This window comes from Dermacentor albipictus, chromosome 4 (genome assembly GCF_038994185.2).
Source record: "Dermacentor albipictus isolate Rhodes 1998 colony chromosome 4, USDA_Dalb.pri_finalv2, whole genome shotgun sequence".
Classification (NCBI taxonomy): domain Eukaryota; kingdom Metazoa; phylum Arthropoda; class Arachnida; order Ixodida; family Ixodidae; genus Dermacentor; species Dermacentor albipictus.
In genome coordinates, this window is record NC_091824.1 from 111,527,215 (window position 1) to 111,599,011 (window position 71,797).

General features: G+C 47.2%; 4 protein-coding genes across 4 annotated transcripts in view; all 4 read right to left on the bottom strand.

Annotated features, from left to right (window-relative positions):
- The window catches only part of LOC135914018 (uncharacterized), a 13,143-nt gene extending 10,779 nt beyond the window's left edge, over positions 1-2,364 (bottom strand). Inside the window, exon 1 of the mRNA XM_065446721.2 lies at positions 2,186-2,364. The gene's annotated coding sequence lies outside the window, so the exon portion shown is untranslated. The remainder of the gene's footprint in view (positions 1-2,185) is intronic.
- An 11,978-nt stretch (positions 2,365-14,342) lies between these two features.
- Positions 14,343-19,879, bottom strand: LOC135914011 (juvenile hormone acid O-methyltransferase-like). Its single transcript, XM_065446713.1, has 3 exons — positions 19,307-19,879; positions 16,773-16,929; positions 14,343-14,509 (listed from the first exon to the last, which is right to left on the bottom strand). The coding sequence occupies exons 1-3, from the start codon at positions 19,877-19,879 to the stop codon at positions 14,343-14,345; spliced, it is 897 nt and encodes a 298-aa protein (XP_065302785.1).
- Positions 19,880-44,310: 24,431 nt separating this feature from the next.
- LOC135914017 (juvenile hormone acid O-methyltransferase-like) lies at positions 44,311-49,930 on the bottom strand. The gene is made up of 3 exons (XM_065446720.2): positions 49,604-49,930; positions 46,825-46,981; positions 44,311-44,510 (listed from the first exon to the last, which is right to left on the bottom strand). Exons 1-3 carry the CDS (start codon positions 49,928-49,930, stop codon positions 44,311-44,313), a joined length of 684 nt encoding a protein of 227 aa, XP_065302792.2.
- A 12,950-nt stretch (positions 49,931-62,880) lies between these two features.
- Positions 62,881-71,797, bottom strand: part of LOC135914030 (venom metalloproteinase antarease TserMP_A-like) — a 91,751-nt gene continuing 82,834 nt past the window's right edge. The window contains exon 14 of the mRNA XM_065446737.1: positions 62,881-63,259. Within this exon, the coding sequence (XP_065302809.1) occupies positions 63,014-63,259 (246 nt within the window). The 3' untranslated portion in view covers positions 62,881-63,013. The remainder of the gene's footprint in view (positions 63,260-71,797) is intronic.

A 71,797-nucleotide genomic window follows, 5' to 3' on the forward strand; every position in this document is an offset into this window, starting at 1 on the left:
CTTCGGCCGCACCGAGTATGGTGACGATCCCGAGAATCCCGTTCGCGTCTGTGGATGACCGCACTTCTCAACATTGCAGCATCGCTCTCGAGACATGCTTCGCAGTAAATGCGAGCGCCGAACGTGCTCGTTCGTACAGGGTGATCTTCTCTTGCTGCTGTTTTTGTTCGTATTCGCAGCGCGGACTTAATGGAACAGCGACCCAAGAGCCACATCGCTAGATAGTGTGTTTAGCGACGCCCGCTCCGAGCATGAGCACACCGCGGGCGCGTAGGACAGTAGTTTAGCGACCACATCTCGAAAGGCATTCGTGCAATTATTACGTCGGATGTTGATAAAGCTGCAGCCAACAATTGTGCCACGTTACACATCTGGTACAAGGGCTCGTGCTGCCGGATACCGGGGCATTCTTTGCCATGTACGCCCAGTCAATCTGGCAGAAAGAGGGGGGTCTTCGGAGATAAAATATGATGATTATGATGATGATGATGATGACGATGACACCCCCCAACTGCCACCTGGGGCCCACGGACCTCCCCCTCCTCCTTTCCCCCCCCCCACCCGCCTCTTGCGCTACAACACCGCTACGTACAAGGCTGTTATAACCGCGTCAAAGTGTGACCTGTGTCTTCTGAAAAAGTTCGTACGCATTCCAATAACCCCAGACGATTGCTACATTCCCCTAAAGGTACGGCAACCTTGATGCGTAATCCGTATGGTTTCCGTATGAATTGCACTGAAAGCATACGAAATAATTAGAATGCATATGAATCTACTACACTGGGTACGTTCAAAGTTCTCATGCATCATTCTCTAACTGCGTACATTCTCAAAACGGTCATCTAGGCTTGAAAGGTACCCTTGCATATTCCAATGATCAGCATTGCATCGACGTCCTTATGACATTAATAAAGCCTTTCACAAACAGGCAACAGACGTTTCACTTCTCAAAAGAGCGCCTAAGTACAAATATTGGACGCCCTGCAAGCGTTCACGTTTGATCGCAATGTTATTAGATGCCACAATTAAGTTCGTAGGCAGGCTAGCTATTATGTACAGTCTAATTACAAAACAGAGATTACACGAACAAGTTGGGATAAATTTCTAAGTGCAGGTGCCTCCGCCTGCGGTGCAAGACCAGTGTTAATAGATAATTGTTACATCGCTCGTTTAGAGATGGCAGCACTCTTCCATGCTGGCGCCAGTAATGGGTGGTTTCTGCGTGGGGTCGACTGCATTGTCCTTGCTTACACATACACCATCTCAGCATTACAGTAATATTAATAATAATAATAATAATAAAGCAAAATTATTTGCTTTAGTCAGCATTAACAGGATCGGTTGAGTGACGGAGCGTCGACAGTGTTCCCAATTGCTCTTAGTGGTCGTGCCTTCACTGTTGGGATCAAGTATTTTTCATGCGTTTTCGCCGTTGTAGCCGCGGGCCACCATGTTCGCCCGAAAGACCGCGCAAGGTGCGCAACAGCGGCCGAAGAAAGTGCCTCCGTACGCAGGCACGGGCGGTCAGGGGATTAACACACTGCAGCGTTTTAATTAGCCTTCCCTAGGTAGCGTTCCCTAGGCTAAACGGTAAGGACGTATTAAATAGTAAATGCGTTGGAGACCAACTATTTCACGCGACCTATACAAGCAGATTTGCACTGATAAACGCGATATGGGCCGGCCAAAGTATATTAATGCAGAGAGGACACTAACAACTTCCCGTCATTCCGCTATACTTCATGTGGGGATAGGAACGTTATTGTGTCGAAGGACGTGGCAAAAGTTCACTTTTTCCGGTGAAGTACCAGAGGAGAGCTGAACCTCAGGGTGGCATATGGACACCGCGCTAGCAGGGAGTATTTTAGCATTTTCTCAGCGTCATTCTTAGACCAGGAGTTCTATGGCCTCGCAGAATTCCAAGTGCAGTTCTCATACCGGGGGTACGAATGACGCAGCATAAGTAGGGGCCGGTTACTGTGGCGCCGTAAATGAGTCACAGGTAGTAGTTTGACGAAGATGTCGAAAGGCGGGGAGGGGACTTCATTGCGAGAACTGTTCTTGTCTCCAGCAACGTAATAACGACATCGTATGCGCACGCGAGTGCCAGCCGCCTTTCTCCTGCGAAATATTCGTGCCTTTCTACGCCAGGCGCCCCGGGCCGCCGGCAAGGTTGGTGACTCACCCGTATTACAGCTTAGGAGAGAGAGGTTTCCTTCTTCTGGCTTCTCTTTTCAGCAAGAAATCGTGCGCTGAACTAGACGTTTGAGCTTATGCTATAGCCGCGGGAGAAGAATTAACACGCCAGGCGGCGATCCTGTTCAAAACGTATTTGCGGCTCGCAGTCAACAACGTACATGTGTCGTTTCCTGCCTCGGAAGTTGCACTTGGCAAGAGTGCACAGCTGGCGTGCACCCTATCTGTGCCCGCTTGCAGCTGCGGGCACGTAGCTCAGACCAACGTTAACTAGGGCACTAGGGGATCAAAGAGACCTCTCACACCAGATAATCCTAGAAGTGGTGTTTTGTGAAACGTTTCGACATTGCGTTGATCGGGGCGGGTGTGTTTGTCAATGGAAGCAATTCATGAGTGCCTGCAATTACTGGCGCCATTCACCTGGATTGTATTTAGATTCTTTACATGAAACCCAATGAATGTTCGATCTGGTTCTCTTGAGCTGTTTTTTCGGTTGCCCCATAATGTGGAAGTCGCAAGGCGACAGGTCTGAGCTGTACGGCGGATGTTGCAGCGTTTCCCGCTTGAACTTTGCCAGTTTTGTATTAACCACATCAGCGACGTGGGGATGGGCATTGCCGTGGAACAAGATGATCCCATTCGTCAATTTTTCACATAGTTTGTTCTTGATTGTGACACGCAGCCGATCCGGCGTTTCACAATATCGGAAACAATTGATAGTCTTTCAAGATTCTCTCAGTAATGGCCCCTGACGATAAAAAAATAAAAGCTAACAACACCTCTCCGGCGGAAATGATGGCCTTTGCTTCCTTTGGCGGTGGTGAATCCGAATGTTTCCATTGTAAGTTTTGCCGTCATGTTTCAGGCTCGTAGTAGTGGCATGATGGTTCGTCTCCGATCACAATTGCAGACAAGAAATCGTCACACTTATCGTGATACCGGATCAGATGAGTAAAGGCATACGCCGAACTTCTCCGTATTCTGGCGGTGGTTCAAAATCTTAGGCATCCATTGCGCACACAAGAGCCAATAACCGAGATGTTCATGAATTATGGTGTGACCGGTGACGGCGAACCGAACCGTGACTGATGTTCACGTGCTCTGCCAGTTCATCGATGCTTATCCTCGGTTCTTGTGTCATCGGCTCATCAACCTTTGCAATTTTGTTAGGGGTGATTGCACGATGGCTTTGGTCCGGTCTGGGACTGTCTTTGCAACTTTCACGTCCTTCTTTGAACCGTTTGTTCTAACGCTTCACAGTGGCAATGTACAATGAAATGCAATGTACAATCTACACGGCAGCCACACCGTGAATAATTTCTTTTTGGGAAACACCTTCAGCTGGCAAAAACCTCACGGCACCAGGCTGCTCAACTTCTGGAGCATCCATTACGACACGCATCCATGTTCCACCCAGTGTATGAGCGCATTAAAGAACATTTATTCTCACACCTGCGTATCACATTTCTAAATGAGAGATGCCTGTGTGCTACGCGCAGGCCTTCCAATAATGAACAGAACCATAATTCCGCAGGGTGGGTAGGCTCACTTTCATTTGACTCGCCCTCGTACATTAGAAATGCGAAGATAAAATGGAATATACAAATGCGAAGATACAGCTTGATAAACGGCAAAAAAGCGCCACCGGAAACAAAGTTCACTGCACGTATGCACAAAACCCTGCAACAAGATATCTAAACATAGGTATAAGTCTCCAATAAATCTACGTATCTAAGAAAAAGTCACGGTATATAATGGGTCAAAGAAGGCAAATAAACATGTTGCGCAATCACAGATTCACAGAATCCTAGATCCCTCCCCCATTCCATCCACTCCCCCCTATGTATCGCGCGCGACGGAAAGCGGCGCGCTCGCTCCTTTCTCCCTTGCGCACACAAGACTGAGCCACCATCGTCGGCTCATCCATTCCCCCCACCCCCTACACGCTTTCACTCGCACATACAGCATGCGGTGCGCGGTCAAGATGTTATCGCCCTTGAACATTATGCGGAACATGACAGCGACGGCGACGGCGTTAATGCGCCTAGAGTGTCCATTGTTACGGCTTTGCACCACTGCCACCACTATTACGACTTTGAGGTGGTCCCGTAGCACTCGTCACCCGTTTCGTGACAGAGCGTTGGTAGCGAAGACTCCGAGTCAGGCGTCGGTGAGAATAACGAAAGGGACTGTATACATTATATACAGGTCATTATACAGGACAAGATCGGATCGGCACGGGGGCCGAGAGCTCACACCAACGCGACTGTTCCCGCTCGGCGACGTCCGTTGAGACACCAACGCGTGACACATCTCACTCCACTCGAGAGCGGCACTGGGCTCCCGGTGGGTCGGCGGATCCGGTTTTCCAGGCGGCTGCGTCGGGCCTTATAATGCCCCTAGAAACCATTGTCACTCAAACGACCCAATACAAAGCCAGCACTCGACGGTCGTCCGAGAGGTCCAACCAGCGACCGCACTGGCCACCCGGTTCAAGGTTGGCGCGCGCGATGACCTCCAGGCAAAAGGAGGTGCGGTGCCGGGCTGTCTGGTACTTGGTACTTGGTTGCACGTTTGGACATGTCGCTCGCCGATGCTTCTCCGCAGGACATCGCTGCCTGACGGCTCAGCATCTTGACCTGTCAAGGGAGAATTAGGGCGCTGTCCCTTTCGGCGCAGCCCTGGGTTTGTCCAAAGGGCGCTCGCAGGATAAATTCTGCATCTTGTAGATTCGGAATCCGGGCTGGTGGTAATGGCACAACAGCATCCCCGCCATCAGATAAGGCGCCGGGAAGACGAGCTGCCTCCACGTGGCTCGGATGCCAGGCGCGCACGTTCGTCAGGCTCGTCCAAGCTCGCGTCCAGTGTCTGGACGCCAGGTAACTTCACGTGCCCAGGTCCCACTCGCCAGGACAGGAACTCTGCTCACCGCGTTGTCGCCAAGGCACCTCAACCAGCTCCGCTCGGGTCGTTCCTAAGCCCTTGCGTCTCGCCACTGGTCCCGGTTGGTCGTTCTGCAGCTTGCAAAACCGACCGGCAAAAGGCAACACCGAACACGAACAAGTGCCCCCTGTCTCCCGTCAAACACCAGACGAGGCCATAATCCAAATCAACCTAACTAAATTGCTATCCCTCTTTTTGCTCCCGCTGCAACAAGAGGCAGGTGCACGATCTGGTACCCAAGGCTCAAACAACCAGTTTTCAAATTAACAACACACCAAAATATCAGGAACAAATAATAATCAGCAATAATAATGACAAATAGACTGGTCCCCTTGAAATCACTTGGACCGAAAACATACTATTGAGGAAGCAAATGAGTCATTCATTTTTCCCGGTGATATTTTCGCGGAATCAGAAGCTGCTTATATTTGGGACCCTGCTTATCCGTGTAGCGGCGGTACAATAAGCCAGATTCCTCGTAAAATGAAACCCTCTTTTTTTCACTCCCCGTTTGACGCTCTTCCTCAGATCGGCTAGTGAACAGTCTTCCTGTTGCTCACGCATCAGAGTTTCCCTTTCAACTGCAGCCGGCTCCTGCCAGCTGGCGGAAACCGGAGCGAGTGTGGAGCCCGCGTCGCCTAACTGCGGCGTCGCGTCCATATCGCGGCTAGCACTCCACGTGTCACTCCCACTCACTTCCAGGACACGCTCGCCCAGGCCAGCCTCCGAGCTCTGCCTCTCCCGTGCCTGCTCGCCACTTAAGTTACCTTGATCGGTCCGTGTGCCGCACCGCTGTTCGCTCACCGACGCAAAGTCAAGTTCCCTCGACAGCGGGCGCGCTTTGGATCGCGTGAGGGCCATGTACGCCACGTCGGCAAAGAATGATTCGCCCTGATCCCCCAGCAGCTGCTCCGAGCTATTTGAGAAGAGGTAGGGAAAGTGCTCCGGGGAGAGCGGCAGACACAGCGGCTTCTGTGTTAAGTTTCCCAACCTCTCCTTCAATGACAACCGTTGAGATCGGTAAACAGACACTCTCCTCCTCGGCCACTTGCCGTATCCTAGCGCACTCTCCCGTAAAATCACTCGAGGAGACGAAAGACGGGTGGACAACGTCCATACTTGCTGCCGAGTCGCGAAGTGCTCGGCACTTCTTACCGTTTACCTTAATTTCCTGCACATAGGGCTCCAATAGTCGTATGTTTTTGTGCGTTTCCTGTATTGTTGCGATAGCAATTTTCTCGTGGCAGTCCGCAGTGAGGTGCCCTTGAGTTTTGCAATTGTAGCAGGTTAACGGTTTCCGTTTTCAAAAGAACGCGTCGTATCGTCTCGCTGTTCTGTTGCAAAAGCAATTTTCTCTGGGCAGTTCGCAGCGATGTGCCCTTACTTTTTGCAATAGTAGCAGGTTAACGGTTTCCGTTTTTCAAAAAAAAACGCGTTGTATCGTTTCGCTGTTTTGTTGCAAACGCAATTTTCTCTGGGCAGTTCGCAGCGATGTGCCCTTGCTTTTTGCAATTGTAACAGGTAATGGCTTCCGTTTTTCGCGCTTCTCGGAAACCCATCTCTCCTGTCTGCTTTTTCTACGCGCACTGCCTTGCTATGCAAGCTGCGGCGGGTGTAATACTCTTCCGCTAACTCTGCTGCCTTGTTTAGCTTAACCTCCTTTAGCCTCTCTTACAGCCAGGGCCTGACATCCTCATCAATGCAACGGTAGAACTGCTCCAACGCGATGCTTTCGACGATTTTGTCGCGGTCGTCGTAAACCTCTTCGCCCTTCAGCCATTCCACCAGGTCGGCTTTTAGACGAAACGCGAAGTCAACATTCGACTCCCTGCCCTTTTTTGCATACCGGAACCTCTGCCGGAAAGCTTCGGGTGACAATTTGTACTTCCGCAGTAGCGCTTCCTTCACATCACTGTAGCTCTCAAACGCCTCTTTCGATAAGCAAGTTATTACGTCCGATGCCTCCCCAGGAAGCAAGGCTAACAGATTCTGTGCCCAGAGGGATCGCTCAATGCTATTCCGTGCGCACACGTGCTCAAATTTCACGAGGTATTTGGCCATATCCTCTCCGACGACAAAGGGTGGAAGTTGGTGGCGTATTCTTGGAGCGTTAGAAGTGAGACTAGGCGCCGGCGAGCTATTTCGGGTCTCCAACTCTTTCATTTTAAGCTCGTGCTCGCGACGTTCCTCTCTCTCCTTTCCTCCTTTTCCTCCTCGCGACGTACCTTTTCTTTCCTTTCCTCCTTTTCCTCCTCGCGACGTTCCTTTTCTTTCCTTTCCTCCCTTTCACTACGTTCATTGATATCCGCCCAGGCCTCTTCGGCTTCTTCAGCCGTTACGTCCCCAGTCCTCATGACCTCAAGGATCGCATTCTTTCTTTTGGTTGAGCCCAACTCAATGCCCAACTCCTCACAAATTTGGAGGAGTTCCTTGACCTTGTACTTCTCCATCGTTCACACTGTCCTCCTGCTGTTTACCCTTTTTGAATATACCTGCCGTACGCTACTACATTGAAAGCTCGTTAATTCGAACTTCAATAATTCGAATTTATGGATAATTCGAACTGTACGGTTTGGTCCGGCCAAGCTCCACAGAAGTATATGTATAAAAAAGTCCGTTAATTCGAACGCGAGAAGGTTCCCTCACGGATAATTCGAACTACGCTCGCCTGGTACACGGCCAGAGAAACGCGCCTACTGCCTACACACAAGGCTGTATTGCCTCTGAAACGGAGAGAACGGCGAGAGAATGCAAAATCGGAAAAAAATCTAACCGACTCGAGGTCAGTCAGAAGGCAGCGGCGGCTGCCGCCTCTCCATTCTACGTAACCTCCGAGACTTCTTGCCCGTTGCGAATCGCGGAGGCTTTGCAAATCTTGTACAGCTGCTAATGTTGTGCGGAGATGGCATGACAAGCGCCAAAACACAGCGAATCAAGTACGTCGCAGCTGCGCTTGCAATCAAGAAGCAACGAATCAGGCCCTTCGCCACCTTCACATGTTCAGCGTCTTTGTCTCGGCAGTCTTCTTCGGTTGTGCACCTCTGTTTTCAGCTTAGGAGGTATCGGCCGTCGCAATTCATTGTGATGGTGTTAAGCCTCGGCTAACGTTCGTTTTGGTGGACATCGGTGGTGTGGTACAGTCGGAACCAGAGCTTCGACTTGAAGATGGCGTGTGCCCGCGGCACACACCATCACTTTCCGCCACGGCAAATTTCTGACATGCCCTACTGCTTCCAAATCGCAGTGTACTGTTGCTCTCCTTCACTTTCGTTAGTTCGAACTTTCGTTAATTCGAACTGAAGCGGCTTCCCCTTGCGGTTCGAATTAACGAGCTTTTACTATAATACTACTAGTAAGACATATGCAAGTATTTCACACACTGCCCTGTTTACCCCCTCAGCATCCCCTGGTTTTCAAAACACTCTCACTAGGCTTGAAACACACAAGGTTAACACAGTGCAACACCAAATCCTTCCCTAAGCTACTATAACCTGTGTCAGAGAAAGTCTGGTGTTTGAGGTAAACTTCAGGCACTCACCGCGCCGAGGTAGCCGATGCCGGTCAATCCCGTAGCTGCCATCCACTGTTACGGCTTTGCACCGCTGCCACCACTATTACGACTTTGAGGTGGTCCCGTAGCGCTCGTCACCCGTTTCGTGACAGAGCGTCGGTAGCGAAGACTCCGAGTCAGGCGTCGGTGAGAAGAACGAAAGGGACTTTATACATTATATACAGGTCATTATACAGGACAAGGTCGGATCGGCACGGGGGCCGAGATCTCGCAGCAAACGCGACTGTTCCCGCTCGGCGACGTCCATTGAGACTCCAACGCGTGACACATCTCACTCCACTCGAGAGCGGCACTGGGCTCCCGGTGGGTCGGCGGATCCGGTTTTCCAGGCGGCTGCGTCGGGCCTTATAATGCCCCGAGAAACCATTGTCATTCAAACGGCCCAATACAAAGCCAGCACTCGACGGTCGTCCGAGAGGGCCCAACCAGCGACCGCACTGGCCACCCGGTTCAAGGTTGGCGCGCGCGGTGACCTCCAGGCAAAAGGAGGTACGGCGCCGGGCTGTCTGGCACTTGGTTGCACGTTTGGACGTGTCGCTCGCCGATGCTACTCTGCAGGACACCACTGCCTGACGGCTCAACATCTTGACCTGTCAAGGGAGAATTAGGGCGCTGTCCCTTTCGGCGCAGCCCCGGGTTTGTCCAAAGGGCGCTCGCAGGATAAATTCTGCATCTTGTAGATTCGGAATCCGGGCTGGTGGTAATTGCACAACACCATATAATTGCTATCGCAATAATATAATAAGAGTATCCGGCAGCTGAAGCGTCCCATGGCCCATTACTTTCCGTAAAAGAAGTAACAAAATAGAACTTTCACCATGCGACAATTCGCTGCGCTGCAAGAACTTTTTTTTTCCTTTTGTGGGGCGGGGGCACCGTAATGAAAAAAAAAAACTCAAGGTATGTTGGTCACAATCGAACGCCTACTTTGGGCAACTAATGTGGCTATAAATAAATATCGAAGAAAACACGAGACGCTTGGTCCACCAAGAACCATGCGAATACTGCTCGGTATCCTACACCGGCGACACAAGACTTTCTGGAGAGGTTGCGCTCAAGCGAACGCGGTGCAATCCGTCGAGTCCCCACAGTGATGGCGGCGAGCGACCATTGTTTCTTTTTCTCGTCTGCTATCTAGAAAGCGTCCAAAACTCTGCCAGGCGAAAATGCACTCAGCCAGAGAAAACCGAACTCGCACCGAAGTGCGCCGCGCGGTTGTCGGGGCAACACGAGAAAAACGCATGTGCTGTGGCTGGCTCTGGCAGCCCACGGGTAGGGGAGCGAGAACAAAAAAATGAAGAGGCTCAATGTGTCCTCGCGATTAAAAGTCAAAGTAAAAAAATAAATAAGAACGTAGTTACCTTGGCTGGCCTTAGTGTCTTCACTGGATGCTTTGGCGCAGGTGAAAAAAAAGTTGATATTTTTTGATGTGACATGACGGCACGAATGAACCATCACAATGCTTCGTCTCATCGGACCTCGCTGCGGGCTTTGTCAATTTGTCTGATAGTGTGTTGATTTGGCCTGTCTCGTTGTTTGGCCCGATGTACGACTTTGGAAAAGTTAATGTACCTTTGGCGTCAAATATTTATGGGAACATTAAACTAGCAAAGTTCCGCAATATAAAATCTAAAGCACACGTTTGGAAATGTCAATGCACTTTTCACATCAAAAGTTTATGAGAACTTTATACCCATAAAGTTTTGGAATTGACATCCACGCGCTCCGTAGATTCTATGATAGAGTGTAGATTTAGCGGCCTCCGCGGGATGTCGCGGCGAGCCCGTTCGCCATCAAAACGTCCTTGCAACTTTGTGCTTGGATGGGCTGCTTGCGTTATGCGACTCCCGGTGCATGGGCGTTGCCGCGAAATCGAGCCCGAGTTCGCAATTGTTGCGGTGAAATGGCTTTTCCAGCGTGAAAAAGACGTTCTAGAAAAAATCCGGAATGATTGCCGGCGCCGGGGGTTCTTTGGTCGGCGGTGCATGGACAGCACGAAAAAATTACGGGGGCGGGAGCTGAAGTCCCATAAGCCCCCCCCCCCTCCCCCCCCCGCCCTCCCCGGGGTACGCCCCTGCCCTGCACCACACGGTGTCGCGGTCTTCTATGCATAAAATTTTATTGCGACAACAATTATAAGCACACTCCAGGCACATTTCCACGGTCGCTGTCAGCCTCGCCGTGATGATCCGTATGAAGTTCACGTGCGATATCATCGTGGCCGCGCGCCGGATGGTGTGTGCGCGAGGGACTGTGCTAGGGTTAGCCGAGTAGGGTGGTTCGATCTCGCGCGCGCGTGAGCGGAAGGCGGGGGAAAAAGCGCGCCGTCTTCCATGGCACGCAAGGCAACGAGAGAAGGGAAGGGGGGGGGGGGGGTGTGACCTGCATATGGTGCGGCCAAATGTGGCCGCGCGGTCCGTATCTTGAGAGCGATCTGCGATGGGTAGTACAGATTCTAGGTGCGCCAAAACCTGCTGTCTTTGTGTGTGCTGTGTTCTCGCCGCGTATTTCGCGTTGCAGCAAGAGGCAACACGAAGGTACATTCGCTCGCTGCTGTTGCCGCTCTTCCTCACACAAGCGTTTTGATAGTCAGTGTCTGCGGTCATCGAGTGAAATGTGTTCATGTTTGCCTTTGGGCGCGTGGCACCATGATTGTTAGTTTAGTTTGTGAGCGAATGTTCACATTTTCATACAGTTGATGAATCTAACATTCTTACTTCGTGTAGCTGTCTAATAATTTACTATCGCAATCGATGCTTCGCGTCGAAACTGCGACTTTTTAATAATTTTGTATGAGCATAAGCCGATGAAACCCGGAAGCTCTTTCATGGTAGTTGGTTTGAGGAACGCGGATACGGCACTATGTTTTGTAGAGCCAGGAAGGATACCGTCTTTGGAAACCACATGACCGAGAATAGTAAGCTTGCGAGCGCCGAAGTGCCATTTTTTCAATTTAGGTTGCAGTCCTGCAGCAATGAGGCACGCAAGGACTTTCTCGAGGCTGCTGAGGTGCAACGCAAAGTCCATAGAAAAATCCACAATGTTATCTAAGTACCAAAGACACGTGCTCCACTTCAGGCTTCGAAGAGTGGCGTCCATCATTTGTTCGAAAATGGCAAGCGCATCGCAGAGGCCGAAGGACATGACGGTGCACTCATATGAGGTGCTAAAAAGGCTCTCTTTTGGCGATCGGTCTTCGCAACCGGAACTTACCAGCACCCGGAGCGCAGATCCAGCGAAGAAAGGAATTACACTTCTGTGATGTAGAAAATCATTAAGAAAAGGGAAAAGAAAGTGGTCGAACAGATAAGTTGACGCCGGTGGAAGTTGAACCCACAACTTCATTATTACGCACTGAATTCGTAGTGCATTTTGGTAGTGCGCTTGCTATTCCAACATATTATAGTAAATGCGCGCTGCCATGCAAATTATTTTCTGGTATGGCCCAGGATGAACTATTTCATATAAAGAACCTTTAAAAAATTGTGGGGTTTTACGTGCCAAAACCACTTTCTGGTTATGAGGCACGCCGTAGTGGAGGACTCCGGAAATTTCGACGACCTGGGGTTCTTTAACGTGCACCTAAATCGAAGTACACGGGTGTTTTCGCATTTCGCCCCCATCGAAATGCGGGATAAAGAACCTTCAATGTGGCCCTAACACAATTGTTATTCTGCAGAGCGTGTCTTCTTGTGTCTCGCTAAATGTAAAAGCTGAACTAATATTTTATCCCATATACAATACCATCTCAATAAAATGTATGCCCCCTGATTATCAATTCTGAGTGCCGAAATCTTAAAACAAGATCACGAAAATACTTCAGGCACTGTCTAAAACTCGTAATAAAAAACGTCCTGCATATTATTGAATGCGTGACGCGGTGCTAGCGCGTCGCGCGAATTCGACAGGAAGTCTCCATTGTGTACCATTAAGCCGAACTGAGATGTGAAAATGAATGGATGATCAGGCGTAACAAACCAAATGCTCGAAGTGCAATTTGGTACAATGCTGACTGATGTGCATTCTGGATCACTAATGGCTAATGTCTGATATGAAGTCGTCAGTCATACATTTAGAAGAGTAATTTGGCTCTCCTTGTATTCCTGCGCGGTAGTTCTATACCTAAAGTCCGTGCCACAACGAGCTAGCTTCCGGCTGATTTTCGGAATCTCGCTTGTTCATCGGAACCAGTGCGAGGCTCGTTCGACGGTAAAATAGGCTGGCTATCGTAGCCAATCAGCCCATGCCAGATCGCAGATTGGACGCTCGAAGTGGCTGGCAAAGCATGAAAGACGGCCGACGTTGGCGGTGCCGAAAGATCGTCGGAAAGTTGTTTCCTAGAGTTGGACATTAAAATAAAAGCAATTTCGTTACAAATCAAAACGAGATGCCCAACAGGTACTTTTGACGTTATAATCATCGTTGTCTATGTTCGGAGGCCATTGTGGTTCTGAAATAAAACACAAGGGAAAAAAACGAGGAGGACCGCTTACTTCACAATAGTGCATCAATGAGTTCTAGCGCGTCCGATCGTCTCAAGGGTGTTCATATCACCTTTTCGTAGCGCCCACTTCATTCCCGCTGCACAATACACGAAGTACTAGTTCGTGGCTTCAAACTACTATTTCACATGCACAATGGCACTCACACCACTTCCACGCACAGCGAACAGCACAAACTTCCGCTTGCAAACTTCTGATTTAAATTTGGGCATACATACCTCGTGGGATAATGAACAACAAACCAGGAGCCTTGCCACAACGCCTCTGCAGGAGCTCCAAACAAAGTACAACTGCACAAAACGCACTCAAAACGAATGCGAACACCAGCTCCCACGCCATGCCACCGCACAATTTGCACTAGCGAAGCAACGGGCTCATGATTTTTTGCCGTTATTTGAAAGTGAGCCTTTTTTCGACCAACTTTTTTCACAAGATCTCTGCAAAATCTTCACCGTGTTAGGCCAGCATTCAACACGTTCCTCTAAAGCATTGGAAACAATGAAATAATACTTAGAAGGATGGTTCGCTCACCGGATTCGTTCCTCCTATTTGGTATCATTTTTGGACGAAACGGGTTGTTTTGCTTGCGATGACATTTTAATGGAATGCTTCAGTGCACGCGGTGTCCTGGGGACTAAACAGGGTTGCTTTGTTTTGATTGCGTTTGGTGAAATTGTTTAGTCCGGCAGCGGAATTCTGGAGCTCATTTTCGTCCTTAGTAACTTATTTTTTTCTTGTACATACCCAGGGAATGCACTGCTATAATGTTTCAGAAATGTTACCTTTGGATATAGACATTGCAGCCATTTGGGGAGTACCTAGGAGATGTGTGCTTTGTTGGGATGGCGCTGTGTTAGTAAAGCAGGTTTGAATATGAATGATGCAAACTGAATACAAAAGCGGTCAAAGAATCGATCCTTGGTGTGCAGCTTGCGTTTATTATTTTCAGAACACAATAGAAACACTGCAGCAGCAAGCACAAATTATATTGAATAAACTAAATAGAGCTGCCTCTTGTAACACCCCAAATATCTAAGCAAAGTCTAGGTGCTTTTCTTTGGTATTGAATATATTCAAGTAGATGTAGGGTTCAGTTATGAACGGGACCCTGTAAATGGTCGCTCAGAACCCTACGGCTTATATCCATGAAAGACGAATCTCAGCTTCCGAGTTGTACCAGTGCTTGAATAGTTCGAGTAACCCCCGTTCTTCATCAGTTCCTTGGTGAAGTTCTCCAACTCTGCTTTGCCTTCTTCGGTCAGGAGCGAGTAGACGGGGTTTATAGGCAAAACTACACCTGCGAATTTGAGGGTTATGCCATTATGCCTTTGCGTAGGCGATCTCATATTTGTTTTCATGCCTTATTAAGATTTGACTGTAGAACAATCGCGGTGCTTCATTAATAGGCTTACTGAAGTCCGCGGCACATGGAAAACTGAGTTGCACGTGCTAGCACCTCTGCCAGCTAGGACTTCTGATATCTAAGTGTAAGATATAGAAGTAAGGGAAGTAAGATTGGTGACTTAGTGCTGACATGTGTGCTTAAGTTCTGTGGCATCACTGACACGAGGGAGATGTCAGCTCTAGAAAAATGCGCAAAATTTGCAGATACTACGTTTGTGGATCATCTCCAATTTAGTAGTTTTGGTGTCTGCCTCCGTGATCCGTGCTTCTAGCACGATGTGGCAAACTGAAAGAATAATTGGCGGAAAGTCCAGCTAGTTATAGATCTGACATTGAAGTTAAAAAGCACTGACGTTGTATGGCGTGAAGCTAAAAAAAACATTGAAACTTGAAAATAACATTTTAGACTCATTATGACGATAGCCGTATGAATTGCGCTCAGCTGAGACTTTATTGAATTGTTTTTTAGCATCATTTAATTACAAGATGTGATATTTTATTTTTCGCGTCATTTCCTCATCGCACGAGGGAGTTTTGCGAACCAATAACGCTCTTGTGCCCAACTTGGGATTTTACATGTCGTTGTCACTGCGTTCAGCAGCCTCAAAAACTAAAGTCATTTTTCAAGGAAACTTCCTTTTAAAATAATTGCTTAGCATCCACGATTCTTATGCTAAGCGGTGAATGATGGCATACGCCGTAAAAAAGACGCAAATTATATTTGCTTCGCTTGTACTGCTTTCTGAAGGGTGCATGCTTTGCTGTAAGCCTACTGATATGGAGCTTTCTTCGTCTCACAACACTATCATAAAATTTTTCTTAAGTGGTATTTGAGTTGAGTTCTGGAAATTCTTACACGGGGACCACTGAAATGTTCTATTACGCAGATGAATGATTCCGTGTGCTTTCTGTATTATTCGTACGGAATTCAATTTTACATGGGTTACATACGGGGAATACAGATATGACACGACACTACACTGAGCTCATAGTAACGTTTCAGTGAAGCCCGCTATTTTAGTGACACGGCCTACACCAAAAAAAAAGAAAAAACCACACGGGTTCTTGTGTGCGTTAAGCGAATGTATAGCGAGGCGTCCGCACCTAATGTTTGGCCCAAACCACGGCCTCCGAGATCTGGCGGCGCACGCCGACAGTGCGCAATGCCCGTTCTTGGACGTCATGCGCTCAGCACAGAATAGCGTAGGTCTAAGCACAGTACGATTCGCATGCACCTCTGTGAACCAGTTCTCCGTGAGCCACGAGAAGTTCAGAAATTGTGGGGCTCAATTTCAGCGATGCGAGCACAACGCGACGCCCGAAAAGGATGCCGAGATATGCAGATGTGGCGCAGGTGTCATGTTTCGTCACCTAATATGGCGCCGTGTGCATAGGCTTGTGAGGTCCCCAAACGCAGGTATACGATCGGCTTCTGAGGCGCAAATACACCCCGCGTTTCGTACATACAACACACGCACGCGTGTGCTGGGTTTAAACGAACCTGCGGCGGGGCACATGCATGTCTGCACCAAGCTTTCACCGTCAGTAGGGAGAGTGCAGAGAAATTACAAACCAGCCCTGCACATTTCCTGCACCTTTTGTAATGTACGGCGTGGCTGGGTTGGTGTTGTTGCTGCACCGCTGAAACCAGTGACAAGGTGCAGCACCTAGTGAACTGGTTCACGTGCTGCAGGCGAATGCAACACATCTAGAGTTTCCTACAAAACGACAAAGCTGAACTTTGGTGCTAAAGTGTCTGCGGGAGCTGTAAGTATATGGTGAGCCAGCATTGAAATGATGGGCAGTACATAGATTTATTTGCCTAAACTTCGTCCCTTTGTTTTCGAAGGCCTTTGGGGCTTTGTTATTGATTGCCCTCAACAAAGTCTATGGCGTTATAAACGCAACAATTTGTGACGAATGTGCGCATGTTCGGCGAGAGTGATTGTCGTGCTGTGTTTAGAAAACTGCGATTGTCACTTAAAAAGATAGAGGTCGTTAACAAACAGAGGGTCAAAAATGTTTGAAGCGGCGAGTGCGAATATTTGACAAATCTACGCATAATAACTATCATTCCCAAGATAAATGAATGATCGCAGCGCTGGAGTTCTTGGCAGTAACTCTTGTAGGAAACTCTATAGGGCGCAAAAACTTACGCAAGAGGTCGTCCATGCTTGCACTGGTGGACTCCACACGCACCAGCTCGCACGCCAGCGGCACGAGAGAGGTTGATTTTACGATGTTCATAAGGTAATTCCTCAGGTACACTGGGTCGTGAGTGTCGGGAAAGTCGGGCGCAACTTTCTTCAGCACCTGTTCATGAAAATGTCAAAGCGTTAGAATCGAATAGTTAAATGCTTGTGCAGATATTCGAAGAAAGTTACCCTAATATACCGACTCAAATACTGGATATTTCTTCATGCCTCCCCTTAATAAAAAAAAAGATGCAGTACCATTTCGGAGATACAAGCATGCTGGCATAAAACATAGAAAGAAAAAAATTAACAACGAGAATGAGGTAAAGATAAACGAAAGATGGCACCTAATTTGAGATAAACTGAGGCAACAAATCTACAGACAGCCTAAGAAGGGAACTTGCTTGACTACATGACTCCAAGACGTGAAGCAAAAACAGTTTTCCAAGCCACACTTGAATCCGATTTTTCTGCGCAGTGGTAATTCTTTCTGCGCACCGGTTGTCAGAATGCCTGTCCGGGGCCGTTTTAGATGGATGAACATCTTAAGTTCCCTTGCAAATATTTTCCCTGTAGGCTCCATACCGTGACTCGTATCTGAAATGTTCTTCTGCACTGGCGCCGGTTTATCAGAAAAAACAACATATCTTTATGAATTAGGCGCCAGGTTAATATTCCGCACATTCAATAAAAATGGAAAATTCGAAATGTAGGATATAAGACCTTCACATCGAATACTCAAAATAACAAGACAGAACGCATACTTCGGGGATGATTATCTCCCTTCACTTGAAGTGGTGGTACACGTGTAATTTAGTGCCGGCATATTCGCTATCGGTAGATACCTTAGGGAATATCTTTACGTTATGTGATTATTCAGTGTCGGTGGTCTGTTCGGGCACCAACCTCAGTGACCCAAGCCTTCTACCAAGGCAGCAACCGGCGTCGAGTTGTCTATGCTGGCACATACTCAGTGGCGAATGTTGTCTGCTCAGCAAGGCAGCTCCAGCACATACCTACTGGCCCAACCTAGTAGACGATTTGGGTCACTGTTAATAGCGGCATATACAGGCTAAACGTAATGATGCTCACGTAGGTTAAGAATGCTAATCGCGTTCATGACGCGTTACTTGAAAGAACGTTCGCCAACTACATTATTCGTGGTCTCATAATTTTGTGAAAGCAGTGAGTGTTGCTTGAATCGAATGGGAGCACAGTTCGTTTAACGGCACAGTTACGCTGAGCCAGTGCATTTGCCAACACCGCCGGTGAGTGACGGATGTCTCGCAAGGAAGGAAGCCTGACTGGAATAGCTGGCGGGTTTTCACTAAAGAAATATCAATAACAGTGCACTCTACTTAGTAATTGGATGCATCTTAGTTGGCACGCGCAGAAGGCAAAAATAAAGGCTCGTAAAAATGTAGTTGAGCTCAATTCTTTTATTTTTCTCCAGACGACTTCAGGCTTCATTTCTCTTCATCACGAGTTCATCGACGAAACATTTTACCCGTTTTTTAAGAGCAAACATTTTTGAAATTACTCCAGCAGAATTCCAATAGACAATATTAATAAGGAGATCTTTAGTTTAAGAGGATACGCATGAGGATAGGAGAAGACAAAAAGGAAGAAAACGAAAGACAAGGAGGTTACGCACTCCAAGAACCCGCTAGCCTTCATGCGCAGGGGAATGCTAAACATAGAGATGAGATACAAAAAACTATAAACATAAACGTGACATAGAGCGCAATCGACCTTATGGTTTATCACAGCTAACAAAAAATTTGCGAGTTAACATTAACTGTGTATATCGTATATTACCATTGAATTTTGCTCTTGTGATATAGTTATGAAATACGTGTAAGCCCTTGTAGCTTGCTTCGGCTGCCGATTTGACCAGACGAGCTGGAGAATGCTGAGATATCATGGAAAGTGCTTACAAGACGCTTATTAGTTTAGAGACTAGCGGGACAAGCAATCGTTATGTATACTATAGTAGCTATATGCGTATTGAAGACAATGCGCTGGTATGTTGCGTGTGATAATGTCCGCTGTACGGTGCGCTCTTTTGCGTGTCTTCCCAACACGAGTTTTTTCCTCACTTCAACCCGAAGGCGTAATAACCGCTTTGCTCAAAAATTTAAATAGTGTTGGCACTTGTGCTTATTTGCGCGTATAGAACACCACGGAAGCTTAACTATCTGTCATATTGAGTAAGGTAATATGTGTACACAAACCTGAAGGAAAATAACTTGAATCTGCCATCGCACGGTGACAAACACGCTTGTCGTTCGCGCTCCTATATACTTAGAATTAGAAGATGCGAAACCATCGGAGTGAATTGTGTTGACACTGCTAATCTTGTAACGAAACCTGTTCAAATGAAGAGTGGAGTTGGAGTCTCACTCCAGGAATGCACATATTGTACTAAACCTCACAAGGATAGCTGCACGATAGGACCTTCCGCGGTCGAAGACATCGGTCATGCATGTACTCACGTCGGTGTATTTCTTCCATCGCTCCGAATTCATCATTGCTTTGGAAAGCTGTAGCGGTCCAGGATGAGGATTAAATACGATCAGGCACTCCCCGCCTGGAGCCATAAGGCGCTCGACGTTCCTCAGCGCGGCACATTTGTCGCGTATCCAATGAAAGGTCTGGAAGGAATAGACGCGATCGAACTGCCCTTCGGTTTCGATGAACTGAGACACCTCGTCGTCGGCCGCAATGTCCAGCATGCGGTACTCGATCTTCGGGTTGCCGTGTTCTCGCCTAGCGTAGTCGATCATCGAGTGCGAGTTGTCCACCGCCAATAGTCTCCTCATCGATGGCGGGCATAGCGGGAGCAGGTAGTTGCGCGTGAAGTTACCCGGGCCGCAACCGATTTCCAGATACTGCTCGTCGCATTTGCCGTCTTCCTTCGGGTTGGAGAATAACGATGCCTGCCAGCTTTTCAGAAGCTGGCCCGTGGACTCCCGGTCGTGAATCCTGACCTGGTCGTAGGTCTCGGGCAGCTCTTTCTCGAGGAACGCCGACGGTGACACGCTGGACTGTTGAGTAGGATGCTCCATGACAAGATGGCTGGGAATTCACTTGCGAACAGGGGCCGGCCTGCGTTTTAAAGGTACGAGGCTGACGCTCTATACAATGTATAACTATACAGTAGAATATCTTACAATAAATAAATAAATAAATAAATAAATAAATAAATAAATAAATAAATAAATAAATAATGTAATTTGAGTAAGCAATAGCCATGTTACTAGTACTTCTTTTGATGCACTGAATTTTGGCGTCAATCTTGTGATTTTCTTTAGTTATTTTTCTACTCCTTGCCATCTGATTGATAGGAGTTTCTACATGTAGTGAAGTGTCTCACGTTTGCTGCTATCGCCGACTACAGTGCACAAAGAGGGCTGTGGGCTCCTGCCAAGGTGTTCTTGGTGCCAGCTTTTACCCACATTCTCCTTCGTGTTTTAGATGGAAATGAAATTGTTTGTATTGTACTGTATTTTAATTTCAGAGAGTTATGCTGCGCTAAATGGAAGATGGAACCCTACAAATATTTTGGACGTGTGAAAAATTGAAATAAGCGAACATGTCTGAGGTTAAATTTTCCAGCTATAAGTGGTGTGCGGAATACATTCTAGCATAGGCAAATTTGGCTTTGGTCTTCGCTCATCGATATCATTGACGTTTCACTGCATATGTATTTACACAAAATGAGAACGAATGCTGTTAAATACCGAAAAAAAAGCGCCCTGCGTGCGTTGCCTAGATTTAGTTATGCCTTTAACAACCTCGGTATTACAAACTTCTCCGCCGTGGTTGCTCAGTGGCTATGGTGTTGGGCTGCTGAGCACGAGGTCGCGGGATCAAATCCCGGCCACGGCGGCCGCATTTCGATGGGGGCGAAATGCGAAAACACCCGTGTGCTTAGATTTAGGTGCACGTTAAAGAACCCCAGGTGGTAAAAATTTCCGGAGTCCTCCACTACGGCGTGCCTCATAATCAGAAAGTGGTTTTGGCACGTAGAACCCCAAATATTATTATTAAACTTCTCAGACGCCCACCACAGCAGCGTGCCTTATATCCCTCAGTGTAGCTTAATTTGGGACTGAAAAAGGCTATACTGTCAATCAGTGGCCTCTATTTTCAATACAATACGAAGCTCTTGATACTCACCGCTGTTGAGCTCGTGAGTTACTCACCGGCCAGGAACACGCACACACACGCACACGCACACGAACACGCACACACACACACGCGCACACGCACACACACACACAGACGCACGCACATGAAACTGTGGGAGGACCGCGGTGGAAGAATGGACAGGTGGCTGAAAGACGCTCGGAAACCGCTGATTTCCATGTTCCATGCGCGGAAATTTAAGCATACGCTAACGTTTTTCTTTTATATTTCTCCCTTTCGTCTCACATTCCGCCTCCATCCGAATATAGCCGCAACAGTTAAGATCCTGTGCCAATGAATTTACCACAATGCGAATACGAATGCCCTCGGTGAATATTTCCGGTAAACGTATATGGTATGCCTGACTGGCATTTGAGAAACAGTCGGAGTTCATTTCTGAGTGCTTTCTTTCATTTCACCTGCCTAATGTAGAACATTCAAAATATTATATATTTCAATTTATAGCTTTGATATAGGAGGAGATTATACTTAGAGATATGGCGCGATAGTGCCACTCTTCAATTATCCTGCAATCATCCTTGTCGGCAATCACACTCAGTTTATTTGCCTGAAGTCCCTTCGTTTCCCTCTATAGTTTTAAACCAAAAAAAGTTGGCACTCCGTTCTTGGCTTCGGGTACTACAAGTCAGCAAATTAGGTTCCTTGTCGGTCAGTTGTCGGGTTTAATGTCAGAAATGCGTTCGAGCAAAATGCTGCTACTTCGATATTTCTAGTTTAATTATTTCATCACCTTGTTTTAGTGCGTTTTTGCAGAACATGGTCTTTACCGGGCTCGTTTACATTTGTTGTGAAGGCCAAGTGCAAGCAGTGGTGAAGCTAGGTCGTCTGGCACCCGGGGCCCATAGGTATTCTGTCACCGCCCTCGCCCCTCCCGGGTGTAGTCAGGAAGTTGAGGATATAGAACATTCTTTGGGGAAAGGGGGGTGTTGTTTCCGTACGAGCACAGCCACCTTGTATACCGCGCTAGTCCATCCCCCCCTACCCTTGCGACCCGAGAGATCGCGAATGTAGCAGGTAACAAGCTGTTTTATTTTCTGCACCAAATAACACAGGGTGCTTCAATGATAACTTGTGATGAGCATTTTGCACATCTGCTGTCAGGCTGTAAGGCTTGGCAGCCAATACAGAGGCGGGATCCTGGAAAATATGGCTCACAAGTAACAAAAAGCATTTAAATAAAGTTTTAACTTACGATTTTAGAGGCAGTATTGGATTTGCAAAATTGAAGCCCGACACTTATACGTTGCCCAAGAACGACTTCACAAAAGTCGTCGTAGGTACCACGGCGTGCAGTATTTTGGCTCTGGGCAGCCCTGAACCCAAACGAAAATGAAATAACGTGTCAATGGCGGTGACATCCCCACCCTAATAGAAAACGCCACCTGCTTCTTCCCTGCTGCGCGTGCGCCAGTGCTATGGCAATTACGAGTTCTCTCTGACACATCAAGCGTTTCCTTATTTGCTGCTATTGGCAGATGTGATTATCCGAGCTGTGGTACCGCCACAAGCTTGGGAACGAAACAGGTCCTCAACGCGCAAAACAAGAGAAGGCCGCGATGAAGCCCGTGCTAGCGAAAGCTTGCGCTAGAGTTGGTCCGCACTCGCAATGGAGATAGAGGGATCGACGTCACTGGGGCACTATTTCGTATTTATTTCGGTACTTCCATACTTGGCCACGTGCAGTGCCAAAGTACTGCAGGCCCTAGCATCCAAGTTGATTTTGTTTAGAGAATAAGTTTTTGTTGCGGTAATTATATGAATTCAGGTCCTCAAATCCCGAGTTGGAATGTTTCCGCTATATTTGCTAATTAAGACGGTAGTCAAGGTTTTCTTATTATTTATCAGCCCTAATTTGCACGATACCGACTTTTTGGTAGTCACAAAGGCACATAACCTGATAGAATATCGGGAAATATCCTTACAAAATTCACTTTAAAAAAATCAAAATCCCGTGCAGCTTAAACAAGACACTGTATTTGTGACACAGGCTACTCGGCCCAAATTTTGTACTGAAATATGTCTTTTGGACCGTACGGCTGCAGCCAGAAATAAGCCGAAGCGTCATTCATAGGTAGTATGGGACATACTGAACATATCAGGATTCCCCGTTGGAGGGTCAAAAATCAATTGAAATGTGTAAGGCTTGTGGTGTCTTCGTTATGAAGGTTTGCGTTGTTGTCTTTTATGTACCCACGGAGAGAATAGTTCTCCGTTTGTATAATTGAACAATGCTGGATTGAGAAATGGTGAGACAGGTGCTTGGATTTTCCTTTTCTAGGCACCCTGAGCAGCGCTGCAATACCTTGAGTTTACTTCAGGCATTGCAACTGGCGCTGTAAAAAACTGCTTCACGGTCTCAAATTCGAATTATAAAGCGTAATATGCAAAGCTACAATAACGTCTGAATTCGTGAGCATGAGGATGAGACAAATCCATATACTTCCCATCATTCCCATGATGGGCCAACGATGGCGACGCCAGAGTTCCCGCTAGCATAATGTAGGAAACTCTATGCTCGACGCTAATACGCCGCCAAACTCTCCGGCCGCACCGTGTGGTGACGATCCCGAGAATCCCGTTCGCGTCTGTGGATGGCCGCACTTGTCAACATTGCACCATCGCTCTGGAGACAGGCTTCGCAGTAAATGCGAGCGCCGGACGTGTTCGTTCGTACAAGGTGATCTTCACTTGCTGCTGTTTTTCTTCGTATTCGGAGCGCGGACTGAACGGGACAGCGACCCAAGAGCCACATCGCTAGATTGTGTGTTTAGCGATGCCCGCTTCGAGCATGAGCACACCGTGGGCGAGTAGGGCCAGTAGTTTAGCGACCACATCTCGAAAGGTATTCGTGCAATTATTACGTAGGATGTTGATAAAGCTGCAGCCGACAATTCTGCCACGTTACACATCTGGTACAAGGGCTCGGGCTGCCCGTTACCGGAGCATTTTTGACCATTTACGCCCAGTCAATCCGGCGGAAAGAGGGGGGTCTCGGAGATAAAATAGGCTGATGATGCTGCTGCTGCTGCTGCTGATAATAATAATAATAATAATGATAATGATAATAATAATAATGATGATGATGATGACACCCTCAAATGGCACATGGAGCCCACGGTCTGCCCCTCCTCCCCCCCACCCCGCCTCTCGCGTTACCACACCGCTAGGCACACGGCAGTTATAACCGCGTCAAAGTGTGACCTGTGTCTTCTGAAAAAGTTCGTACGCATTCGAATTACCCCGCACGATTGCTACATTCCACTAAAAGTACGACAACCTGGATGGTTTCCGTATGAATTGCACTGAAAGCAGACGAAATAATTAGAATGCATATGAATCTACGACACTGGGTACGTTCAAAATTCTCATGCATCATTCTCGAACTGCGTACATTTTCAAAACGGTCGTCTAGGCTTGTAAGTTACCTTTGCATATTCCAATGATCAGCATTGCATCGACGTCCTTATGACATTAATAAAGCCTCTGACAAACAGGGAACAGACGTTTCACTTCTCAAAAGAGCGCCTAAGTATAGATATTGGACGCCCTGCAAGCGTTCACGTTTGATCACGATGTTATTAGATTCCACAATTAAGTTCGTAGGCAGGCTATTATGTACAGTCTAATTACAAAACAGACATTACACGAACAAGTTGGGTAAATCTCTAAGTTCAGGTGCCTCAGCCTGCGGTGCAAGACCAGTGTTACTAGATAATTGTTACATCGCTCGTTTAGAGATGGCAGCACTCTTCCATGCTGGCGCCAGTAATGGGCGGTTTCGGCGTGGGGTCGAATGCATTGTCCTTGCTCATACACACTTGCTCACATTGTCATTGCTCACAGCATTACAGTAATGTTAATTAATAATAATAATAAAACAACATTCTTTGCTGTAGTTAGCATTAACAGGATCGGTTGAGTGGCAGAGCGTCGACAGTGCTCCCAATTGATCTTAGTGGTCATGCCTTCACTGTTGGGATCAAGTATTTTTCATGCGTTTTCGCCGCTGTAGCCGCATGCCACCATTTTCACACGAAAGACCGCGCAAGGTGCGCAACAGCGGCCGAAGAAAGTGCCTCCGTACGCAGGTACGGGCGGTCAGGGGATTAACACACTGCAGCGTTTTAATTAGCTTTCCCTACCTAGCTTTCCCTAGGCTAAACGGTAAGGAAGTATTAAATAGTAAACGCGTTGGGGACCAACTATTTCACGCCACCTATAGATTTGTACTGATAAAGGCGATACGGGCCGGCCAAAGAATACCAATGCAGAAAGGACACTAACAACTTCCCGTCATTCCGCTATACTTCATGTGGGGATAGGAACGTTATTGTGTCGAAGGACGTGGCGAAAGTTCACTTTTGCCGGTGAAGTACCAGAGGAGAGCTGAACCTCAGGGTGGCATAAGGACACCGCGCGAGCAGGGAGTATTTTAGCATTTCCTCAGCGTCATTCTTAGACCAGGAGTTCCACGGCCTCGCAGAATTCCAAGTGCAGTTCTCATACCGCGGGTACGAATGACGCAGCATATATAGGGGCCGGTTACTGTGGCGCCGTAAATGAGTCACAGGTAGTAGTTTGACGAAGATGCCGAAAGGCGGGGAGGGGACTTCATTGCGAGAACTGCTCTTGTCTGCAGCAACGTCATAACGACATCGTATGCGCGCGCGAGTGCCAGCCGCCTTTCTCCTGCGAAATATTCGTGCCTTTCTACGCCAGGCACCCCGGGCCGCAGGCAAGGTTGGTGACTCACCCGTATTACAACTTAGGAGAGAGAGGTTTCCTTCTTCGAGCTTCTCTTTTCAGCAAGAAATCGTGCACTGAACTAGACGTTTGAGCTTATGCGACAGCCGCGGGAGAAGAACGAACACGCCAGGCAGCGATCCTGTCCAAAATGTATTTGCGGCTCGCAGTCACCAACGTACATGTGTCGTTTCTTGCCTCGGACGTTGCACTTGGCAAGAGTGCACAGCTGGCGTGCACCGTATCTGTGCCCGCTTGCAGCTGCGGGCATGTAGCTCAGACCAACGTTAATTGGGCACTAGGGGATCAAAGCGACCTCTCACATCCCATAAACCTAGAAGTGGTCTTTTGTGAAACGTTTCGACATTGCGTTGACCGGGCCGGGTGTGTTTGTCAGTGCAAGCAATGCATGAGTGCCTGCAATTACTGGCGTCATTCACCTGGATTGTATTTAGATTGTTTACTTGAAACACAATGAATGTTCGATGCGGAAGGCGCAGTTACGATTGAGTTCAATTTTATTTTCCATCAGTGCATTTCATTTTATTTTTCATCAGCGTTTCTTGAATGCACGCATTCACGTGTTTCAGCTGTCGCGAGCCGTGTTCACGTCCGTGTCTAGTAAGAATTACAGCTGATCTATGAAAGATTCCTTTTATTTTCGGCGCTTTGCATAGAAATGGGAAAGACTCACGAACGTTGCCTCCACGCACCGGTGTATGTGTTCGTCGAATGCTGCATTTTCAGTAATCATTAGATAATAAGGCACACAAGCGTAAAATCCAGGCTCGTAATCATGAGGTGAGTGATCGATTTGCACTCGCCAAATAATAAATGAAAAGAAAGGGAGAAAAAAAAAAACGCGCTGCTATCATTGTTGCACGAGCGTGGATCCTACGTGTTCGAGAAGTAGCTTTCCAGCACTACGTTCGAGCCCAGAATAGCGTACTTCGGTGCACCTATGCTCCCTGCAGGGAGCCTGTACAGTAACTCTAGCGGCCATCATTTCTCAGCACACAAAAATGTAACTCTACGATGCGGTCCTCGCGAGCATGTATAACAATGCGGAAAAGTTTCGACAGAACGAAAATATTGAGCTCAAACAACTGCTGTATAATGAATGCTGTTCGTCTTGAATGTGGATTTGTTACTTTTTCTGTTCAAGTGATTACTGGCGAGCTACAAATAAATAAGTTCTAGGGGTGCCAGGCCCCGGTTTCAGGGCTTTTCTGATGGTCGCACGCACGACGAAGCACAAGAAGGCAGCTTGCGAGAGATCCATGGTGATTCTGGCAAAACCGTTTTTAGAATTGCGCCTCTCGTTATTGATATGGTACTTATGCTGTTCTTCTTCTTGTTGAGAAACTTTCCGCAATGCTGAACAGAGAGAGAGCACATGCGGAAGACCAGGAATATACACAAATTATTAAAGTAATCGGCGACTGTTCCAAATGCATGCACGGGAGGAATAAAAGAGCAAGCGCACCAGTCTTCAAGTTGGGCACACAAAGGGGGAAACCATGTTTGGCCGATTGCAGCAACGTGCCCGGTTAGCATGCGTGTTAAGCAGGCACACTGCTGCTAACCGCACAAGTTAGTACATCCTAATCTAGAGTATCCTGCAAGTTACTCTATTTTAATATTTCACATACGTCTAGCATTGTCCTCCTATGGCCTAGTAAATGCTAACTCTGGAGATAAGCCTGAAAAGCTGGAGCGATAATGAAGAAAACACAAGTACATGCACGACGGTACATACATTCCAAACCGGAAAATATTAATGTCTGCATGATGCATGCGATAGCTAGAATAATGCTAAAATACTTGTTTGGGACCAAAAACAGTCTAAAAAGGCGTTAACTCACAAATTACAATATTCGAAAGCTGTCGTACATCCAAACAAGATTGTGCGCAGGACGCTGACCGAAACATTCATGCCATCGCACGCCAACCACTCTGGGCTTCCGATAAGGTCGGTGACTCACTCATGTTGCATCCTAGAAGCGAGAGAAGGTTTCCTTCTTCTAGCTTCTCTTTTCAGTAAGAAATCGCGCGCTGAATTAGACGCTTGTGCTTATGGGATCGCCTCAGGAGAAAAATCAACACGCCTGGCGGCGATCCGGTCCCAAAGGTATTGGCACGTAGCAGTGACGGGGAATAATACAGCGGCAAAACTGTGAATAATGAAACTAACTTTCTAATGGGCGAACTTGTGCCCACGACAGCAGGTTACACAGCACAGAGTAATAGTGGCGAAGCCGGTAGGCGATCGTCATAAATCTGATCAGCGGGTCAAGCGCATCGGCATTTATACATCAGTCACGGAAGGTTCCAGAGGAATCGCTGGTTCCCGCGTGTCTTCCGGAAAGTTCTACACCATTCGCGTCGCGCATACCTGTAGTCACATTACACAAGGTTCGGTGTCAACAGACAGCGCATTGAAGCATCGATAACATTCGAGAAACTTCCGATACATGTAGGTGCGTCCTGGGATAAGCGATAACATGTTTCAGGATGAAAGTCAGTCACCCAACAAACAACTACACCTGTCAGTATATTCGGGTCGCACTCGGTAACAAAAATGTATCGTTTCCTGCCTCGCGCGTTGCACTTGAAACGGATGCCCTGCTTGCGTTCACCGCTTCTGTAGATGGGTGCCCGCTTGAAGAACTGTGATTGTTTTAAAGCCCATACGTTATATTTTGCGTATTTGCCGTTATACTTTAGGCCACTATACAACCAAGTTACATCTATTACCATTTCATTTACCGCACCATTGAATCATCATCATCATCAGCAGCAGCATCATAATCATCATCATCGTTATCATCCTAATTTATGTCCAGTGCAGGACGACGGCCTCTCCCTGGGATATCCAATTACCCCTGTCCTGCGCTAACCGATTCCAACTAGCACCCGCAAATTTCCTAATTTCGTCGCATCACCTAGTCTTCTGTCGTTCTCTACTGCGCTTCCCTTTTCTTGGTATCCATTGTGTCACCCTAATGGTCCAACGGTTATCTAATCTGCGCTTTACATGACCTGCCTAGAGTCATTTTTTTTCTTTTAATGTCAATTAGAATACCGTGTATACCCGTTTGCTCTCTGATCCAAGCCGCTCTCTTTCTGCCTCTTAATGTTATGCCTCGCATTCTTCGCTCCATCGCTCGTTACGCGGTCCTTAACTTGTCCTCAAGCTTCTTTGTCAGTCTTCAAGTCTCTGCCCCATATGTCAGCACCGGTAAAAAGCACTGATTGTATACTTTCCTTTTCAATGATAACGGTAAGATTCCAGTCAGGAGCTCACGATGTACCATCGAACACATCATACGATATCCTGGTGCAGTTTGGCCATTATTGGCCCTTGCTCCAGAAAATGCCATATATCATCACGCTGTTGGTTTACCATCGTTGATTGATTGATTGAAATATTTATTGTTCCACCGAGCTGGGGTGCCCGCCTCTTAACCTACACGCAGGTAGGGGGGAGGGGGGAGGACGAAGCAGTTCCCTCGCTTTGAGGTCAGTGAGTCTTCATGGCCTGAATATTATACCAATATTTATATTTCCCCTTCCCCCCATTTTTTGTGGAGTATATAAGGTTTTTTTATAGTTGTAGTGGCAAGGATATTCGCCACACTTGCCGACCTGTGGTACGTGAAGAAATCTATTAAATGACTTGGCAGCTCACGAGCAAACTCGTGTGCATTGAAATAAAAAAAATCACCAATGAGGGAAGAACAAGAAACAAACACAGCCAATAAGAAACGGAACGTGGAGCGACGACTGACGGGTCCTGAACAAGTAGTTCTTGTGGAAGAATTTCCCCGTCAAGGGCGCACAAAAAATTACGCTAGCGTTGCTTGCAACGTAACAGCGGAAGGACGGATGCGCTCACCGCCGCTGTATCGCTGGGCTTTAATTGTGCGCCTCCGACGGCATACTATGTGCAATGGGCGTTAATGTGACGATGCTGCTTTTCGGGGTTAACGAGCGAGTGTTCAGGTCCATATGGTGGTCACGTAGGTGGTGGTGGCACGCTCCATGTACCGCATCAGGGGCCCTCCAGCGAGTGTCTCATCTCGGGCAAACATTCGGAACCAGTACCCGGTGTTCCTGGACATTTCTTTTGGCAGCTTCGTCAGCATGGGACGGGTAACATTTAATGACTACACATATAAATACTCGAAACAATTTTTTTTTAGTTTTCTATCCAGAAGGTCCAAACACATCGGAAATAAGTGTGTTCAATGAAAAGAAAAATATATTGCGAAACGTTTTTCAGCCGTGGAGGGGACACGCCAGAAAGAAAACGAAGCGGGCTTCGCCCGAAGCTACCTACATGGCCGATCCCCAGAGTGGGTGGCGCCATTTGAGTAGTGATCAAGAACGAGTACTCCGTTTTGAAATTTGTGCTGACAGCTCTTGTCATGTGTGAACCGCAGGTGCACATTTATTTTATTTACGGAACTTTTGTGACGCCACTGCAGTCCGATATCTTACGTCTGCCTGTCTCCTCCGACCGTGCTTCAAAAGAAAGCGAGTCGCTTGCCAAACAACTTTCTCATCTTGTGTTCCTCTTCCGAGGCAGAAAATGATGCTTGGAGCCTGTTATTCAGTGCTGGATGAAGACAATTAGCAAGAAACTTTGTAGTCAATACCGTGACTAAGCAGGAGATTTCTTTGCACCCTGGTGTGTTGCCTGCAGTCAACAGTCGTCATAATATAGTTGATATGGCCGCTGTCCCCTTAACTGTCGGTTCGGCGGTCAACGGCGTATATTGGAACACAGCCAGAAGCCACATTATTTTCAATGCACACACGCCCAGCCACCTTGCGTTGCGCCACACCCTCTTTGTACTTGACCCGGTCGTGGCAAATCACATCTTAATGCGAACACTGGGCCATAGCTTGACTTGTATGGCCTTTGTTTGGTTTTTCTCTAATAATGCGTTTGTGTAAGTCAATAGCACGCGTTTCCATGCCTGTCGCAGCATTACTATTGGTCACTATAACAGCGAAAACAAAAAATCATTGAAATGTTGAAAGTAAGCGACTGCTGCTATTACACTGTTGGACTGAGAAAGCGTGAGTGCTTGCCTGTGGCCGAATTCCTAAAGCTTTTCGTTCGTTAAGTTATCTTGTTTATTGGCCGGCCACCTTCGCTACTGATATGTCCAGCCTCAGGGTTTGTTGGAATTCGCCCTTAGGGACAATTCTAGCGTTACCTCTTTTTCGTGTATACTGTCCCTGTACCACACGGTGTCGCGGTCTTCTGTGCATAAACTTTATTGCGATAGCAATTCTATGGACACTCCAGGCACATTTCCACGGTCGCTGTCAGCCTCGCCTTGATGATCCGTATAAAGTTCACGTGCGATAACATCGTGACCGTGCGCCGGAGGGGGTTTGCGAGGGACTGTGTGCGAGGGTCCGCCGAGTATGGTGGCTCGATCTCGCGCGCGCGTGGGCGGAAGGCGGGAAAAAAGCGCACCGTCTTCTACCGCGGGCCGTATCTTGAGAGTGATCTGCGATGGGTACAGATTATAGCAGCGCCGAGCGCTGATATATTTGTGTGCTCTGGGTTCTCGCCGTTTAGTCCGCGTTGCAGCGAGAGGCAACATGAAGATAAAATCGTTCGCTGCTGTTGCCGCTCTTCCTCACGCCAGCGTTTTGACAGTGATTGTCTGCGGTGTTGTGCCATCACCACAAGCCCGGATTCCGAATCTGCAAGATGCAGAATCTATCCTGCGAGCGCCCTAATTCTCCCTTCACAAGTCAAGATGCTGAGCCGTCAGGCAGCGGGGTCCTGCGGGAGAAGCCTCGGCGAGCCGCATGTTTGGACGTGTCAGCGTGTGCCAGACAGCCCGGCGCCGCACCTCCCTTTGCCTGGAGGTCACCGCGCGCGCGAACTTTGAACCGGGTGGCCAGCGCGGTCGCTGGTTGGACCCCTCGGACGACCGTCGTGTGCTGACTTTGTATTGGGCCGTTTGAGTGACAATGGTTCTCGGGGATTATAAAGCGGCGAGGAGGCCGCCTCGAAAACAGGATCCGCCGACCCACCGGGAGACAGTGTCGCTCCCGACTGGGGTGAGATGTGTCACGCGTTTTCGCCGGACGCCGTCGTGCGGGAACAGTCGCGTTTGTGTGAGCTCTCGGCCCCAGTGCCGATCCGATCTTGTCCTGTACAATGACCTGTATATAATGTATAAAATCCCTTTCGTTATTCTCATCGACGCCTGGCTCGGAGTCTTCGCTACCAACGCTCTGTCACGAAACGGGTGACGAGCGCTACGGGACCACAAAGTCGTAATAGTGGTGCAGCGGTGCAAGTTCGTAACACTGGATGGCAGCTACGGGATTGACCGGCATCAGCTACCTCGGCGCGGTGAGTGCCTGAAGTTTACCTCAAACACCAGACTTTCTCTGACACAGGTTATAGTAGCTTAGGGAAGGATTTGGTGTTGCATTGTGATAACCTTGTGTGTTTCAAGCCTAGTAAGAGTGTTTTGAAAACCAGGGGATGCTGAGGGGGTAAACAGGGCAGTGTGTGAAATACTTGCATATGTCTTACTAGTAGTGTTATAGTAGCGTACGGCAGGTATATTCAAAAAGGGTAAACAGCAGGAGGACAGTGTGAACGATGGAGAAGTACAAGGTGAAGGAACTTCTCGAAATTTGTGAGGAGTTGGGCATTGAGTTGGGCTCAACCAAAAGAAAGAATGCGATCCTTGAGGTCATGAGGACTGGGGACGGTAACGGCTGAGGAAGCCGCAGAGGCCTGGGCGGATATCAATGAACGTCGGGAAAGGGAGGAGAAGGAACGTTGCGAGCAGGAGAGGAAGGAAAATGAACGACGGGAAAGGGAGGAAAAGGAACGTTGCGAGCAGGAAAGGAGAGAAAAGGAACGCCGCGAGGAGGAAAAGCAGGAAAGGAGAGAAAAGGAACTTCGCGAGGAGGAAAAGGAGGAAAGGAGAGAGAGGGAGCGACGTGAGCACGAGCTTAAAATGAAAGAGTTGGAGATCCGAAATAACTCGCCGGCGCCTAGTCTCACTTCTAATGTTCCAAGAATACGCGATCAACTTCCACCCTTTGTCGTCGGAGAGGATATGGCCAAATACCTCGTGAAATTTGAGCACGTGTGCGAACGGAATAGCATTGAGCGATCCCTTTGGGCACAGAATCTGTTAGCGTTGCTTCCTGGGGAGGCATCAGACGTAATAACTTGCTTATCGAAAGAGGCGTTTGAGAGCTACAGTGATGTGAAGGAAGCGCTACTGCGGAAGTACAAATTGTCGCCCGAAGCTTTCCGGCAGAGGTTCCGGTATGCAAAAAAGGGCAAGGAGTCGAATGTTGACTTCGCGTTTCGTCTAAAAGCCGACTTGGTGGAATGGCTGAAGGGCGAAGAGGTTTACGACGACCGCGACAAAATTGTCGAATGCATCGCGTTGGAGCAGTTCTACCGTTGCATTGATGAGGATGTCCGGCTCTGGCTGCAAGATAGGCTAAAGGAGGTTAAGCTAAACAAGGCAGCAGAGTTAGCGGAAGAGTATTACACCCGCCGCAGCTTGCACAGCAAGGCAGTGCGCGTAGAAAAAGCTGATAGAAGAGATGGGTTTTCCGGGAAGTCCGACGAACGGAAGCAAATCACGCGTCGCGAGTTTCGGAAAGATGAGTCTCTTACCAAAGAAACTGTAAGGGAAGGACAGAATGCATCTCAGAATGCTAACGATGGTCCCAAGCAGCGAAACGATACGACGCGTTCTTTTGAAAAACGGAAGCCGTTAACTTGCTACAATTGCAAAAAGCAAGGGCACATCGCAGCGAGCTGCCCAGAGAAAATTGCTTTTGCGACAATACGGGAAACTAACAAAAACATACGACTATTGGAGCCATATATGCGGGAAATTAAGGTAAACGGCAAGAAGCGCCGAGCACTTCGAGACTCTGCAGCAACTATGGACGTTGTCCACCCGTCTTTCGTCTCCTCGAGTGATTTTACGGGAGAGTGCGCTTGGATACGGCAAGTGGCCGAGGAGGAGAGTGTCTGTTTACCGATCGCAACGGTTACCATTGAAGGAGAGTTTGGGAAACTTAACACAGAAGCCGCTGTGTCTGCCGCCCTCCCGGAGCACTTTCCCTACCTCTTCTCAAATAGCTCGGAGCAGCTGCTGAAGGATCAGGGCAAATCATTCTTTGCCGACGTGGCGTACATGGCCCTCACGCGATCCAAAGCGCGCCAGCTGTCGAGGGAACTTGACTTTGAGTCGGTGAGCGAACAGCGGTGCGGCACACGGACTGATCAGGGTAACTTGAGTGGCGAGCAGGCACGGGAGAGGCAGAGCTCGGAGGCTGGCCTGGTCGAGCGTGTCCTGGAAGTGACTGGTAGTGACGCGTCCCGTGCTAGCCGCGATAAGGACACGACGCCGCAGTTAGGCGACGCAGGCTTCCTACTCGCTCCGGTTTCCGCCAGCTGGCAGGAGCTGGCTGCAGTTGAAAGAGAAACTCTGATTCGCGAGCAAAAAGAAGACTGTTCAATAGCCGATCTGATGAAGAGCGTCAAACTGGGAGTGAAAAAAAAGAGCGTTTCATTTTACGAGGAATCTGGCTTATTGTACCGCCGCTACACAGATAAGCAGGGTCGCAAATATGAACAGCTTCTGATTCCTCGGAAATATCGCCGACAGTTACTGGAACTCGCGCACGAAAATGCGTGGGCAGGGCATCTTGGCTTGAAAAAGACCAAGGCTAGAATGGCTCAGGAGTTTTATTGGCCGTATTGTTGGAAGGATGTCGAACAATTCGTGCGCTCTTGCGACACCTGCCAGAGAATCGGCAAATCCACTGACAAGTGGAAGGCACCGATGAAGTTGGTGCCAGTCATATCCGAACCTTTTCGGCGACTAGTAATCGATATTGTAGGCCCTCTGCCAGAATCAACGAACGGTTGTAGGTATGTTCTGACCGCCCTGTGTGTCGCGACCAAGTTCCCCGAGGCAGTACCTCTTAAGGAGCTAAATTCCTCCCAGGTCGTGGACGCTCTGCTCTCAATGTTCGCACGCGTTGGGTTCCCTTCCGAGATTCAGTGCGACAATGGCAGCGTCTTTACCAGCTGCCTAACTTCTACTTTTTTGGAAAGATGCGGCATTAAAGTAGTGCACAGTTCCATCCATCACCCGCAATCTAACCCAGTAGAGCGGATGCACTCGGTGCTGAAGCGAATATTGAGAGCCCTGTGCTTTGAGCGTCACTGTGACTGGGAGGCCTGCATTCCCGCCGCTATGTTCGCCCGTGCAGAAAAAAATCATGGCTGAGGAGATTCAGCGCATGCGTGACTTGGGGGTTATAGTACCAAGTGAGAGCGACTACACGTCGCCCTTGATACTAGTCCAGGCTCCAGGAAAAGATCCGAGGCCATGTGTCGATTATCGGCGTCTGAACGCGATAACCCGAGATCAGACATATCCTATACCGAACCTGGAAGAAAGGGTAGAGACAGTGTCGAAGGCAAATTATATCTCTACCCTGGATCTCGTGCGAGGCTATTGGCAGGTACCCCTTACGGAACGGGCTAGCCGCTATGCCGCCTTCGTTTCCCCGCTTGGAACATTCCGGCCACTCATGTTGAGCTTCGGCCTCAAAAACGCGCCGTATTGTTTCTCTAGCCTGATGGACAGAGTGCTTCATGGTGTAGGCGAATTCGCGTTGCCGTACCTCGATGATGTTGCCATATTTTCGGACACTTGGGAATCACATGTGGAGCACTTGCGAGTCGTGTTGAGCCGGTTGAAGGAGACAGGTCTTACTGTGAAACCAGCTAAATGTCACCTAGGTTGCGGTGAAGTGACTTATTTGGGCCATGTGGTGGGGCGCGGCCGGCGTAGACCGTCCGACATCAAAGTAGCTGCTATTTTGAACTATCCCCGGCCAACCACGAAGACGGATATACGGGCCTTTTTAGGTTTAGCTGGATATTACCAACACTATGTGAGAGACTACTCTGACCTTGCCAGCCCGCTAACCGACGCACTTCGGAAGTCGGAGCCCGTTAAGGTGACGTGGGACTCAAAGAAAGAAAATGCGTTCGAAATGCTGAAGCGAGCATTAAGCCATAAGCCGGTTCTGACGGCACCAGACTTTTCGAAAGGTTTCATCATTCAATGCGACGCGAGTGATCGCGGCATGGGAGCAGTACTATGCCAGGAAGATGCTAGTGGTCATGAACGACCAATTTTGTATTTAAGTCGCAAACTAAGTTGTAGAGAAGAGGCATACAGCACCTCTGAGAAAGAGTGCGCCTGCGTTGTGTGGGCCGTTCAGAAGCTGGCTTGTTATGTCTCCGGTTCTAAGTTTGTTGTGGAAACAGACCATTGCCCTCTAACTTGGTTAAGTAGCATGTCCTCTAAAAGCGGCCGTTTGCTGAGATGGAGCATGACCCTACAGCAGCACAGCCTCGTTGTCCGTTATAAGAAGGGAAGGTTGAACGCGAACGCTGATGCTCTAAGTCGTGCATTCTAGGCCTCGCTTCTTTCAGTGGCCTACTCGTTCCTGCTCGTTACTTACCTTCTCTTACTTCGCGACGACCTGTCCTGTTCACAGGGAGATCGGGGTAAAAATGAATGACCTCATTTGCTTCCTCAGTAGTATGTTTTCGGTCCAAGCGATTTCAAGGGGACCATTCTATTTGTCATTATTATTGATGATTAATAATTGTTTCTATTTTGTTGAGTTGTTAATTTGAAAACTGGTTGTTTCAGCCTTGTGTACTAGATCGTACACCTGCCTCTTGTTGCAGCGGGAGAAAAAAGGGGGATAACAATTTAGTTAGGTTGATTTGGATTATGGCCTTGTCTGGTGTTTGACGGGAGACAGAGGGCACTTGTTCGTGTTGGGTGTTGCCTTTTGCCGGTCGGTTTTGCAAGCTGCAGAACGACCAACCGGGACCAGTGGCGAGAAGCAAGGTCTTAGGAGCGACCCGAGCGGAGCTGGTCGAGGTACCTTGGCGACAACGTGGTGAGCAGAGCTCCTGTCCTGGCGAGTCGGACCTGGGCACGTGAAGTTACCTGGCGTCCCGACACTGGACGTGAACTTGGACGAGCCTGACGAACGTGCGCGCCTGGCATCCGAGCCACGTGGAGGCAGCTCGTCTTCCCGGCGCCTTATCTGAGGGTGGGGATGCTGTTGTGCCATCACCACAAGCCCGGATTCCGAATCTGCAAGATGCAGAATCTATCCTGCGAGCGCCCTAATTCTCCCTTCACAAGTCAAGATGCTGAGCCGTCAGGCAGCGGGGTCCTGCGGGAGAAGCCTCGGCGAGCCGCATGTTTGGACGTGTCAGCGTGTGCCAGACAGCCCGGCGCCGCACCTCCCTTTGCCTGGAGGTCACCGCGCGCGCGAACTTTGAACCGGGTGGCCAGCGCGGTCGCTGGTTGGACCCCTCGGACGACCGTCGTGTGCTGACTTTGTATTGGGCCGTTTGAGTGACAATGGTTCTCGGGGATTATAAAGCGGCGAGGAGGCCGCCTCGAAAACAGGATCCGCCGACCCACCGGGAGACAGTGTCGCTCCCGACTGGGGTGAGATGTGTCACGCGTTTTCGCCGGACGCCGTCGTGCGGGAACAGTCGCGTTTGTGTGAGCTCTCGGCCCCAGTGCCGATCCGATCTTGTCCTGTACAATGACCTGTATATAATGTATAAAATCCCTTTCGTTATTCTCATCGACGCCTGGCTCGGAGTCTTCGCTACCAACGCTCTGTCACGAAACGGGTGACGAGCGCTACGGGACCACAAAGTCGTAATAGTGGTGCAGCGGTGCAAGTTCGTAACAGCGGTCATCGAATGAGATGTCTTCATGGTTGCCTCTGCGCGTGTTGCACCATGCTTGCTAGGTTAATTAGTAAGCGAATCTTTACAAGTTGATACAGTTGATGAATCTAATATCCTTACTTCGTCTAGCTAATAATTTGCTATTGCGATTTGATGCTTCGCCTCGAAACAGCGACTTAAACAATGTAAACAGAGCTTGTATGAGCATATACTGATAAAACTGCGATGCTCTGTTATGGTAGTTGGTTTGGGGAACGCGAATACGGCACTAATTTTCATAGAGTAGTTGAGGATACCGTCTTTGGACACCACGTGACCGAGAATAGTAAGCTTGCGAGCGCCGAAGTGGCATTTCTTCAAATTGAGTTGCAGTCCTGCAGCGAAGGAGCACGCAAGGACTTGCTCGAGGCTCCTGAAGTGCAACGCAAAAGTCGTTAGAAAAATCCACAATGTCATCTAAGTAACACAGGCACGTGTTTCACTTCATGCCTCGAAGAATTGTGTCCATCAATCATTCGAATGTGGCAGGCGCTTTGCAGAGACCGAAAGACATGATGGTGCACTCATATAGTCCATCAGGTCTTACAAAGGTTGTCTTTTGGCGATCAGCCTCTGCCATCGGAACTTGTCAATACCTGGAGAGCAGATCCAGCGAGGAAAAGAATTGGACTCCTTGCAGACGGTCCAAGCATCGTGGATGCGCGGCAGAGTATAGACATGTTTGCGCTTTATTCGGTTAAGGCGGTGATGGCCGACGCAGAACCTTACGGAGCCGTCGTCATTTTTGAACGAGTACAACAGAAGATACTCAGGGACTGTTAGAGGGATGGATGATGCCACGCTTCAGCATGTTGTCAACCTGTTGATCGACTATCAGGCGTTGAGCGGCCGACACACGACGCGGACGCTGGAGGAATGGAGTTTGTTGGCCGGAGTCGTTACTGACATGTGGACGTGTTCATCTTTTTCGACTGAGCGCTTTTCACCGTCTAACAAATGTTGTCGTTCAGCGCGGGACGTGCCTGCATGTATCGGAACTTTCTGGAATGTCATCGAAGGTTCCATCCGCTTTATGTCGGCTCCGAACCTTGTGTAATCTGATTGCATGTATGTGCGACGCGAATGGCGTAGAACTTTCTGGAAGACCCGCGGGCACCAGCGATTAGTCTGGCACGTTCGATGGCTCGTGTATGGCCGACGCGCTTGATCGGCAAATCAGACTTTCAGCGATCGCCGACTGTGTTCGCTACTGTCACCGTTATTTGAGTGTAGCCTGTTTTTGAGGGCACAAGTTCGCCCAATAAAACGCTAGTTTCGTCAATCACAGTTTTGATGCCTTCTTCCCCGTCACTTGAGAGTCAACAGTGAACGACTGCTGACTCTCGGCCCAAGGGCGGTTGGTCACTGTCGAATGAGGCGTGAAAACGCTGGAGGAGCTTGATAATTTCTGTGTGCTAGGCAGATGTGAGTTCTAAGTCGATGATATGAGAGCAGACGTCCACAGGGGCATCGGTTGCGGCGGGACCAGGGACGGCACATATCGGAAATGGTGCCGTATCACGAACCATGGTAGCAAGTAGAACGCACTTGGAAGATCAGGAGGTCCCCAGGTACTCGCCGCGGGGTAGGGCAAGCGGAGGGATTGCGCGCGTAAAGGGCAGCTAAACCGTGACAAAATAGGACGACGGCAGACGGAAGCAGAGAGTTCCGACTGCGCGCACAAATGGCTGCTGACGTGAACAAAACAGACGAGATTGCGGCAGGGTTACGCGACGCATGGCCCAGAGCGGCTGAGAAAGGCGCGATGCCGATGTCAGAGGCGGCAAAAACTTGGTAAGTGGATGGCTGTCGTCAGGGTCAAAGCACTGAACTGATAACGTAAGTTTATCACTAGCGCAGTCGAGAACTTGATTAACACATAAGAAATTCCATCGAAAGATAACGTCGTGCGAGGAACGAGATAGGCCGACAAATTCGACAACATACTTAACGCTTTGAATGACGACCCGGGCTGTTCCCGATACCGAAGGCTAAATGCGATGTGAGGTCGCCGTACGCAGGGACAGACAGGTTAGTGTAGGGGTCACATTGTTCAAATTGCGGCAAAATTTTTCACTGATAATAGCAACGGCGGCTCCGGTGTCCACGAGTGAGTGAATGACGATGCCGTCTACAGACACTTCAATTTCTCTTGCAGAAGAAAAATGAGGCCTTTAAAGATTCGACGAAAACGCAATTCTTGCCTTTGGAACTGCGACTGTTAGTTTTCCTCTCGGCCTGAACTGGGCTGGTGAACCATTGGAGAAATGGATCGACAACGTGGGGAAGGCGACCGGCGTGAGTCGAAGTACGGGTAGTGACGGGAAGGCGAGTCCTTAATAAAGTTTAGACAAATCATGACGTGGAAGTCCAACAGACATGCAGCTTGAGGCGCTCCCACTGTGAGGAAAACAGAAGCTGCGACTGCGGCAGTATCGTGCTATGTGGCACGGGCGACCACATGAATAGCTAATTGACCAATTATCAAGTGTTCGCCATGGGTTGGCGACAGGGGCTTCAGCGGCCGATTATGGAACGGGAATCGGAAAGGTGGTGGCGGCACATGGAAGGTGCCGGTGGTCCGGTAGGCGTCAGGAGCAGGAGGAGCATATGGTCGAGTGACAGCGTTAGCTTAAGCCAAGAGTTTAGGAATTGGCTGCTGAGGATGGGCAGGTGGCAGCGCCTCGGCAACTTGCATTTGAAGTACGTGAAGAAGCGAAGGAGCAATAGAGTTAAAGTCTTGGAAGGGCTATAGCAGACAGAGAGAGTTGACGTGTGACTTCCTGGCTGATGAACTGCTTTATCTGGAGCTTTAAAGCCGAAATGTCGGCGGTGTTGCGGTATAAATCCGAGGAAGATATCCGCTGTGTCCTGCTGAGCATCACATGTGTTGAGGAATGATGCTTGCGCAGGTCGTCGTACTGGTGGCCGAGCTGATTTGCCTCAGCAACCGTCTGGGGACTCTTGGCGACGAGCATCTGGAATGCATGGCCATCGATGCCTTTCATTACGTGTTTTATCTTGCCTGCTTCGTTCATAGATGAGTTCATGTGCTTGCAGAGCGAGAACACGTCTTAAGTGTAACTTGTAAAGTTATCGTCCTTGCGTTGAGCTCGAGCACCCAACCGTTGATCAGCATGAAGCCGGCCAACGGCGGAACGACCGAAGATCTTTGTCAAAGGTTTCGTGAAATTCGACCAGCTGGTAAGATCGGATTCGTGATTTCGGAGCCATAAGTTCGCCACGTCCGTCAAGTAAAAGATCACACTAGAAAGCTTGGCGCGGTCGTCCCATTTATTACAGGCGCTTACCCGGTCATATTTGGTGAGCCTATCCTGCAGGTCGAGGTTGTCTGTGACACTACATATAGCAGTATCGCGATGCTGGATGACGAAAGGGCTGTGAGTGCGGGAGCAGCAGCCTCTGACGGTCCCAGATTCCTCATTATAGGAAGTTATGGTACCACCCGCCGTCGTTGCTCAGTGGCTATGGTGTTGGGCTGCTGAGCACGAAGTTGCGGGATCGAATCCCGGCCATGGCGGCCGCATTTCGATGGGGGCGAAGTGCGAAAACACCCGTGTACTTAGATTTAGGTGCACGTTAAAGAACCACAGGTGGTCGAAATTTCCAGAGTCCTCCACTACGGCGTGCCTCATAATCAGAAAGTGGTTTTAGCGCGTAAAACCCCATAATTTAATTAATTTTTTTCATGAACTTATGGTAGCGTCCCGCGGTGGAGTTCCAGGGTCTTGCAACCCAGCGACTCCATCAAATGCAATGAAATGTGTAAGCCTAGTACCACTTGAAGCAGCTTCGGAGCGGTAGGCCTAAACAAGCCAGTCGGAGATATATGTAGCTGTAAATCTTCGAGATATACTCGCACGTACCCATTCTGAGGGATTGCACAAGAATTGGGTAACTAATGTCAATAAGAGTGTACTTTTATTTCACTGGCTTAGTTAGAATCGATAAAGATTGGTAAGCCTGCATGATTTTGTAAATATCAAAATTCTACCATAAGCATAAAAATAACGCAACTCAAATTCAAATTGTTTGAAAGATAAAGCTTCGTAATAATGTCGTATTCAGAGCTTAAACCTCGCTGATCTTAAAAGAAAATCTTGGATGGCAGCACTAACCTTCCCGTCGCTGTGCCCATGTTGAATGGAACCAGAAAATAGTTTATTCTGAACAGTTGAATCTTATTCAAGAAGGCGGAGTGGTATTGGTAGGGTTCTTTTTTGTAAGGGAAAAAATTGACAAGAAATATAAAATAAGCTATATATTCGATGGTGTCATCTCCCCTACAAATATGGCGAAGCAGGGGAAGGCGAGAATTCGCTTCTTGCCATCTTCTACTTGTACCGGCACCGTTCCCAGTGCCTTCGGTACAACACACACACAGAAACGCGTGCGCGCACGCACAAGCACACACGCACAATAACTAGAGAGAAGGGAAGACAAGGTGCTGGATATCTGTTAATCGTAACCATATAAAGCCAATAAACAATGAAGCCAAGGAAAACATTCGCGAAATTAGCTGTGGTTGAAGTTGAAATTAAGCAAATAATTAAGAAAAGGGAAGCGAAAGTGTTCGAAGGTATAACTTGACGCCGGTGGGACTCGAACCCACAACCTCACCATTGCGCGCTCAGTCGGCAGTGCATTCTGGTAGTGCGCTTGATATTTTGACATATTATAGTATATGTACGCTGCCATGCAAAGTATATTCTGGTAGGGCCCAGGATGAACTATGTTATATGAAGAACCTTCAATGTGGCCCTAACACAATTGTTATATTGTAGAGCTTGTCTCCTTGTGTGTCACCAAATATAAAAGCTGAAATAATATTTTATCCCATGTACAGTACTGTGTGCCAAAAGTTTAAAAAATATGATAACTGAATACTTCAGGCACTGTCTAAAACACATAATAAAAGAAGTGCTTCATGATCCAATGCGTTACGTGGTGGTAGCGCGTCGCGCGAATTCGACAGGAAGTCTCCACTGTATACCATCAAGCCGAACTGAACTGCGAAAATAAATGAATGATCAGGCGTAACAAATAAAATGCTCGAAGTGCGATTTGGCACAGTGCCGACTGATAAACATTTTGGGTCACTAAAGGTTACTGTCTGATATGAAGTCGTCAGTCATACATTTAGAAGAGTAATTTGGTTCTCGTTTTATTCCTGCGCGGTAGTTCAATATCTAAAGTCCGTACCACAAGGAACTACGTTGCAGTTGATTTTCGGCATCTTCCATCTTCATCAAAACAGTGCGAGGCTCGCTCGACGTTAACATATGGTGGCTATCGTGGCCAATCAGCCCATACCAGATCGCAGAGCTGACGTTCGAAGTGGCTGGCAAAGCATGAAAGACGGCCGACGTTGGCCGATGCGGAAAAGCTGTCGCAAAGTTGTTTCTTGGAGTTGTAGATTAAAATAAGAGCGATTTCGTTAAAAATCAAAAAGAGATGCCCAACAGGTACTTAAGATAAAATTATCATCGTGATCTATGTTTGAAGGCCACTATGTTGCTAAAGTAAAACACAAGGTAGAAAAACGAAGAAGACATCATATTTCACAATAGTGAATTAATGAGGCTTGGTGCGATTAAGTCGTCTCAAGGGTATTGATATCACCTTTCTGTGCCACCCTCTTCATTGCAGCTTCGCAATACACTAAGTACTAGTTCGTTGCTTCAAACTGCTATTTCACATGCCCAATGGCACTCGCCGCACTTCCGCGCACAGCGAGCAGCACAAACTGCCGCTTGCAAACTTGTATTTTAAATATGGGCATACATACCTCGTGGCATGATGAACAACCAACGAGGAGCCTTGCCACAACGCCTGCAAGAGCACGAAACCAAGAACAACCGCACAAAACGCACTCAAAACGAACGCGAACACGAGCTCCCACGCCATGGCGCCGCACAATTTGCACTAACGAAGCAACGGGTCATAATTTTATGCCGTTATTAGAAAGTGAGCGTTTTTTCGATGAACGTTTTTCACTAGATCTCTGCAAAGGCTCCACCGTTCTAGGCCAGCGTTCAACACTGTGTCCTATGATACTGGCAGCAATGAAATAATATGTAGAAGGAAGGTTCTCTCGCAGGATTCGTTGCTCGCATTTGTTATCATTTCAGGACTAAACGGGCTGTTTTTCTTTGTATGGCACTTTAATGGAAATATTTACGTGGCGTCCTGGGAACGAAAATGGGCTGTTTTGTTTCTATTGCGTTTTAATAAAAATATTTAGTCCCGCAGCGGCATTCTCGGGCCATTTTGGTCCTTAGTAACATTTTTGTACTTTGTTAGTCCAGGGAACGCACTACCATAATTTTTCACAAGTGTTACCTTTGAATTTAAACTTTCCAGACATTTGGGTAGATTCTAGGAGATGTGTGGTTTGTTGGGATGGTGCTGCGCTAGTAAGGCAATTAATTATATGAATGATGCAAATTTAATACAACAGAGGTCCAGGAATCGATCGTTGGTGTGCAGCTTGCGTTTATTTTTTTCTAAACACAATAGAAACGCAGCAGCAGTAAACAGAAATTACAGTGAACAATGTAAATTGAGCTGCCTCGTGTAACACTCCATACACCAAAGCACTTCCTAGGTGATTTCCTTTGTTATTGAATCTCTTGAAGCATATTTAGGGTTCAGTTTTCAACTGGACCCTGTAAATGGTCGCTGAGAACTGTACGGCTTATATCCGTGGAAGACAAATCTGAGCTCCCGAGTTGTACCCGTGCTTGAATAGTTGGAGCAATGCCCGTGCTTCATCTGTTCCTTGGCGAAGTGCTCCAACTCGGCTTTGCCTTCTTCGGTCAGGAGCGAGTAGACAGGGTTGTTAGGCAAAAATAAACCTGCGAATTTGAGGGTAATCCCATTACATCTTCGCGTAGGCGATCAAATGCTTGTTTTCACGCCTTATTAAGATTTGACTGTCGAACAATCGCGGTGCTTCATCAACAGGTTTACTGAGTCCGCGGCACATGGCAAACTGAGTTGCACGTTCTAGCACCTATGCCAGGACTTCTGAAATCTAAAAGCGAGATACAAAAGTAAGTGAAGTAACATTGGTGATTTAGTGTTAACATGTCTCCTTAAATTCAGTTGCGTCATTGACACGAGGGAGATGACAGCTCTAAAAAGCGCACAACATATACAGATTTTGAGTTTGTGAATAATCATCTCCAATTTAGTGGTTTTGGTGTATGCCTGGGTGCTTCAGGCTTCTGGAACAGGCTAGGAAGCAGGCTTCTGAATGTGGCAAACTGAAAAGATTATTGGCGGAAAGTCTAGCTACAGATCTCAAATTGGTGTTAAAAAGCACTGACGTATGGGGCTCACCTGAATAAAAATTAGAAGTTGGAAATAACGTTTATACTCGTTATGACGATATCTGTATTAAATTGCACTCAGCTGAGAGTACTCAATTTCTTTTTAGTATTCCTCTATAACAAGGTGGGCTCTTTTATTTTTCGCATAATTTCCTCATTGTTCAAGTGAATTTTGCGTCTCAATAATGCTCTTGTGCTTATCTTGGGACATTCACGATTTTGTCTTTGCCACTGCAGGGTTCAACATCATGAAAAACTAAAGCATCTTTTGAAGGAAACGTGCTTTAAAATAATTACTCATCATCCACGATTATTATGCTAAATGGTGAGTGGGCATACGCCGTAAAAGAAGAACGCACATTATATTCATTGTTTAGCTTGTACTGCTTTACGAAGGGTGCATGCTTCGCAGAAAGCTTACTGACATTGAGCTTTCTTCGTCTGACAACGCTATCATAAATTGTTTTATATGCGGTATCTCAGTTGAAGCAGTTCTGGCAATCCTTAGACAGAGGCTACGGAACTGTTTTCTTCTTGCGCGCATGAATAATTCTGTGTGTTGTCTATGGCATTCGTACGGAATTGAATTTTACGCGGGTTACATAAGGAGAAAACACATATCACACGTTACTACACTGAGCGCATACTTACATTACAGCGAAGCCCACTGTTTTATTGACGCCGCCATGCCAAAAAATTCGACACGGGTTCTTGTGTACGATAAGCGAATGTATAGTGAGCCATCCACACTTGACGTCGGGCCCAAACCATGGTCTCCGTGATCTGGCGGCGCACGCCGACAGCGTGCGTGTCCCATTCTTGGAGGTCACGCGCTAAGTATAGAATAGCATAGGTCTAAGCACGGTACGATTCGCCTGCACCTCAGTGCACCAGTGCTCCACGAGGCACGAGTAGTTCATAAATTGCACAGCTCGATTTAAGAGGTGCGAGCACAACACGACGCCCGAAAATGATTCGGAGGTATACAGATGCGGTGCAGGTGTTATGTTTCGTGCTTCGAATATGGCGCCGTCCGCATTCGTTTGTGAAGTCCCCAAACGCAGCTGTACGATCGGCTTCTGAGGCATAAATACATCCCGCGTTTCGTAGACACATCAGGCGCACTCGAGTGCAGCATTTAAACGAGCCTTACGTCCGTGGACTGCGTCTTCCGCTGCGCTGCGGTGTGGCACCTGCATGTCTGCATCAAACTTGCACCTTCAGTAGGCAGGGTGCAGAAAAATTACTAACCAGCCCTACACCTTTCCTGCACCTTTTAGGACGAACGGTTTTACTTAGAGGGTGCTGTTGCTGCACCGATGAAACGAGTGACAAGGGGTAGCACCTCGTGAACTGGTTCAGCTGCTGCAGGCGTATGGAACACACCTTCAGTTTTCTACATAAACGACCGAATTGAACTTTGGTGCCAACGTGTCCACGAGAGTTGCAAGTATATTGTTAGGCAGCCCTGGAAATGATGGGCAGCACATAGATTTGCCTAAACTTCGTCCTTCTGGTTTCGAACGGCTTTGTGACTCCGTGATTGATTGCGTTAAGCAAAGTGTATTGCGTTATAAACGCAACAATTCGCGACGAATATGCGCATGTGCGGTGAGACTGACTGTCTTGCTCTGTTTAGAAATCTACGATTGCTTGGAAACTTAGAAAGAGGGGAATCCTTAACAAATAGAGTGGCATGAACGTTTGAAGAGACGAATGCGAATGTGAGACAAATGTGTGTATACTAACCATCATTCCCAAGATGTCTAAATGATCGCAGCGTTGGAGGGCCCTGCAGTAATTTTTGTAGGAAACTCTATAGGGCGCAATAACTTACGCGAGAGGTCGTCCATGCTTGCACTGGTGGCTTCCACACGCACCAGCTCGCATGACAGCGGCACGAGAGAGGTTGATTTCACGATGTTGATAAGGTAGTTCCTTAGGTACGTTGGGTCGTGAGTGTCGGGAAAGCCGGGCGCAACACTCTTCAGCACCTGTTGATGAGAATTTGAAAACGTTCGAACCGGATAGTTAAATTCTTGTACGGATATTCGAGGAAAATGACCCTAATATATCGACTGAAATACTGGATATTTCTCCATGCCTCTCCCTAATAAAACAAGGAAGTGCCATTTCAGAGATGCAAGCATGCTGACATCAAATATAGGAAGGAAAATTATTAACGAGAGTGAGATAAAAGTAAGCGGAACGCGGCACCTATTTTCAGATAAACTGAGGCAACAAATCTACATACAGCCTAAAAAGGGAACACGCTTGAATACATGACTGCAAGATGTGAAGCAAAAACAGCTTTGCAATCCACACTTGAATCCAATTTTTCTGCGCAGCGGTAAATCCTTTTGTGCACCGTTTCGCAGAATGCCTGTCGGTGCCCGCTTGAGATGGATGAACAACTTAAGTTTCCTTGCAAACATTTTTCCTGTAGGCTATATATATACCGCGGCTCGTATCTGAAATGCTCTTCTGCACTTAAATAGTTTCTAATAACAAGAGCGCCGACTTATTACAGAAAAAGAAAAGATCTTTGTGAATTCGGCGCCAGGTTATTATTCCGTACATTCAACAAAAAAGGAAATGCTCGAAATGTCGAATATAAGATTTTCACTTTGAATACTGAAAATAATCGGGCAGAACACATCCTTTAGGGATGATTATCTGCCCTCAATTGAAGTGGTGGTATACATGTAATTTAGTGCCGGCATATTCCCTATCGGTAGATACCTTAGGGAATATCTTTACGTTATGTGATTATTCAGTGTCGGTGGTCTGTTCGGGCACGAAGCTCAGTGACCCAAGCATTCTAGCAAGGCAGCAACCAGCGTCGAGTTGTCTATGCTGGCACATACGTACTCAGTGGCGAATGTTGTCTGCTCAGCAAGGCAGCTCCAGCACATACCTACTGGCCCAACCTAGTAGACGATCTGGGTCACTGTTAATAGCGGCGTAAACGGGCTAAATACATGATTCTCAGGTAGGTTAAGAATGATAATCCCGTTCATGATGCATTTATTGAAAGAACGTGTGTGTGTGTGTGAAAACATTTATTGGAATGAGGTCCGGAGGCTCGACTTCTTAAGTCAAGGCGGGCCGCTCCCACGTTGGCACTGTCAGGCCAAGCCTTTCAGCGACATCGTGGGCCCTCTGGACGGCCCTTAGTTGGTCCTGAAACAATGGGCTTTGAATCCTTTTCTCCCACTGTGTCCATTCCTCAATGAGGTTGGGGAGTGCCAATGAAATTATTCCAGGTCTCCTTATTTTGTGAAAGTAGTCAGTGTTGGTCGAATTGAATGAGAGCACAGTTCCCTTAACGGCACACTTATGCTGAGCTAGCGCATTTTCCAACACCGCCGGTGAATGACGGCTGTCTCGCAAGGAAGGAAGCCTGGGTGGAATAGATGGCGGGTTTTTGTTAACGAATTATTAATAGCAGTGCAGTCCACTTAGCAATTGAGTGCTCTTTATTTAGTACGCGGAGAAGGCAAAAAAGGGCTCGTAAAAATGTGGTTGAGGTCAATTCCTTAATTTTTCTTCAGGCGACTTCAGGCTTCATTTCTATTCATCACGCTTTCATCGAAGAAGCGTTTTACCCGTTTTTAAAAGTAAATATTTTCAACATTACTCCAGCAGAATTCCAATGGACAATGTTAATAAAGAGATCCTTAGTTTAAGAGGATAAGCATGAGGAGAGAAGACAGAAAGAAAGAAAACAAAATACAGGGAGGTTAGACACTGTAGGAATCCGCTTCCTGTCATGCGCAGGGGAAAGACAGTGAGCGCAGAATGTAGAGAGACGAAATGCGAAAAACTGTAACATAGACGAGACACAGCGCGCAATAACCGCTAAGATTTATCATTGCTAAAAAATGAGCGAATTAACATGAACATATATTAACATTGAATTTTGCTCTTGTGATTTAGTTAATAAAGGCATGTACGCTCATGTAGCTTGCTTGTAGGCACTTCCTCCCGAATGCGTAATAATGGCTTTGCTCATAAAATTTAAATAGTGATCGCACTCGTGCTTATTTGCACGTGTAGAATGCTATGGAAACTTAATTATCTGTGGTGGTGGTGGTGGTGGTGGTGGTGGTGGTGAATTGTAGCAGCAGGCGGGTTTAGCCTGGCGAACAAGGCCGGCAATTGCTCCGCCCGAGCGTCTCGCACAATACCGCTGATGGGTTTCACCATATGTCCATCAACCCAGTCTCTCTTAAGAATTCGATCAGGAGACGTGAAGTTTCTTTGCGGGCCATCACTGATCCCTTGGGAAATATAAGGTGTTGCAGGCGCGCATGCGGAAGGTCCTTGTTTGTTTTCAGTCAGGTAAGACGTGTACACATGCCTAAGCGAAAATAACTGTAATCCGCCATCGCACGGTGACAAACACGCTTGTCGCGCTCTCACTTATAATTAGAAGATGTGAAACCATCGGACTGAATTGTGTTGACACTGCTAATCTTCTAACAAAACCTGTTCAAATGAAGAGTGGAGTTGGAGTCTCACTCCAGGAATGCACAGGTCATGCCGAACCTCACCAGGATAACTGCACGATACGACCTTCCGCGGTCGAAGACGTCGGTCATGCAAGTACTCACGTCAGTGTACTTCTTCCATCGCTCCGAATTCATCATTGCTTTGGAAAGCTGTAGCGGTCCAGGATGAGGATTAAATACGATGAAGCACTCCCCGCCTGCACCCATAAGGCGCTCGACGTTCCTCAGCGCGGCACATTTGTCGTGTATCCAATGAAACGTCAGGAAGGAATAGACGCGATCGAACTGCCCTTCAGTTTCGATGAACTGTGACACCTCATCGTAGGCTGCAATGTCCAGCATGCGGTGCTCGATCTTCGGGTTGCCGTGTTCTCGCCTAGCGTAGTCGATCATCGAGTGCGAGTTGTCCACCGCCACCAGTCTCCTCATTGATGGTGGGCATAGCGGGAGCAGGTAGTTACGCGTGAAGTTACCCGGGCCGCAACCGATTTCCAGATACTGCTCGTCGCATTTGCCGTCTTCTTTCGGGTTGGAGAATAACGATGACTGCCAGCTTCTCATTAGCTGTCCTGTGGACTCCCGGTTGTGAATCCTGACTAGGTCGTAGATCTTGGGCATTTCTTTCTCGAGGAACGCCGACGGCGAAACGCTGGGCTGTTGAGGCGGACGCTCCATGACAAGGTGGCTGAGAATTCACTTGCGTATTGGGTCCGGCCTGCGTTTCGAAGGTACGAGGCTGATGCTCTTTACAATATATAAATATATAGTAGAATATATAATGCTGAATAAACAAACAAATAAATAATTAATGTAATTTGAGTAAGGAATAGCCATGTTACTTTTACTTCTTTCGAGGCACTTAATTTTGGCGTCAATCTTGTCATTTTGTTTAGTTATTTTTCTACTCCTTGCCATCTGGTTGATAGGAGTTTCTACATGTAGTGAGGTGTCTCACGTTTGCTGCTATCGCCGATTGCAGTGCACAGAGAGGGCTATAGGCTCCTGCCAAGCTGTTCTTGGGGTATATTTTACCCATATCCTCCTTCATGTTTTAGATGGAAATGAAATTGCTTGTATTGTACTGTTTTTTTTTTAATTTGAGAGAGTTATGCTACGCTAAATGGAAGATGGTACCGTACAAAAGAACTTTATGTGTCATATTTTGGACGTGTGAAAGATTGAAATAAGCGAACATGTCTGAGGTTAAAATTTCCAGCTATGAGTGGTGTGCGTAATACATTCTAGCATAGGCAAATTTGGCTTTGGTCTTCGCTCATCGATATCATTGACGTTTCACTACATATATATTTACACAAAATGAGAACGAATGCTGTTAAATACCCCAAAAATGGCCTTGCGTGCCTTGCCTAGATTTAGTTATGCCTTTAACAACCTCGATATTCCAAACGTCTCCGACGCCCTCCACAGCAGCGTGCCTTATATCCCTCAGTGTAGCTTTGGGACTGAAAAAGGCTATACTGTCAATCAGTGGCCTCTATTATCAATACAATACGAAGCTCTTGATACTCACTGCTCTTGAGCTCTTGAGTTACTCACCGGCAAGGAACGCAAACACAGAGACACAACACACACGCACAGGCATACACGCACGCACGCACGCACGCACAGACACGCACGTGGGACTGTGGGAGGGTCGCGGTGGAAGAATGGGCGGGTGATTGAAAGATGCTCGGAAACCGCTGATTTCCATGATCCATGCGCAGAAATTTAAGCATACGCTAACGTGTTTGTTTTATATTTCTCGCCTTCGTCTCACATTCCGCCTCCATCCGAATAAAGCCGCATTTAACACATTGCGAATACGAATGCCCTCGGTGAATATTTCCGCTAAACGTATATGGTATGCCTGAGTGGCATTTGAGAAACATTCGGAGTTCATTTCTGAATGCTTTCTTTTATTTCACCTGCCTAATGTAGAACATTCAAAATATGAACTTCTTCAATTTATAGCTTTGATATAGAAGGAGATTATACTTAGAAATATGGCGCCATAGTGCAACTGTTCAATTATCCTGCAATCGTTCTTGTCGGCAATTACACTCAGTTTATTTGCCTGAAGTCCCTTCGTTTCCCTTTATAGTTCTAAACCAAAAAAGTTGGCAGTCCGTTTTTGGCTGCGGGTACTACAAGTCAGCAAATTAAGTTCCTTTTCGGTCAGTTGTCGGGTTTAATGTCAGAAATGCGTTCGAGCAAGATGCTGCTACTTCAATATTTCTAGTTTAATAATTTCATCACCTTCTTTTAGTGCTTTTTTGCAGAACATGGTCTTTACCGGGCTCGTTCACATACGCTGTGAAGGCCAAGTACAAACAGTGGCGTAGCTACGTCGTCTGGCTGCCGGGGCTCATAGGTATTCTGTCACCGCCCTCGCCCCTCCCGGGTGTAGTCAGGAAGTTGAGGATATCGAACATTTCTTGGGGAAAGGGGGGTGATGTTTCCGTACGAGCACAGCCACCTTGTATACCGCGCTAGTCCATCCCCCCCTACCCTTGCGACCCGAGAGATGACGAATGTAGCAGGTAACAAGCTGTTTTATTTTCTGCACCAAATAACACAGGGTGCTTCAATGATAACTTGTGATGAGCGCTTTGCACATCTGCTGTCAGGCTGTAAGGCTTGGCAGCCAATACAAAGGCGGGATCCTGGAAAATATGGTTCACAAGTAACAAAAAGCATTTAAATAAAGTTTTAACTTACGATTTTAGAAGCAGTATTAGTACAACGTCGTAGGAACCACGGCGTGCAGTATTTTGACTCTGGGCAGCCCTGAATCCAAACGAAAATGAAATAACGTGTCGATGACGCTGACATCCCTACTCTAATAGAAAACGCCACCTGCTTCTTCCCTGCTGCGCGTGCGCCAATGCTATGGCAATTACGAGTTCTCTCTGACCCATCAAGCGTTTCCTTATTTGCTGCTATTGGCAGGTGTAATTATCCGAGCTGTGGTACCGCCACAAGCTTGGGAACGAAACAGGTCCTCACCGTGCAAAACAAGAGAAGGCCGCAATGAAGCCCGTGCTGCGAAAGCTTGCGCTAGAGTTGGTCCGCACTCGCAATGGAGATAGAGGGATCGACGTCACTGGGGCACTATTTTGTATTTATTTTGGTACTGCCATACTGGGCCACCTGCAGTGCCAAAGTACTGCAGGCCCTAGCACCCAAGGTGATTTTGTTTAGAGAATAAGTTATTGTTGAGTTAATAATATGACTTTGCGTCCTCGATTCCAGAGTTGGAATGTTTACGCTATAATTGATAATTGAGCAGTTATTCAAGATTTTCTTACTAATTATCAGCCCTATTTTGCACGATACCGACTTTTTGGTAGTCACAAAGGCACATAACTTGATAGGATATCGGGAAATATCCTTACAAAATTCAGTTTTTTTCAAAATCAGATCCCGTACAGCTTAAACAGGACACTATATTTGCGACACAGGCTGCTCGGCCCAAATTGTATGCTTAAATATGTCTTTCGGACTGTATGGCTGCAGCCAGAAATAAGCCGAAGCGCCATTCATTAGTAGTATGGGACGAATGCTGTACGAACGAGCGCCAGACGCGCTCGTTCGCACAGCTTGATCTTCACTTGCTGCTGTTGTTGTTCGTATTCGCAGCGCGGACTGAACGGGACAGCGACCCAAGAGTCACATCGCTAGATTGTGTGTTTAGCGACGCCCGCTCCGAGCATGAGCACACCGCACAAACGCACCGCACATGAAATGTTCCGCTAAGGCGAGTAGTTTAGCGACTACATATCGAAACGCATTCGTGCAATTATTACGTAGGATGTTGATAATGCTGCAGCCGACAATTCTGCCGCATTACACATCTGGTACAAGAGCTCGGGCTGTCGGTTACCGGAGCATTCTTTACCATTTACACCCAGTCAATCGGGCGGAAAGAGGGGGGTCTGCTGAGATAAAATAGGCTGATGATGATGATGACGATGATGACGCCCTGCAAGCGCTCACGTTTGATCGCGATGTTATTAGATGCCACAATTAAATTCGTAGGCAGGCTATTTTGTACAGTTAAGTCACAAAACAAACATTTCACCAGACGACTAACTAGGGCAACAAGTTGGGGTAAAGCTTTAAGTTTAGTCACCTCCGCCTCGGGTGCAAGACCAATGTTAATAAATGATTGTTACATCGCTCGTTTAGAGATGGCAGCACTCTTCTATGCTGGCGCCAGTAATAGGCGGTTTCTGCGTGGGGTCGAGTGCATTGTCCTTGCTCACACATACACCATAACAGCATTGTAATAATAAGAATTAATACTAATAATAAAACAACATTCTTTGCTTTAGTCAGCATTAACAGGATCGGTTGAGTGGCAGAGCGTCGACAGTGTTCCCAATTGCTCTTAGTGGTCATGCGTTTTCGCCGTTGTAGCCGCGGGCCACCATGTTCGCCCGAAAGACCGCGCAAGGTGCGCAACAGCGGCCGAAGAAAGTGCCTCCGTACGCAGGCACGGGCGGTCAGGGGATTAACACACTGCAGCGTTTGAATTAGCTTTCCCTAGGTAGCGTTCCCTAGGCTAAACGGTAAGGACGTATTAAATAGTAAACGCGTTGGAGGCCAACTATTTCACGCGACCTATCCAAGCAGATTTGTACTGATAAACGCGATACGGGCCGGCCAAAGAATATTAATGCAGAGAGAACACTAACAACTTCCCGTCATTCCGCTATACTTCATGTGGGGATAGGGACGTTATTGTGTCGAAGGACGTGGCGAAAGTTCTCTTTTGCCGGTGATGTACCAGAGGAGAGCTGAACTTCGGGGTGGCATATGGACACCGCGCGAGCAGGGAGTATTTTAGCATTTTCTCAACGTCATTCTTAGACCAGGAGTTCCACTGACTCGCAGAATTCCAAGTGCAGTTCTCATACCGCGGGTACGAATGGCGCAGCATATATAAGGGCCGGTTATTGTGGCGCCGTAAATGAGTCACAGGTAGTAGTTTGACGAAGATGTCGAAAAGACGGGGAGGGGACTTCATTGCGAGGAATGTTCTTGTCTGCAGCAACGTTATAACGACATCGTATGCTCACGCGAGTGCCAGCCGCCTTTCTCCTGCAAAATATTCGTGCCTTTGTGCGCCAGGCACCCCGGGCCGCCAGCAAGGTTGGTGACTCATCCGTATTACAACTTAGGAGAGAGAGGTTTCCTTCTTCGAGCTTCTTTTTTCAGCAAGAAATCGTGCGCTGAACTAGACGTTTGAGCCTATGCGATAGCCGCGGGAGATGAATGAACACACCAGGCGGCGATCCCGTGCAAAACGTATTTGCGGCTCGCAGTCAACAACGTACACGAATCATTTACTGCCTCGCTCGTTGCACTTGGCAAGGATGCACAGCTGGCACCGTATGCACCGTATCTGTGCCCGCTTGCAGCTGCGGGCACGTAGCTCAGACCAACGTTAATTGGGAACTAGGGGATCAAAGCGACCTCTCACACCCGATAATCCTAAAAGTGGTCTTTTGTGAAACATTTCGACATTGCGTTGATCAGGGCGTGTGTGTTTGTCAATGCAAGCAATGTTTGAGTGCCTGCAATTACTTGCGTCATTCACCTGGATCGTATTTAGATTCTTTACTTAAAAACCCAATGAATATTTGAAGAACCATGTTTTGCCGATTGCAGCAACGTGCCCGGTTAGCATGCGTGCTAAACACGCACACTGCTTCTAACTGCGCTAGTTAGGTGATCCTAATGAAGAGTATCTTGCAAGTTACTCTATTCTAATATTTCAGTTACGCCGAGTATTGCCCACCTATAGCCTAGTAAATGCTAACTCTGGAGATAACACTGGAAAGTTGGAGTGAAAATGAAGAAACGCAAGTACATGCGCGACTGCACATACATACAAAACCGGAAAATATTAATGTCTGCATGATGCACGCGATAGGTAGAATAATGCTAAAACACTTGTTTGGGGCCAAAAACAGTTTAAAAAGGAGTTGTAGTCACAAATTACAAAATGCGAAAGCTCTCGTACATCCAAACAAGATTGTGCGCAGGGCGCTGACCGAAACTTTCATGCCATCGCACGCCAACCACTCTGGGCCTCCGACAAGGTCGCTGACTCACTCATGTTACATCCTAGAAGAGAGAGAAGCTTTCCTTCTTCTAGCTTCTCTTTTCAGTAAGAAATCGCGCGCTGAATTAGACGTTTGTGCTTATGCGATCGCCGCAGGAAAAAAATCAACACGCTTGGCGGCGATCCGGTCCCAAAGGTATTGGCACGTAGCAGCGACGGGGAATAATACAACGGTAAAACTGTAAATAACGAAAGTAACTTTTTAATGGGCCAACTTGTGCCCACGAAAGCAAGTTACACAAAACAGAGTAATAGCGGCGAAGCCGGTAAGCGAAGCCGGTAGGCGATCGTCAGAAATCTGATCAGCGGGTCAAGCGCATCGGCATTTATGCATCTGTCACGGAAGGTTCCAGAGGAATCGCTGGTTCCCGCGTGTCTTCCAGAAAGTTCTACACCATTCGCGTCGCGCATACCTGCAGTCAGATTACACAAGGTTCGGTGTCAACAGACACCGAGCCTTGTGGAAGCATTGTTAACATTCGAGAAACTTCCGATACGTGCACGTGCGTCCTGTGCTGAGCGATATCATGTTTGACGATGAAAGTCAGTCACCCGATAAACTACTACACCTGCCAGTATATTCGGGTCGCAGTCGGTAACAAACATTTATCGTTTCCTGCCTCGCTCGTTGCACTTGGAACGGATGCCCTGCTTGCGTGCACCGTTTCCCCAGATGGGTGCCCGCTTGAAGAACTGTGATAGATTTAAAGCACATACATTATATCTTGCGTATTTACTGTGAACACTTTAGGCCACTATACAGCCAAGTTACATCTATTACCATTTCATTGACCGCACCATCGAATCATCATCATCAGAAGCAGCATATCTTATGTCCACTCCAGGACGCCTCTCCCAGCGATATCCAATTACCCCTGTCCTGCACCAACCGATTCCAACTAGCACCCGCAAATTTCCTAATTACGTCGCATCACCTAGTCTTCTGCCACTCTCTACTGCGCTTCCCTTCTCTTCGTATCCGTTCTATCACCCTAATGGTCCAACGGTTATCTAGTCTGCGCAGTACATGATCTCCGCAGCGCTATTTTTGTGTGTTAATGTCAATTAGAATACCGTCTATACCCGTTTGCTCTCTGATCCAAACCGCCCTCTTTCTGTCTCTTAAAGTTATGCCTAGCATTCTTCGTTCCGTCGCTCGTTACAAGGTCCTTAACTTTTTCTCAAGCTTCTTTGTCAATCTGCAAGTCTCTACCCCATATGTCAGCACCGGTAAAATGCACTCATTGTATACCTTCCTTTTCAGTGATAACGGTAAGCTTCAGTGAGGAGCCCTTGATGTACCACCGAATACATCATACGATATCCTGGTGCAGTTTGGCCATTATTGGCCCTTGCTCCAGAAAATGCCATATATAATCACGCTGTTGGTTTACCATCATTGATTGATTGATTGAAATCTTTATTATTCAACCAAGCTGGGGTGCCCGCCTCTTAACCTACACGCAGGTAGAGGGGGAGGACGAAGCAGTCCCCGCGCGTTGAGGTCAGTGAGTCTTCATGGCCTCAATATTATACTAATATTCGTATTTTCCCTTTCCCCCATTTTTTTTTTGCGGAGTATGTAAGTTTTTTTTTATAGTTTTAGTGGGAAGGATATTCGCACACTTGCCGACCTGTAGTACGTGAAGAAATCTATTAAATGACTTGGCAGCTCACGAGCAAACTCGTGTGCATCGAAATAAAAAATCACCAATGAGGGAAGAACAAGAAACAAACACAGCCAAGAAGAAACGGAACGAGGAGGGACACCGACGCGGCCAGAGCAAATAATTCTTGTGGGATAATTGCCCCGTGAAAGGCGCACATAAAAATTACGCTAGCGTTGCTTGCAACGTAACAGCGGAAGGAGGGATGCGCTCACCGCCGCTGTATCGCTGGGCTTTAATTGTGCGTGTCCGACGGCATACTATGTGCAATGAGCGTTAATGTGACGCTGCTGCTTTTCGGGGTTAACGAGCGACTGTTCAGCTCCATATGGTGGTCACGTAGGTGGCGGTGGCACGCTCCATGTACCGCATCGGGGGCTCTCCAGCGAGCGTCTCATCTCGGGCAAACGTTCGGTACCAGTGCCCGGTGTTTCTGGACATTTCTTTTGGCAGCTTCGTCAGCATGGGACGGGTAACATTTAATGACTACACATATAAATACTAAAAAAAATTGTTTTTCGGTTTTCTATCCGAAAGGTTCAAGCACATCGAAAATAAGCATGTTCAATAACAAGAAAATTTTCTTGCGAAACGTTTTTCAGTAATGGAGGGGACACACCAGAAAGAAAACGAAGTGGGCTTCGCCCGAAGCTACCTACATGGTGGGATTCAGTCGTCTCAAGGGTGTTGATATCACCTTTCTGTACCACCCGCTTCATTCCAGCTTTACAATACACGAAGTACTAGTTCGTGGCTTCCAACTACCATTTCACATGCACAATGGCACTCGCCGCACTTCCGCGCACAGCGAGCAGCACAAACTTCCTCTTGCAAACTTGTGTTTTAAACTTGGGCATACATACCTCGTGGCATGATGATCAACAAACGAGGAGCCTTGCCACAACGTCTGCAGGAGCACGAAACAAAGGACAACCGCACAAAACGCACTCAAAAAGAACGCGAAGACGATCTCCCACACCATGGAACCGCACAATTTGCACTAACGAAGCAACGGGCTCATATTTTTTTTGCCGTTATTAGAAAGTGAGCGTTTTTTCGACCAACTTCTTTCACGAGATGTCTGCAAAGGCTCCACCGTCCTAGGCCGCAGCGTTCAACACTGCGCCCTATGATGCTGGCAACAATGAAATAATATGTAGAAGGAAGGTTCGCTCGCAGGATTCGTTGCTGGCATTTGTTATCATTTCAGGACTAAACGGGCTGTTTTTCTTTCGATGGCACTTTAATGGAAATATTTACGCGGCTCCCTGGGAAGAAAAATGGGCTGTTTTGTTTCTATTGCGTTTTAATAAAAATATTTAGTCCTGTAGCGGCATTCTCGGGCCATTTTGGTCTTTAGTAACTTTTTAGTATTTGTTTAGTCCAGGGAACGCACTACCATAATGTTTCACAATTGTTACCTTCGAATATAAACATTCCAGTCATTTGGGTAGATACTAGGAGATGTGTGGTTTGTTGGGATGGTGCTGTGCTAGTAAGGCAATTAATTATTTGAATGATGCAAATTGAATACAACAGAGGTCCAGGAATCGATCGTTGGTGTGCAGCATGCGTTTATTTTTTCCTAAACACAATAGAAACGCAGCAGCAGCACACAGAAATTACATTGAACAATGTAAACTGAGCTGCCTCGTGTAACACTCCATACACCAAAGCACTTCCTAGGTGATTTTCTTTGTTTTTGAATCTCTTGAAGCATATTTAGGATTCAGTTTTGAACGGGACCCTGCAAATGGTCGCTCAGAGCTCTACGGCTTATATCCGTGAAAGACAAATCTGAGCTCCCGAGTTGTACCCGTGCTTGAATAATTTGAGCAACGCCCCTGCTTCATCTGTTCCTTGGTGAAGTGCTCCAACTCGGCTTTGCCTTCTTCGGGCAGGAGCTTGTAGACGGGGTTGTTAGGCAAAAATAAACCTGCGAATTGGAGGGTTATGCCATTACATCTTCGCGTAGGCGAGCAAATGCTTGTTTTCATGCTTTATTAAGATTTGACTGTCGAACAATCGCGGTGCTTCATCAACAGGTTTACTGAGTCCGCGGCACATGGCAAACTGAGTTGCACGTTCTAGCACTTATGCCAGGACTTCTGAAATCTAAAAGCGAGATACACAAGTAAGTGAAGTAATATCGGTGACTTTGTGCTAACATGTCTCCTTAAATTCAGTTGCGTCATTGACACGAGGGAGATGACAGCTCTAAAAAATGCACAACATATACAGATTTTGAGTTTGTGAATAATCATCTCCAGTTTAGCGGTTTTGGTGTCTGCCTGGGTGCTTCAGGCTTCTGGAACAGGCTAGGAAGCAGGCTTCTGAATATGGCAAACTGAAAAGAATAATGGCGGAAAGTCTAGCTATAGATCTTAAATTGGTGTTAAAAAGCACTGACATTTTATGGCGCTTAGCTGAATCAAAATTAGAAATTGAAAATAACGTTTAAACTTATTATGACGATATCTGTATTAAATTGCACTCAGCTGACAGTACTCAATTTCTTTTTAGCGTTCCTTTATAACAAGGTGGGCTCTTTTATCTTTCGCATAATTTCGTCATCGTACAAGTTAATTTTGCATGTCAATAATGCTCTTGTGCTTATCTTGGGACATTTACGGTGTTTTGTTTGCCACTACACAAATATACACATATGTGTGTATACACTGTATACACTGTATGCACACAAATGTGTGTATACTAACCATCATTCCCAAGATGTCTAAATGATCGCAGCGTTGGAGGGCCCTGGAGTAATTTTTGTAGGAAACTCTATAGGGCGCAATAACTTACGCGAGAGGTCATCCATGCTTTCACTGGTGGCTTCCACACGCACCAGCTCGCACGACAGTGGCACGAGAGAGGTTGATTTTACGATGTTGATAAGGTAGTTCCTTAGGTACGTTGGGTCGTGAGTGTCGGGAAAGTCGGGCGCAGCATTCTTCAGCACCTGTTGATGAGAATTTGAAAACGTTCGAACCGAATAGTTAAATTCTTGTATGGATATTCGAGGAAAATGACCCTACTATATCGACTCGAATACTGGATATTTCTCCATGCCTCCTCCTAATAAAACAAAGAAGTACCATTTCAGAGACGCAAGCATGCTGCCATCAAATATAGAAAGGAAAATAATAACGAGAGTGAGATAAAAGTAAACGAAACGCGACACCTATAATCAGATAAACTGAGGCAACAAATCTACAGACAGCCTAAAAAGGGAACATGCTTGAATACATGACTGCCAGATGTAAAGCAAAAACAGCTTTGCAATCCACACTTGAATCCAATTTTTCTGCGCAGCGGTAAATCTTTTTGTGCACCGTTTCGCAGAATGCCTGTCGGGGCCCGCTTGAGATGGATGAACATCTTAAGTTTCCTTGCAAACAGTTTTCCTGTAGGCTATATACCGCGGCTCGTATCTGAAATGCTCTACTGCACTTAAATAGTTTCTAATAACAAGAGCGCCGACTTATCACAGAAAAAGAAAAGATCTTTGTGAATTCGGCGCCAGGTTATTATTCCGTACATTCAACAAAAAGGAAATGCTCGTAATGTCGAATATAAGATTTTCACTTTGAATAATGTAAATAATCGGGCAGAACACATCCTTTAGGGATGATCATCTGCCCTCAATTGAAGTGGTGGTATACATGTAATTTAGTGCCGGCATATTCCCTATCGGTAGATACCTTAGGGAATATCTTTACGTTGTGTGATTATTCAGTGTCGGTGGTCTGTTCGGGCACCAAGCTCAGTGACCCAAGCTTTCTTCTACCAAGGCAGCAACCACCGTCGAGTTGTCTATGCTGGCACATACTCAGTGGTGAATGTTGTCTGCTCAGCAAGGCAACTCCAGCACATACCTACTGGCCCAACCTAGTAGACGATTTGGGTCACTGTTAATAGCGGCGTAAACGGGCTAAACACAATGATGCTCAGGTAGGTTAAGAATGATAATCGCGTTCATGATGCGTTTATTGAAAGAACGTGTGCCAATGAAATTATTCCAGGTCTCCTTATTTTGTGAAAGAAGTCAGTGTTGGTCGAATTGAATGAGAGCACAGTTCCCTTAACGGCACAGTTATGCTGAGCTAGCGCATTTTCCAACACCGCCAGTGAATGACGGCTGTCTCGCAAGGAAGGAAGCCTGGGTGAAATAGATGGCGGGTTTTTGTTAACGAATTATTAATAGCAGTGCAGTCCACTTAGCAATTGAGTGCTCTTTATTAGGCACGCGGAGAAGGCAAGAAAAGGCTCGTAAAAATGTGGTTGAGGTCAATTCTTTAATTTTTCTTCAGGCGACTTCAGGCTTCATTTCTATTTATCACGCTTTCATCGGTGAAGCGTTTTACCCGTCTTTAAAAGTAAATATTTTCAACATTACTCCAGCAGAATTCCAATGGACAATATTGATAAGGGCATCCTTAGTTTAAGAGGATGAGCATGAGGAGAGAAGGCAGAATGAAAGAGAAGAAAATACAGATAGGTTGGCCACTGTAAGAATCCGCTACCTGTCATGCGCAGGGGAAAGACGGTAAAGAGAGTGCAAACTGTAGAGAGACAAGATGCGAAAAACTGTCACATAGACGTGATACAGCATGCAACAACCGTTAAGATTTACCATTGCTAAAAAATGAGCGAATTAACATGAGCATATAATAACATTGAATTTTGCTCTTGTGATATAATTAATAAATACATGTACGCTCATGTAGCTTGCTTCAGCTGCCGCGTTGATCAGACGGGGTGCAGATTGCTGAGACACCATGGAACTTAACAAGGCGCTGATTAGTTTACAGGCTACCGGTATAATCAATGGTGTTGTACATTATAGTAGCAATACGCGTATTGCAAACAATGCGTTCTGATGCTGAGTGTGATAACGTATATACGGTATACTGGGTCCTCTTTTGCGTGTCTTCCCAACACGAGTTTCATTCTCACTTCCTCCCGAATGCGTAATAATGGCTTTGCTCAAAAAATTTGAATAGTGTTCGCTCTCGTGCTTATTTGCACGTGTAGAATGCTATGAAAACTTAATTATCTGTTGTTTTCAGTCAGGTAAGACGTGTACACATGCCTAAGCGAAAATAACTGTAATCCGCCATCGCACGGTGACAAACACGCTCGTCGCGCTGTCACTTATAATTAGAAGATGCGAAACCATCGGACTGATTTGTGTTGACACTGCTCATCTTGTAACAAAACCAGTTCAAATAAAGAGTGGAGTTGGAGTCTCACTCCAGGAATGCACAGATCGTGCCGAACCTCACCAGGATAACTGCACGATACGGCCTTCCGCGGTCGAAGACGTCCGTCATGCAAGTACTCACGTCGGTGTATTTCTTCCATCGCTCCGAATTCATCATTGCTTTGGAAAGCTGTAGCGGTCCAGGATGAGGATTAAATACGATCAGGCACTCCCCGCCTGGAGCCATAAGGCGCTCGACGTTCCTCAGCGCGGCACATATGTCGCGTATCCAATGAAAGGTCTGGAAGGAATAAACGCGATTGAACTGCCCTTCAGTTTTGGTGAACTGTGACACCTCATCGTCGGCCGCAATGTCCAGCATGCGGTGCTCGATCTTCGGGTTGCCGTGTTCTCGCCTAGCGTAGTCGATCATGTAGTGCGAGTTGTCCACCGCCACCAGTCTCCTCATCGATGGCGGGCATAGCGGGAGCAGGTAGTTACGCGTGAAGTTACCCGGCCCGCAACCGATGTCCAGATACTGCTCGTCGCATTTGCCGTCTTCTTTCGGGTTGGAGAAGAACGATGCCTGCCAGCTTTTCAGAGGCTGTCCCGTGGACTCCCGGTTGTGAACCCTGACCTGGTCGTAGATCTTGGGCATCTCTTTCTCGAGGAACGCCGACGGTGACACGCTGGACTGTTGAGGTGGACGCTCCATGACAAGGTGGCTGAGAATTCACTTGCGTATTGGGTCCGGCCTGCGTTTCGAAGGTACGAGGCTGATGCTCTTTACAAGTTATAAATATATAGTAGAATATATAATGCTGAATAAACAAACAAATAAATAATTAATGTAATTTGAGTAAGGAATAGCCATATTACTTTTACTTCTTTCGATGCACTGAATTTTCGCGTCAATTTTGGTTAGTTATTTTTCTACTCCTTGCCATCTGGTTGATAGGAGTTTCTACATGTAGTGAGGTGTCTCACGTTTGCTGCTATCGCCGATTGCAGTGCACAGAGAGGGCTATAGGCTCCTGCCAAGCTGTTCTTGGGGGTAGATTTTTCCCATATCCTCCTTCATGTTTTAGATGGAAATGAAATTGCTTGTATAGTGCTGTTTTTTTAATTGCAGAGAGTTATGCTAAGCTAAATGGAAGATGGTACCCTAGAAAAGAATTTTATGAGTCATATTTTGGACGTGTGAAAGATTGAAATAAGCGAACATGTTTGAGGTTAAAATTTCCAGCTATGAGTGGTGTGCGTAATACATTCTAGCATAGGTAAATTTGGCTTTGGTCTTCGCTCATCGATATCATTGACGTTTCACTACATATGTATTTACACAAAATGAGAATGAATGCTGTTAAATACCGAAAAAAAGCGCCTTGCGTGCGTTGCCTAGATTTAGTTATGCCTTTAACAACCTCGATATTCCAAACTTCTCCGACGCCCTCCACAGCAGCGTGCCTTATATCCCTCAGTGTAGCTTTGGGACTGAAAAAGGCTATACTGTCAATCAGTGGCCTCTATTATCAATACAATACGAAGCTCTTGATACTCACTGCTCTTGAGCTCTTGAGTTACTCACCGGCAAGGAACGCAAACACAGAGACAAAACACACACGCACAGGCATACACGCACGCACGCACGCACGCACGCACGCACGCACGCACGCACACACACGCACGTGGGACTGTGGGAGGGTCCGGTGGAAGAATGGACGGGTGATTGAAAGATGCTCGGAAACCGCTGATTTCCATGATCCATGCGCAGAAATTTAAGCATACGCTAACGTGTTTCTTTTATATTTCTCGCTTTCGTCTCACATTCCGCCTCCATCCGAATAAAGCCACATTTAACACATTGCGAATACGAATGCCTTCGCTGAATATTTCCGCTAAACGTATATGGTATGCCTGACTGGCATTTGAGAAACAGTCGGAGTTCATTTCTGAATGCTTTCTTTTATTTCACCTGCCTAATGTAGAACATTCAAAATATGAACTTCTTCAATTTATAGCTTTGATATAGGAGGAGATTATACTTAGAGATATGGCGCGATAGTGCTACTGTTCAATTATCCTGCAATCATCCTTGTCAGCAATTACACTCAGTTTATTTGCCTGAAGTCCCTTCGTTTCCCTTTATAGTTCTAAACCAAAAAAGTTGGCACTCCGTTTTTGGCTGCGGGTACTACAAGTCAGGAAATTAAGTTTCTTTTCGGTCAGTTGTCGGGTTTAATGTCAGAAATGCTGTCGAGCAAGATGCTGCTACTTCAATATTTCTAGTTTAATTATTTCAACACCTTAATTTAGTGCGTTTTTGCAGAACATTGTCTTTACCGGGCTCGTTTACATACATTGTGAAGGCCAAGTACAAGCAGTGGCGTAGCTACTTCGTATGGTGCCCGGGGCTCATTGGTATTCTGTCACCGCCCTCGCCCCTCCCGGGTGTAGTCAGGAAGTTGAGGATATCGAACATTTCTTGGGGAAAGGGGGGTGATGTTTCCGTACGAGCACAGCCACCTTGTATACCGCGCTAGTCCATCCCCCCCTACCCTTGCGTCCCGAGAGATCGCGAATGTAGCAGGTAACAAGCTGTTTTATTTTCTGCACAAAATAACACAGGGTGCTTCAATGATAACTTGTGATGAGCGCTTTGCACATCTGCTGTCAGGCTGTAAGGCTTGGCAGCCAATACAGAGGCGGGATCCTGGAAAATATGGTTCACAAGTAACAAAAAGCATTTAAATAAAGTTTTAACTTACGATTTTAGAAGCAGTATTAGTAGAACGTCGTAGGAACCACGGCGTGCAGTATTTTGGCTCTGGGCAGCCCTGAATCCAAACGAAAATGAAATAACGTGTCGATGGCGCTGACATCCCTACTCTAATAGAAAACGCCACCTGCTTCTTCCCTGCTGCGCGTGCGCCAATGCTATGGCAATTACGAGTTCTCTCTGACCCATCAAGCGTTTCTTTATTTGCTGCTATTGGCAGGTGTGATTATTCGAGCTGTGGTACCGCCACAAGCTTGGGAACGAAACAGGTCCTCAACGTGCAAAACAAGAGAAGGCCGCAATGAAGCCCGTGATGCGAAACTTGCGCTAGAGTTGGTCAGCACTCGCAATGGAGATCGAGGGATCGACATCACTGGGGCACTATTTAGTATTTATTTCAGTACTGCCATACTGGGCCACCTGCAATGCCAAAGTACTGCAGGCCCTAGCACCCAAGGTGATTTTGTTTAGAGAATAAGTTTTTGTTGAGTTAATAATATGACTTTGCGTCCTCGATTCCCGAGTTGGAATGTTTACGCTATAATTGCTAATTGAGCAGTTATTCAAGATTTTCCTATTAATTATCAGCCCTATATTGCACGATACCGACTTTTTGGTAGTCACAAAGGCACATAACCTGATAGAATATCGGGAAGTATCCTTACAAAATTCACTTTTTTTCAAAATAAAATCCCGTATAGCTTAAACAGGACACTGTATTTGCGACACAGGCTGCTCGGCCCAAATTTTATGCTGAAATATGTCTCTCGGACCGTATGGCTGCAGCCAGAAATAGGCCGAAGCGCAATTCATTAGTAGTATGGGACTAATGCTGTACGAACGAGCGCCAGACGCGCTCGTTCGTACAAGGTGATCTTCACTTGCTGCTGCTTTTGTTCGTATTCGCAGCGCGGACTGAACGGGACAGCGACCCAAGAGCCACATCGCTAGATTGTGTGTTTAGCGACGCCCGCTCCGAGCATGAGCACACCGCACGAACGCACCGCACATGAAATGTTCCGCTAAGCCGAGTAGTTTAGCGACTACATCTCGAAACGCATTCGTGCAATTATTACGTAGGATGTTGATAATGCTGCAGCCGACAATTCTGCCGCATTACACATCTGGTACAAGAGCTCGGGCTGTCGGTTACCGGAGCATTCTTTACCATTTACACCCAGTCAATCGGGCGGAAAGAGGGGAGTCTGCTGAGATAAAACAGGCTGATGATGATGATGATGACGATGATGACGCCCTGCAAGCGTTCACGTTTGATCGCGATGTTATTAGATGCCACAATTAAATTCGTAGGCAGGCTATTTTGTACAGTTCAGTCACAAAACAGACATTTTACCAGACTACTAACTAGGGCAACAAGTTGGGGTAAAACTTTGTTTAGTCACCTCCGCCTCGGGTGCAAGACCAATGTTAATAAATGATTGTTGCATCGCTCGTTTAGAGATGGCAGCACTCTTCCATGCTGGCGCCAGTAATAGGCGGTTTCTGCGTGGGGTCGAGTGCATTGTCCTTGCTCACACATACACCATCACAGCATTGTAATAATAATAATTAATACTAATAATAAAACAATATTCTTTGCTTTAGTCAGCATTAACAGGATCGGTTGAGTGGCAGAGCGTCGACAGTGTTCCCAATTGATCGTAGTGGTCATGCCTTCACTGTTGGGATCAAGTATTTTTCATGCGTTTTCGCCGTTGTAGCCGCAGGCCACCATTTTCGCCCGAAAGACCGCGCAAGGTGCGCAACAGCGGCCGAAGAAAGCGCCTCCGTACACAGGCATGGGCGGTCAGGGGATTAACACACTGCAGCGTTTTAATTAGTTTTCCCTAGGTAACTTTCTCTAGGCTAAACGGTAAGGAAGCATTAAATAGCGAACGCGTTGGGGATCAACTATTTCACGCGACCTTTCCAAGCAGATTTCCACTGATAAAGGCGATACGGGCCGCCCAAAGAATATTAATGCAGAGAGGACACTAGCAACTTCCCGTTATTCCGCTATACTTCATGTGGGGATAGGAACGTTATTGTGTCGGAGGACGTAGCGAAAGTTCACTTTTGCCGGTGAAGTACCACAGGAGAGCTGAACCTCACAGTGGCATAAGGACACCGCGCGAGCAGGGAGTATTTTAGCATTTTAGCGTCATTCTTGGACCAGGAGTTCCACTGCCTCGCAGAATTCCAAGTGCAGTTCTCATACCGTGGGTACGAATGACGCAGCATATATAGGGGCCGGTTATTGTGCCGCCGTAAATGAGTCACAGGTAGTAGTTTGACGAAGATGTCGAAAGGCGGGAAGGGGACTTGATTGCGAGAAATGTTCTTGTATGCGCACGCGAGTGCCAGCCGCCTTTCTCCTGCGAAATATTCGTGCCTTTCTACGCCAGGCACCCGGGGCCGCCGGCAAGGTTGGTGACTCACCCGTATTAAAATTTAGGAGAGAGAGGTTTCCTTCTTCGAGCTTCTCTTTTCAGCAAGAAATCGTGCGCTGAACTAGACGTTTGAGCTTATGCGATAGCCGCGGGAGAAGAATGAACACACCAGGCGGCGATCCCGTCCAAAGCGTATTTGCGGCTCGCAATCAACAACGTACACGAATCATTTACTGCCTCGGACGTTGCACTTGGCAAGGATGCACAGCTGGCACCGTATGCACCGTATCTGTGCCCGCTTGCAGCTTCGGGCACGTAGCTCAGACCAACGTTAATTGGGAACTAGGGGATCAAAGCGACCTCTCACACCCGATAATCCTAAAAGTGGTCTTTTGTGAAACATTTCGACATTGCGTTGATCAGGGCGTGTGTGTTTGTCAATGCAAGCAATGTTTGAGTGCCTGCAATTACTTGCGTCATTCACCTGGATCGTATTTAGATTCTTTACTTAAAAACCCAATGAATATTTGAAGAACCATGTTTTGCCGATTGCAGCAACGTGCCCGGTTAGCATGCGTGCTAAGCACGCACACTGCTGCTAACCGCGCTAGTTAGGTGATCTTAATGAAGAGTATCTTGCAAGTTACTCTGTTCTAATATTTCAGTTACGCCGAGTATTGCCCACCTATAGCCTAGTCAATGCTAACTCTGGAGATAACACTGGAAAGTTGGAGTGAAAATGACGAAACACAAGTACATGCACGACTGCACATGCATTCAAAACCGGAAAAGATTAATGTCTGCATGATGCGCGCGATTGGTAGAATAATGCTAAAACGCTTGTTTTGGACCAAAAACAGTTTAAAAAGGAGTTGTAGTCACAAATTACAAAATGCGAAAACCCTCGTACATCCAAACAAGATTGTGCGCAGGGCGCTGACCGAAACATTCATGCCATCGCACGCCAACCACTGTGGGCCTCCGACAAGGTCATTGACTCACTCATGTTGCATCCTAGAAGAGAGAGAATGTTTCCTGCTTCTAGCTTCTCTTTCCAGTAAGAAATCTCGCGCCTAATTAGACGTTTGTGCCGCAGGAGAAAAATCAACACGCTTGGCGGCGATCCGGTCCCAAAGGTATTGGCACGTAGCAGTGATGGGGAATAATACAGCGGTAAAACTGTGAATAACGAAACTAACATTTTAATGGGCCAACTTGTGCCCACGAAAGCAAGTTACACAAAACAGAGTAATAGCGGCGAAGCCGGTAGGCGATCGTCAGAAATCTGATCAGCGGGTCAAGCGCATCGACATTAATACATCAGTCACGGAAGGTTCCAGAGGGATCGCTGGATCCCGCCTGTCTTCCAGAAAGTTCTACACCATTCGCGTCGCGCATACCTGCAGTCAGATTACACAAGGTTCGGTGTCAACAGACACCGAACCTTGTGGAAGCATCGATAACATTCGAGAAACTTCCCATACGTGCATGTGCGTCCTGCGCTGAGCGATATTATGTTTGACGATGAAAGTCAGTCACCCGATAAACTACTACACCTGCCAGTATATTCCGGTCGCAGTCGGTAACAAACATTTATCGTTTCCTGCCTCGCGCGTTGCACTTGGTACGGATGCCCTGCTTGCGTGCACCATTTCCCCAGATGGGTGCCCGCTTGAAGAACTGTGATAGATTTAAAGCACATGCATTATATCTTGCGTATTTACCGTTACTACTTTAGGCCACTATACAGCCAAGTTACATCTATTACCATTTCATTGACTGCACCATCGAATCATCATCATCAGCAGCAGCATATCTTATGTCCACTCCAGGACGCCTCTCCCAGCGATATCCAATTACCCCTGTCCTGCACCAACCGATTCCAACTAGCACCCGCAAATTTCCTAATTTCGTCGCATCACCTAGTCTTCTGCCACTCTCTACTGCGCTTCCCTTCTCTTCGTATCCATTCTGTCACCCTAATAGTCCAACGGTTATCTAGTCTGCGCAGTACATGACCTGCGGAGCGCTATTTTTGTGTGTTAATGTCAATTAGAATACCGTCTATACCCGTTTGCTCTGTGATCCAAACCGCCCTCTTTCTGTCTCTCAAAGTTATGCCTAGCATTCTTCGTTCCGTCGCTCGTTACGAGGTCCTTAACTTTTTCTCAAGCTTGTTTGTCCATCTGCAAATCTCTGCCCCATATGTCAGCATGGGTAAATGCCCTTATTGTATACCTTCCTTTTCAGTGATAACGGTAAGCTTCAGTCAGGAGCCCATGATGTACCACCGAATACATCATATGATATCCTGGTGCAGTTTGGCCATTATTGGACCTTGCTCCAGAATACGCAATATATCATCACGCTGTTGGTTTACCATCGTTGAGTTATTGATTGAAATCTTTATTATTCAGCCGAGCTGGGGTGCCCGCCTCTTAACCTACACGCAGGTAGGGGGGGAGGACGAAGCAGACCCCGCGCGTTGAGGTCAGTGAGTCTTCATGGCCTCAATATTATACTAATGTTCGTATTTTGGCTTTCCCCCCAGTTTTTTGCGGAGTATATAAGTTTTTTTATAGTTTTAGTGGGAAGGATATTCGCCACACTTGCCGACCTGTGGTATGTGAAGAAATCTATTAAGTGACTTGGCAGCTCACGAGGAAACTCGTGTGCACCGAAATAAAAAATCACCAATGAGGGAAGAACAAGAAACAAACACAGCCAAGAAGAAACGGAACGAGGAGGGAGGACTGACGCGGCCAGAACAAATAGTTCTTGTGGAAGAATTTCCCCGTCAAGGGCGCACAAAAAATTACGCTAGCGCTGCTTGCAGCGTAACAGCGGAAGGACGGATGCGCTCACCGCCGCTGTATCGCTGGGCTTTAATCGTGCGTCTCCGACGGCATGCTATGTCCAATGGGCGTTAATGTGACGATGCTGCTTTTCGGAGTTAACGAGCTAGTGTTCAGCTCCATATGGTGGTCACGTAGGTGGTGGTGGCACGCTCCATGTACCGCATCAGGGGCTCTCCAGCGAGCGTCTCATCTCGGGTAAACGTTCGGAACCAGTGCCCGGTGTTCCTGGACATTTCTTTTGGCCGCTTCGTCAGCGTGGGACGGGTAACATTTTATGACTACACATATATATATACTAAAAAAAATTGTTTTTTCGTTTTTCTATCCGAAAGGTTCAAGCACATCGAAAATAAGCATGTTCAATAACAAGAAAATTATCTTGCGAAACGTTTTTCAGTGATGGAGGGGACACACCAGAAAGAAAACGAAGTGGGCTTCGCCCGAAGCTACCTACATCACCGATCCCCAGAGTGAGTGGCGCCATTTCACTAGGAAACAAGAAAAAGTACTCTGTTTCGGAATTTGTACTGACAGCTCTTGTCTTGTGTGAACCGCAGGTGCACATTTATTTTATTTACGGAACTTTTTGACGCCACTGCAGTCTGATATCTTACATACGTCTGACTCCTCCGACCGTGCTTCAAAAGAAAGCGAGTCGCCTGCCAAACAAATTACTCATCTTGTGCTCCTCTTATGAGGCAAGAAATGAGGCTTGCAGCCTGTTATCCAGTGCTGGATGAAGACAATTAGCAAGAAACTTTGTAGACTATACCGCGACTAAGCAGGAGATTTCTTTGCACCCTGGTACGTTGCCTGCAGTCACCAGTCGTCATTAAATAGTTGATATGGCCGCTGTCCGCTTAACTGTCGGTTCGGCGGTCAACGGCGTATATTGAAACACAGCCAAAAGCCACATTATTTTCAATGTACACACGCCCAGCCACCTGGCGTTGCGCCACACCCTGTTTGTACTTGACCCGATTGTGGCAAATCACATCTTAATGCGATCACTGGGCCATAGCTTGACTTGTATGGCCTTTGTTTGGTTTTCCTCTAATAATGCGTTTGTGTAGTCACGAGCACGCGTTCCCATACCTGTCGCAGCATTACTATTGCTCACTATAACAGCGTAAACAAAAATGATTGAAATGTTGAAAACAAGCGACTGCTGCTATTACATTGTAGGACTGAGAAAGCGTGAGTGCGGACCTGTGGCCGAACTCCCGAAGCTTTTCGTTCGTTAAGTGATCTTGTTTATTGGCCGGC

Coding starts and splice junctions, on each gene's coding strand:
- LOC135914011 (XM_065446713.1), bottom strand. CDS start 19,879: ATGGAGCATCCTACTCAACAGTCCAGCGTGTCACCGTCGGCGTTCCTC. Junction 16,930..19,306: donor GATGGAAGAAATACACCGAC/GTGAGTACATGC, acceptor TTTCATGAACAG/GTGCTGAAGAAAGTTGCGCC. Junction 14,510..16,772: donor AAGCATGGACGACCTCTTGC/GTAAGTTTTTGC, acceptor TCAAATTCGCAG/GTGTAGTTTTGCCTATAAAC.
- LOC135914017 (XM_065446720.2), bottom strand. CDS start 49,930: ATGAGGAGACTGGTGGCGGTGGACAACTCGCACTCGATGATCGACTAC. Junction 46,982..49,603: donor GATGGAAGAAGTACACTGAC/GTGAGTACTTGC, acceptor TCTCATCAACAG/GTGCTGAAGAGTGTTGCGCC. Junction 44,511..46,824: donor AAGCATGGACGACCTCTCGC/GTAAGTTATTGC, acceptor TCAAATTCGCAG/GTTTATTTTTGCCTAACAAC.